Below are 72089 nucleotides of genomic sequence, written 5' to 3' on the forward strand. Positions count from 1 at the left end.
ATAACTTTGGGAGATTAAAAAAAATCAACCTTAAACAGTAGGTAGCTTTTGTGAAAATCGCAGTTTCAGCTCTTTTTGGTGATTATTGTAACAGACAAGTGAATGCACACACCTTTTTTTCGCTTCTATAAAAGCAGCGATGAAAATTTGTAAAAGTTCATTGCTTGATATCAAGTTATCAAAAAACATTAATAATTAAGTGGACAACCGTGAAACAAATGACTCAATATTAAAGTGAATAATTATGAAAAAGAAAAAGACGGGTGGTACTCACGTTCAAAAAGCCGCTCTGCGTTCCTCTCAGACATATATCCTAACTTATAGAACTGCAAGCAACAATGATACCTGTGCTTCATATACCTGAAACTCCAATTGGTTGGCACATTCAGAACGGCCAATCGGAAGCTCAGCAAACTCAGAAGACGGGTTTTCTGTAAAAGGCAAGCACGACAGTCGAAGCATGAAGACATGAAATTCTATATTGTACAAGATACTAATAAAGATAGCTGGTAAATAACTACAAGCGTTTCACCGTTAAAACAAAACGAAACTTGAATTCTTATTCTTGATTAGTTTTACCGGTATATATGTATATAATTACTAACATATGTTGAAGCTAAGACGGCATATGAAAGCATAACGACATTGTTTAAACCTTTAGAGTGCATTTTCGCACCTGAAAATTATCATACACCATTTAAACACTACAACATCGTAAGCCTCTCGTGTTTTATTAGTTATTTATAATACATTACATCATATTTCATTGAGATGTTAATTACCTCTAAATTAAACAATATTTAACCTGTAAATGTCTGAAGAGCTCACTACTTTACAACCAGTAGAGTATTTATGGAGAGGGCTATTGGGTCATGGCCTCCCCTCGGGCCTGTGATAGGAATTTTTAAGTGAAGTAAAGTTTTGCTTCTGGGGGTCTCTGGAAGACCCAAGACTCCGGCTTTGGCCTCTCTCATATGTGCCGCCCCCCTCAGGCTCTTTCTATGCCCATGTTTACAACCTATAGTAGCGTGCATCTTGTGGTTCCATCCATACTATATCATGAAGGATAATATAGCTCTGGAAAATACATTATTCTGATTAGGTGGCAATAGTCGTAAGCAAAATACAGCAATAAAGAAGTATATTATTATCTAGATATTTAATCTAATATTTTGACAGATGCTTCACTTGATTTTATAGATCGATCGAAGCTAGATTGTGAGTAATAAACTGAGATTAGGGTAGGATATTTTGGTTATTGATATGAGCTAAAATGGTTTATCCGATAACCATTCGGATATTTGGTGGATAAAATGTCTTAGGTGTTATACATGTATACATCTTTATATGTTGGTAACGTTGGTACGTTACGTGATAACGTACAAATCATGTGCTATATGTAGCGATCGGACAGGCCACAAGTAATGGAACGTTGTAGTGGTTTAAATTGTCTCCTTCCGTTCCTCGGACGTAATAATACGGATGTGATATCGTCACGGTTAGGGCCAGACTCTAACGATAACACTTTATGGGAATTGCTCCAATCCATTTTTGAATCGCTAGTTGTTGAGAATTTTCACCATGACAAAAACCAAATTTGGCAAAACTGTTGGTATTGATACAAAGCTGAACCATTAATAAGTCCATCAAGACATTGCCGGATATTCTACAATGTCCCTGTACCCCACCCGGTACCACAATAAAGTCGAGGTTTAGGCTTCATTTACCGAGTTGTATGGAGAAGGGAAAATGTAAATAAGCGAACCATCCTACTTCTTCGATTACCGAGAGTCTATATTGATAAGTGCTAAAACATCATAACCTAACGATTATCATTGGTGCTTTATTACATCATTATATCGCCAGTGGTGTCTCCTATTGTGAGAATCTCATAATTACATGTATATTGATAATTAGCATGAATCACTTAGCTGTATATCGTTACGTTCATCACACCTCCTGATTGATATGTTTCGAAGCATGGGGCCCGCTTGATTGGTGAGTTCTGCATGTTTGGGTTTATGGAATCAAAGAACGTTCAATAAGACAAGTTGGAATAGAGTTCAGAACGCACGTGTGTCGAAAATATATATAATATATGGGGACATAATTAAAAAAATAGATGGAAAAATTTTGAATGCGACATGTCCGATTTCAGACATTTCGATTGGCAGCAGAAATGGATCAGACGGAACCTGTTCAGAACTCTTCAATCGAGCGCCACCCATGATTATTCTAACCATGGTGTCGGATTCTCCAATTATTTATAAATGAAATAAAATTACAACTACAAAAATAGTACGAGAGTCTTTAATCGTTCCCACATTTTACATCAAATTAGATTTTGCAGAGGAGTATTTTCAGTCCAATTAATGGGTCGTTTTTACCGTTTTTACCTTCTCTCTGGGAGAATTAAACATGATTTATATGTGAAATCGTCCAATACTATTATATGTCAAAATATACCAAAATACATTCTAAAAAAAATCCTTTTTGTGAAATAAAGAGGAAAAATTCAAATCAGAAATCACTGTGGTCGGAAAAAAGTGCAAAAACTTGCAGTGAAACGGTTGCTTTTAACAGAAAAAAGAGAAACAGGACAATGATTTCTGCAAATCCAAAAAGTTATTTTTTATATGCATTGCAGATCGAATGGATCATTCTTTGATATGCTTTGAGCAAATTGTAATAAAATTAAGATGTGAAACGAACACATAGGATCTTTTCTCGTAATTTTAAATTTATAATATATTTAAGTGGTACTAATCAGAACCTAAGATTTTGTTGACTATTGAGTGTAAAACGAGATAAGTAAAAATATGTATATAACTAACATTCTGGCGTGAATGGCTGTTTTCTTAACTATCAACTAAACTACGGGGCCTTCCATTAATTGAACACACACTGTACCATTAGATCATATACTAATATGGTCAATGCTTTTAATGAAAACAATATGGTTTGCAACGAAGCTTTAAAGTAGGTACATATATATGCTTTCAAACCATTACTCGACACAAATTACGTAATTACGCTCCTTTCGGTAAACGAAAATATTAATTGTTAAATTTTCGTTTTATTTCAGACATAAGTCGAACATGGAGTTGTTTATTTGTGCCTATGGATAGCTCTACTAGTGCCCTTTAGGTAAGTACTATTTACTACGCATTTTTTGCATGAACTTGGCATCATATCCATTGCATACATTATACTATGCTTTTTTGCATACATTCCGCAATTATTGCTTAGCATATTAGTATTGCATCAATAACGTTTTGACAGATTTACGTACATTTATGCATACACTTTGTAAACAACTGTATTTAGCATTTACTTTACTTTAGCTATATTCGCTTCATCTAAAAATCCTTTCTATCTATGGATAGCTTTGTTGTTGACTGTTTCGTCACTCATGTTGTGCATTTATCTGCTTTGATATTCTTAATCTTGCGCATTTTTGTTTGATTAATGATTTCTTGTTCACTATTCGTTCTAGGTTGAAATTTTTTGTTAAAAGTCTTGGTGTCGAATATTGCATTTTGTTTTCTTTTTTAAGTTATCTAAATATGTTCTAGTTTGATTGATTGCTTTGCCAGATTTGTTTTGTTTTGATTGAGTTGCTATGGCGATAAGCATCGTCTCGAGCTGTCTGCATAGCAACATGCTATTTCTATTTGATAACCTGTCATTGTCAATTAATGGCACTAATATCAACATTATTTGACACTTTATATAATAGTTTGGATTGTAGACTTGAATTGTCTGATTATACATTTCTTTAATATGCATTGATATAAACGTGGTAAGATAGTCTTTAGAATAGTGGCATACTGTATATCGACTTTTATTTGCCCAATCAATAAATAAATTATTTAGAAAAATAATGTCACCTTTATATTAGCGCTGCATAATAGCCGGCTGTAAGTAGATTAACTATTGGACTATTGTCTCCCTGATATAGATGGGATGTGATTGGGAAAAGTTTTTTTGTTTTTTTTCTCTTCGTGACAAACTTCCTTGGAACATTACGTACAATTGAGCAAGCAAAATATGAACAAGTTTTAAAATGGACTGTAGTAAACAGTACTGAAATTTAAAGCCATGATATGTTATACATCCAGCCTTCGTGAGCGATATCCCAGCCTTGATGTGCGATATCACTACCCTGGATAGCGATATCCCAGCCTTGGTGTGTGATATCCCAGCCTTGGTGAACGGTATCCCAATCTTAGTGGGCGATATCCTAGTCTTAGTGAGCGATATCCCAACCTTGGTGAGCGATACGATATCCCAGCTTTGGTGAGCGATATCCCAGCTTTGGTGAGCGATATCCTAGTTTTGGTGAGCGATATCCCAGTTTTGGTAAGCGATACGATATCCGAGATTTGGTGTGCGATATACTAGATTTGGTGTGCAATATCCCAGTCTTGCTGAGCGAAATCCCAGCTTGGTGTGTGATATCCAAGTCTTGTTAATAACAATCAGTATAGACAATTAAACTAATATTTTTTATCGCTAATTAATCTTAGGTCCCGAATATGTGCTCAGAAATTCTTGATACTTGTCTATCTCGTTTGGTGTTATTGTATCTAAATGAGTTGATCTTGTCTGTAGTCGTAAATCTGGCCATGCACTCACTACATCACCTGTTGTGGATAATCTGGTTGTAGTATACCGTTCTCATATGGACTCTGTTATTGTTACATTTACTATCGTACTGTCAGTTTAATTAAAGCGTGTAAGAATCGTTTCTGTTTCACAAATTCTAGAATCTGCAATTGAACTACAAAGGGACGTTGAGTTAAGCTCCATGTCTAACCGAGTACCGAGTATATCATTTATATTCATCCATATTGATGATTTCTGCAACCAAAATTAACTTTTACTTCTTAACAGTTAAAGACGACAGAAATGGTTGTTAAAAATAAAATATCAAAGACTTTCGACTTTTGACTTACGTTGACACCTTACAGTGTACCATAAGAATATTATTCAAATTCAAATGTCACGTGATCTTTTTAGCACTTGATAATGTTTTTTGAATATATCCTAGCTAGACCTGTAAGCATTTCGTTGTGTTTACTGTTACCAACTTGGATGAAACTCCAGAGGCTAAATTGATTAAGCTGCAGAAGGCTGACTTTACTTGATTTTAGTTTACTCTGTGACTGCTTAATGCAGTTTTATATTTTAAGGCATAAACTAATGGGATGATATAATGAATGAATAAAGGAAGGCAAACATGGGGATTATTAAGTGTATTCTGAAATAATAGCTGAAATAACATTTCTTTACAAAACAAAAGTGAACAACTTATATTGAAACTAACAGAAAAAGTTGATAGTTATTATGAATAAACGATATGTAATAAAGTTTGTAAGGGGAGAGTGATGTTTCATGCACCAAAATTAATCGTTGAATTTTGTCAAACAGCTGATCTTCCACCTCCATGATTAGCAATCATGACGGCGAATTCAACAGTCAACAGTGACTTAGTGGCGGCGGCTTGAGCCTGTGACTTACAGGTATAACACATTTTTCAATGTCGATCCATACATTACCAGCATCATTTTTGGATCTTTTCTGCCAAAATCCGATCCATAGATTTTCATTTTCTGTGTAAGTGTGTTGGAAAGGTTTTACCACAATATAAACGTCTGACGATATATTTGTTTTTTTTTCTATTATGATGAGCACTTCTTACCAATCTTATCTTCTTCATGTGAGATGTGTGCCAAGTATGATATACGTTATAATTTACGAAATATTTCTTGCTGAAGTGTCTGGAATTTAATCGCACTGCCATGAAGAGTGTTATATATTAAAGAAAATTAAAAGATGTATATCGAATAGATATTTTTTCGCATTTGGCATGAATTTCAGTTTAAAAGCTGTAACATCCGGTTGATTCTTTTTGCTGATGATTGAAAATGTTGCTTAAGAAAATTTTTGAAAAATTTTTGAGTCCAACACCACAAAGACGACTTTTGACAATAATCAATTCAATGATAAATTCTAGATTCAAACAGCATGATTTTCAGTGTTTGTAGTTTTGGTACCAATGCACTCAGCAGTCGGCCGGAAGTAATTAAACAAATTGTGTCGTTTCTATCAAAAATTTGTGTGGGTTGTCATTTTGTTTTGGATGTAAACATGCTATCATGTTTCATGCAAAGAAATGAAGGTTTTAGAACGTGTTGAGACAATCTGTGAAATTATTGCCAAACAGCTATTAACAAAATATTACAAAACAATTCACAAAACAATAAATATCATGTTATAGTAATTATGATAGCATTGTTGTCACCCGTTACTTCATTCGGCTCAATCTTAGCCAGTGATCGTTAGTTTCTTTGAGTTGCACAGAACCAGCAGCATTCTATTCCCGAAGTTGATACGAATGCAATTACTTATACAAATTTATTTATTTCGGTTATTTTCATGTGAAAACTAGCTATCATTCATAATATTAGCAATACCAATTATTAAATTACAGCTGGGCCTGTTGGATGGTGAGATGTTTTATTTTTTAAAATTGACTTAAGTGCAAACTTTTTTGCCTCTTGAAAAATCGAGTTCTATATTTAATATTTTAGCAAATATAACAATTTTGTCAAAATAGCTGTTTACATAAAAGCTTTTTTGACTTGTAACTTATAATGCATAAATTGTATCGTTATCGGAGCAAAGCAAGAGTGTTTGCCGAAAACTAACTTTCGTCACTATATCTGTTACAAAACTCAGTTTTATAAGAGAAATATTCTTGAAAAAACACGGTTTCACTGCATGTTCTAATCAACTGTAAACTCTTTAGATTGTGAAAACAGAAAACGCCTGTAAAATAATCTACTCAAGGCCGTTGTAAGTTTCGCAGATTTTAAAAAATGTATTTTAACTTTTATTTATCAGTTATTTGAATTTGCAAATGACATTTATTCAGATGTTGGTTCTTGTTTTGCTATTGTTATGATTTTAATGCCCAAAGTGAAGGTGAAGGTGAAGCAATTGATTGCAAGTATGCGCTTGTTTTTTAAAAAAAAAAATTAAACTGGACTCTTGTGTCAATTTTTGTCTCGGGTATTGCAAGAAACTTATCTTAAAATACATAATATGTACTATATTGGACTTATATCTGTCACTGTAGAAGTTTGATTAATGTCAATGATGGTTTTACAAAATATTCACCGTTTTTAGCTGAGACGTAAATTAGCTATGGAGGTGGTAGTTATACAGACAGAGGTCTGGAGGACACCAAAGCCTCCCCCGACCTAAAACTGAGAATTACTATTTCACTTTCTATTTCTATATATTATGTCTTTATGGTAGAGTCTCAAGAAAAGAGTCGTCATTTAAATCGCGTTTAGTTCTGGACACACATGGATTTAAAAACTAAAATTTCGACCTTGAGCTGTTAACACTATCACTAATGAACTAAGCTAAAATAAGTACCGTTTCTTAAAATAAGGCATGATTGGTCGAACGAATGGCAACCATGTCAAGTTGGGACAGGCAGCTTCCTCCTCCGCCTCAACGTAATCTAAGACCCCGTTTAGTGCGAAACAATGGAATAAATAGTAGGCCTATGCCTATAAATAATTTCGAGTGGGATGTTATTGACAGGATGTGATAGATGAGCCGGTAATTTGAGGTATAGTACACGCTTAAACCATAAATCTTCTTAATCGCTAAATCAGAAAGTCGGCAAAGCTACATTAGTCAGTTTTTGATGTTCAGTTTTTATGGCAACTATGGCAACGATTTGGCTTCTCATTACTAGACTATCTATCTAGTAAAGTGAATGGTTGTATGATTGTTTTAGCTTACTAAGCTTATATTCATCTTATAATCTGAGAGGAACTGTTTTAATGCCATTTATTCTGCATTTGTAACAGCAGATTTGTAAAGTGATGTATCGTCTGATAAGATTAGGGATAGTCTGAGCTTCACTGGAACTTATCTCTTATGTACTTTATGTTTCTTTACTGGAGATTATTAATTTGCTGCACTTCGAACCCACCGAGGCCGATATTAGGTGCAGTCTGACGTCTATGACCTTGAGTAAGCCATCTTCACTCATAATTCCGGTACGGATAATCCTGAAAAGACCAATGCCAAGAGGTTTGGCCAAGGAAAAGCAAGTAGAAAGGGCGAACCCTTGTATATATATGATCAAAATATAATTATAATCGTAAATAAAATAGTAGTGGGTACATTACTCTTTTATACTCATTTTAAAACTTGTATAGTTATTTTATAATTCATAAATTTATATTTTATAATTTGTACAATGATTTTTGTATTATTGTAAGGTAGAGGTACATAACTCTTGTATGGTTATTTTATAATCTATTTTTTTTATATTTTTACTTATAACCATCTTTTAAACTGTAATTAGAGGGTTTTTGTTTGTTGTGGTGCATAACTGTTGTATAGTTATTTCAGAACATATATCGTTGTTATATGACTTGTATAGTTTTACTACAACCTGTATAGTTATTTTATAGATCGTATAGTTATAACTTATATATAATAATATCTGTTGAAATGCTTTACGTGGAGATCTCATAGATGGGTTTGAGAAAGAGGTGTATAGTTTAAACTTTTCGGGTATTTGTTGGTAGAGGTGTAAAGGTGCATAGTTTTATAGTAATTCCAGAATGTGTATGGTTGTTATATAATTTGTATAGTTTTACTATAACTTGTATAGTTATTGTATAGATCGTACAGTTATAACTTATATTTTTGTCTTAAGATCTTTTATGTGGAAATCTGGTTTTGAGAAAGAGTTACATAATCTTGTATAGATTGATTCGTGTCGGTATATTGACTTCATTCTACTTTCAATAGTTTAGGATTTATTATCATGATTTTAAAACGATTTCCTTCATATCAAAGTGACAACTGTTGATTTTGTTTGCTGTGTCCCAGAGGTTATGCTAATTGTAAAGCTACCTAAAACAACCTAGAAACTTATTTCAAAATGATCATAGAATTGTCTTTTTATACATACTGTGAATTTGATTTCCACCACAGTTCTTCTTATTTGGACAGATGTGAATGGTCGAGTTTGATGACTTAATTGCAGAGGATCAAACGATTGTAATATAGAGATATAGTCATAAATGCATGCTATCTTAAGTGAACCGAAAAGTTCACCTCTAAATATGCTGATTTCATACATTTTATGAGCGTATGTCTAGTACATACCAATGAAGCTTTTCGGTTAATTTCCAATTCAAACTAGATACACTTATTATACAAAACTCAACACGTATTTTCTTATTGTATGTCGCTTCTGCATGTCAACCTATAATTCCATTACTAAACTATTGCATGGATGGCGAATACTGCAAAAGTATATCGACCAGCTGGAAGCTAGAGAATTAAGCACTTTTTGGAGGAATTTAGTGATCTGTCAGTAAAACGTATCTTGGCTTTTGTTTCTTGGAAACATTGGGGTAGGGGCGAGCAAGGACCACAAACTTTTCCAGAAGCCACAGGTTATTATTTCACTATGTAAAATTATTAAAAAATTGAACGTGAGCGGGGGTACTGAAGCCAGGCTAGCCTCTTTTCTGGGGGCCATGCTCACTACAGAATCGCCACTGCATCTTTTCAAATTTATAGAATGGGAGGATGGGAGGTACAGAAATTGATTTATAATCTACACTCCTTTCTTAGTGTAGGACAATAAATCACCCTTTGCTTAATTTCTGGCTCCATCTGGTCTCCAATTGTGTTCAATAGCAATGAGTGGCAGAGAAGGAATCGACCATTTTCAGGATAATGTGGTGCAATAATCTCATGTATTTTCCTGAATAAATGTTTTGAAATTTATCCTCGTGTTGTGTAAATTAATTCACCAAATAACACCCCAACCCCTTTCCCAAAACTTATATCTCCGTCACACCCCTATAACCACGACAGCACATAACTCCCTGTTCCCCACACTCAATGGCAAGCATAATAAACGAAATACACAGGCCTGTATTTCAATTTTACAGTAACATCAATATGAGCCCAATGATGAGTTGAACAGAAGCTGTACAAACCCATACCCAAACTCCTAACCAAACACCCCCCTGTCCCATATATTTTATTAGAGGCATTTTGTTAGTGGTGTTTTTTCTGTCCCCTTTCTCTGTTTATCAGGCGAATAATGGAACACAATGTTCACACTTCTGGGGTTGTTGATGTAACCAATGCACCACTATTTTGTACATAAGAATCATATGGATACACCCATATCTGTATTTCCAATATTTAGAATTTCATTCAAAGTCCGCATAACTAATCAATTTAGTAACATTAGCTAAGCATTTGGCATAAAGTGAAATTCTGAATAGAGACTTGTAGATATGGACGGGCACCCTGTGACGATTCGACGTAGGGTATAGACCTTACACCCCCCTTCCCTTAACGTCCCTGTGGATCTGACTCTGTTCCTTTACCCTTTGCCAGATGTGAGAAGAACTTAGTTAAATTTATATAGTCGTTTAAACCATTACTGATATATACCAATTTTAGCTATCCGCAGTCTAAACTACTGTTTTTCTTGTAAAAGAGATTTAAAAAAAAACTGTATGTGTATCTGGAACACTGATAGCATCAGTTTTCACCATTCCAATTATTACTCAGACGTCTGTGGTACCTGCAATTCCACAAAAACTAAGTGTTTGATAAAACCAATAATCGCATATAAGCTTTATTACAGTTCTATTACCACATAAGACCCTTCGCGATTTATTGAACACTTCGTTTTAGTGAAAATGCTGAAAACAGGACGTCGATATTTAATTTTGAAAAGTGAGAGTTAAAGCTGAAATTGGGCTTTATCGGGAAAGCAAATTTTAAGACGACTTTATCCATTTAAATGAAGTTCAGATTATCATAATGTATCAAGAGCGAACACAGAAGAGGCAATAGGCAAGCGGTTTCAATTTTATCCATCCCCATTGCAATACCAAGAAAAGCAAGAAAAACAACATTACAATTAGGCGTGGAGAGATATTCTTCAATTTTCACATTTTAAAAGTTTACAGAGAAAAAAATCAAAAAAGCACGACAGAAACAAAAAAACAGCAAAATATGTTTTTCTACAAATTGTTTGTGTCCATTAAGCCGTCCAATGAGGAGACAAAAATTTGTCTCTAGAATTACAATAAATAGATATAGATAAATAAATTAATAAATAAATGAATAAGTAAATAAATATTTATTTCTAATGCTGAAAATTTATTTCATAATAAACATTACAAAAAAAAATCTAAGAATATAAAGTGTTTAAGGTACTGAGAAAAACGTTGCATAAACGTCGTAAATTGACTGAAAATTTTCAGAAAATAAAATAAATTAAATCATTATTGCACTTTTAGTTTCAATAAATTGCACTTATTCAACATCATACGGTAAAACCGGCACAGCAAGGATATGAATATGACATAGCAACTACAAAAATATTCTCAAAAGTCCTAAAAATATATTCAAAAGTTCTCTCCCTCATTGGACGGAGAGAGAGTTCTATATGCAGAACTAAAACGACCTGATCTCATGTTTCTTTGTGTGCTGTGACTGTAGTATTCATTAAGCTGAAAGAAAAATAATAATAATGTTATTTACAAATCGAATATCCGATTAATATAATGAAATTGACATTATTCGTTCATATATATCTTTATGGTAACTAGCTTAATGATCAAAGACTAAAATTACAAGAACACATGGAAAGAGATTGCTTTGAGTTGCCTCGATCTCTTTAAATTTTGTTTAAGATGTGACTTGTGTAAGAAAAAATATATATATGCATTTGCCTCGTGTTCAGACAAATCAAGGCAATATTGTTCTGTCTCTTACAAAGGTCAAAGGAACACGGCAAAAATTATAGGATAAGTTAGTTGAATATTTGGGCAGTTATTTTTATGAGATTCAAAAATTGAATATCATTTTACTGAAAATCAACAGAAATGTTTAGATTGTTTAAAAAAGGTATTGGAAATTCCAAGATAGGTATAGGATACCTGAAAAAGAAGTTTAAAAAAATTCAACAACACATTGAAAACAGACTACATGCTCATGCAAAGAATAAGAAATAGTAATGGCTTATATTGCAAAATTACAATTACGAAAAAAGTGTCGTATAGTGACTGACATCCAGATTTAAGATTTAAAATTGTTCGTTTAAAAACATATGAATTTACAATTTGAATATCAAATAATACTATAATCGATTGTAGTAAGTGATATTTCTTTGGAATTGTAGAAATGTTCACTCCACTCGGGTTTTGGTCTGTTATATGATTGTAACACATAGAAATGAAGAAAATTGATTTCGAATTAATTATCAAAAATCAATTATCATGAAAACAGTATTAGAAAGATCGAAACAATGAACAGTTTTTAAGATGACTACGGTTTTGTTAATAGGGCAGCAAGCCCACTTACTATACTATTTTACTAAACCAGATTATCACTCCTTTTTACCGTCCTCTCTCTAATTTCACAAAAAGAAACAACATGATTAATATTAATGTTTCGTTTTTTGTTTGACAATATTCAGTGGCTAGATTAAAATTTCTACGTAGATACCCAAAAAACGAAATAACATGAAAGCTACATTTAAAGCTAACAATACTGTTACTTAATAAAGCTGAAATAAGCAATCAATTATACGATTACGTCATGATGACGTCATAGAGACTTACTAGATTAATAATCGACACCAGACGTCGCTCGTCGAGTAGGCTAAAGATGGAAGAAAGATAAGGGAAAGATAAAGACTATCATAACTACAAATTAAAGCTATATGCATTCAAATCGTGTATTGATAAGACTAATTGCTAAACCTAAAAGCTAAGTACACGAAGAGAGAATATGCTGACAAAATTGTCTCATCCCTTGTGCATTCAAGATGACAAAGTGAAGTTATTTAGACTTTCGCCTAGAATTAGCAAAAGTATGAATAACACCAGAACTTCACTTCTGTGGATTATTACTCTAGGGATATATATATATATATAAGAAGATGGAAAATACTGGCATTCAAGTACTAATTCTACAGATTTCAGAAACACACTGGACCTATCATTTAGTATTTTGAAGGAAACACAAATCATTCCTTCTGGTCCTTCAAAATATGAGGGAAACACGTTTTCTAGGGGATTCTATCTTAATTTTACCTGTATTTAAGACATTGCTGCAGAGCCAGCCCTGGCACCGCGGGCAATAGAACCAGCACGTCCCTAGTTATAAAAATCAAGTGTTAGACTAGACAGAGCTATATATGGTATAAATGATGGCTTTAATTTAATAATATATACATTAAATAGCTAATTATCAGTTTTAGAAATATATGTATTTAAGCTGTAAGAGGTATATCATGAAAGCATGTTAAGAAATACTTACTCCTGGGCTAGCACTTGTTCGGCTCATGGATGCAGAGCTCCTATTTTTAGCACGAAGTTTGTTCACTGTACCCTCAGCTGTGTCGGCTCTCTCCTCGGCATCCTCAAGTTCACTCTGGACCTTTCGGAATTTGGCCAAGTTAACAGCAGCAATTTCTTCCTGTAATGATTAAAGAACATTTTGTCAAAATTTGACAGAAATTTTAATGTAGCCACTGAATATTGTCAATTTGATTTCTAACTCAGTTCGAGTATCGCCATGTCGATTGTAAAGAAAGTCTTATAAAAGTAGCATCATCAGTCCAATTGCAGTTTTGCTTCCTACAGCTGTTACAAACTGTAGAATTGTACCCCATTTTCTGAACATAATTATGTTTACAAAGACAGGGATTATGGAGAACTAAAACGTAAAACTTACGGCTTCTTCAACTTGTCTCTTATATGTCTTAATCTTGCCCTGGAGCTTCTCAATCAATTCTTGGAGACGATCCTGGTTTTTTCTGTCTTCGTCAGCCTGGAAAGCCAATTCCTTGAGTCGTCTGTCAGCCTTACGCATATTTTTCTGGGTTTCGGCATGACGACGTTGTTCACTGTCAAGTTCACCTTCAAGTTCACGGACTCTGGTCTCAAGTTTGGATATGATTTTCTTGCCTCCTTTAAGGGCTTGGGCCTCGGCTTCATCAAGTCTAACTTGGAGCTCTTTGGTGTGGTTTTCGAGTCCCTTTCGGAGTTTCTCGATCTGTAATCCGTGTTCTTGTTCACTTCTGAGTTCTTCAGCCAATCTAGCGGCATCGGACATGGCTTTCTTGGCTCTGTCTTCAGAGCTTCTGAGTTCATTGTTCATCTCATCAAGATCAGATTGCATGGCGTTAATATCTCCTTCCAATTTCCTCTTTTGGCTGTTGACGGAGCTGGCTTGGGCAGACAATTCGTTGACACGATCATTTGCATCGTTGAGTTCATTTTCTGCTCCTTTGCGTGCTCTTTCAGCCTAAAATATAAAGATTGATTTAAAGAGGAATCTGGGCATAGGAGGTAAAATCACGTCCATGGTTACGACTCCTGAAGAAGATCCTTGCTGACCTAATTCTGACGTGCTGACTTATCCAAAGCATCATCCCAGAGCGTTAGCGTTAATTAAAAGACTGTTACCTGTTCAAGAGCAGTTCTGAGTTCCTCAACTTCCCCAGCAATAACAGCACAACGTCTTTCAGCCATGTTGTAGGATTCACGAGCTTCATCTCTCTGGCGTTGTTCATCTTCAACGTGGGCTTGAAGTTCCTAAAGCATACAACATCAAATGTTAAGGGATTAAGAAACAGTTGACTAATGAAGATACGGATTTGCAGAAACCTTTTAATCATCTTATTTCTGGCATATGATATGCAGGCATAGTAAGTTGTCAATTCAAAAACAAATCCCAAAATCCGTGATTATCATGTCATCCCCTGAGGTACAAAAATATCAATTCCTGACGAAATTTTCCAGGATATTGAAGTTTTATAATAATTATAATGGTCTCGACGAATTGATCACTCTGGATACTTACCATTACTTGCTGTTGGTGTCTCTTGACGGTCTTCTCGAGTTCAGCTCGTCCTCTATTAGCACTGTCTAGTGCGATTTCAAGTTCATTAATATCTGATTCAAGTTTCTTCTTGATTCTCATAGCTTCAGCTTTACCCTTGCTTTCAGCTTCAAGGGATGCTTGCATGGATTCCATGGCGCGTTGATGATTTCTCCTGCAATATTGAGATTAAATTAGTTATATGTCAATAAAAAATTGTTAGTGGCTATTGTAAGCGAATGTCTATTCCCAAATCCATTTCATAATATATTTCCATCATGAATATTTTAGTGATCCGTGTAGACTTTACTGCGTAAGTAAATGGGCTTCCAAACAGTAAAATTAAGAAGGGAGCAGTTCGTTACGTACCTTGTGTTCTCGAATTCATCATCCTTTTCGTGAAGGCGTCTGTCGATATCTTGACGAACTTGGGAGATTTCAAGTTGAGCTCTCATCACCTTGGCTTCCTCTTGTTCAAGAGCTGCCTCGGCTTCTTCAAGAGCGGCTTGGAGTTCTTCTTTCTCCAATTCCAATCGTTTGCGAGCTTTCTCAACTTCATGTACACTGCGACCACCTTCACTGAGTTGATCGGTAAGATCGTGGATTTCATCTGAAATCAAATTGTGAATGCTTAAACATATTTGTCATCAGATCATATTTAAAGCGAAGGGTAATTGTGAAAGAAGGTGGGATCTACTTGCACGAGACATATTACATGTATATTCGATGGGTAGAGAAACAAGTTTATTTTCTGCAAATCGATGGATTTCTACAAAATGTCCTGAACTGATGAACATAGAAATATTGCTGATTACAACCCAAGGAATTTACTTACCGGCGAGATTCTTATTTTCTCGTCTGAGTGATTCAATTGTGTCCTGAGCTTCTTCACCCTTGGCCTTAACTCTGAATAATTCAGCAGAGTAACCTCGGGCTTCTTTCTGGGCATTTTCCAATTCAGATTGAAGATCGTTGCATTTAGCTTGCCATTCCTGAATAGTCTTGTCGAAACCTCGTTGTTTCTTTTCTAACATATTGGCGTTGCTGTTTGCCTGAAAACAAAAAAATCAATGATTTTGATTGTTCAGGCGATGTTCTTGATCGAGTGTGTTGGTATTTTGATATTGACCTCTCTTTGTAATTTTCAAACTGGACGCCTGGGCCATTCAGCTGGCGATAGAGTGACCAAAGATGCATTTCCCAAAGAATAGATTTAGCTTATTGCCTTCATTCCATGTAATATACAGACAACTTACCCGTTCGACGTCGATCATAAGATCTTCGAGTTCTCCCTGAAGTCTAGATTTAGTCTTCTCCAAACCATTGACTTTGTTGTTGGCAGCCTCAGCAGCTTGTTCAGCCTCAGCCAATTTAGTCTGGAGTTTACGTCTGAAATATGGAAAATAAGTGTTTTAGCGACTAGATTTAATTCTTTAGAATACTGTGTGAGTTAATTGTTAGCAAATTGTCGTTTTTTGGAAATTTTGGGTTTTGGTTCAACCTAAAGTTCGTTGAAAGTATACTCACTTAGCTTCTTCAAGTTCTTCAGCACGGGCGGTACCTTCACCTTCATATTTAGATCTCCATAATTGCGCTTCTCCATTAGCCTTGGATAATGCTCTCTGTAAGTCGCTTCGACCTTCTTGTTCCTCCTCAAGCTGTTCACGGACGCTATCGAGATCAGAGGTAAGGTTTCTGACTTCACTCTGGAGTTTCTGTCTGAGTCTTGTCTCATCTTCCAGAGATCGCTTAGCTTCTTCAAGGGAAGAAGCAAGACCATTCTTTTCCTTGGTGAGTTGACCAACACGATGCTCAGCCTCTTCGAGTTGACGAGTGAGTTCAGAGCTTTCTTGTTGAAGTCTGTTTTTGTTGGATTGTAAATCGCTGATGGTTCTGTTAGCTTCTTCAACCTTGGCATTGAGTTCAGCCATTTGGGATTCGACTTGTTTGGTCATCTTTTCGGACATACCCTACAAATATCACAAGAGATTATAATCATCTGCTGAAGTTTCCTTTGACTGGAAACACCGCTTTTTACCACTCGCATGCAAAGTAAAGATGTCCACATTTTCGTGAAACATGCATATATTTCGGGAAAAACGTTTTGTATTTAGTTAAAAATTGACTGATTTGTACCTATAAAGAAAGTGAAAATGGATACCATATGACGAGTTTCAAGCAATATTTCTAATTCTTCCAGTTCAATTTGAAGGTTTAATTTTTCTCTGTCTTGTCTGTTTGAAGTTCAATATAAATCATGCAGCATGCGTAAAGAGAAAAAAACAATATGTTCCATGAACTATTTATTTATAACCACAAACCAAAAAGTAAGAAATATCCTCATGGTGTGATGCTAGGTGATAATGTTTTTAACATTGTTAGTGTTTTTGGCCTTGGTCTGTGGTCATGGAACAATATTATAAAATAGCAGATCTGGTTGTTTCGTTTCTATAGTCACTACACTAAATTAATCTCTTGTGTGATCATGGTTTGCAATCAGTTGTGGCAATGAAACAAAACATCTAGGTCTGTATTTAAATCGTATTGTTCAGGAAGGAGCACCATGTATTCATGCAACATCTAGAGACTGTACATGCATGCTCCTCACCTTATTTTTACTACTATGTTGAAGTTGGTGGAGGGCATCCTCAGCTTCAGCCTTAATCTGTTGTTTTTCTTTCTCTAATCTAAAAGTTCAATTGTTAGCATTGGAACTCTGCATTCTTAATGCGTGTTCGGATTCATGGGATGTTGAGGATTAAATTGTATTCTGCGGCCAACGATGATCTGACATTTTTAAGTAGAAGTTCATTTGTCCTAAATCTTTAGCAGTTATAGTATCATATGATTAAAATAAACGGACATTGCGATACTACCGACTTTTTGTCAAAGAGAACTGGTCCCTACAAATGACAAAGGTACAGACCTGCTCTTGATCTTCTGGAGTTGGTCGATCTGGTCGGACAACTCGTTGTTGGCATCTTGTTGTTTCTTCCTAAGGCTGGAAATCTGGGCTTCATGTTGTAAAGTGGATTCTTCAAGATCACGTCTGAGTTTCAATAATTCTTGTTCACGTTTCTTGTTGATTTCGATTTGGGCAGATGTGGCACCACCAGCTTCATCAAGTCGTTCACTAACATCTTCGATTTCACGTGAAAGTTCGTTACGCTGTTTCTCAACCTAAAAGCAGATCATTAAGAAGTTAGGGCACAGAATATTGTGTTTTTGGGGAGCCATGAATATTTTGGTATTTTGTGATATATTCCAGTTATGGTTTTCATGATCCAAAGATAGTCGGTGTCTTTTCAAAACGTTTTATTTATTACATTATTTTGATATCATTATTAAAATCGTTGATATTATTATTTTGTTATCATTATTAAAATCATTGATTGTGATATCATTATTAAAATCATTGATATTATTATTTTGTTATCATTATTGAATCTGATATATTATTTGATATCATTATTAAAATCATTGATATTATTATTTTGATATCATTATTAAAATCATTGATTTTGATATCATTATTGAAATCATTGATATTATTATTTTGATATCATTATTAAAATCATTGATATTATTATTTTCTTATTAAGATATAAAGGATTAATTTTAACAAAATGAAATTTTTATGTAAATGGGAAACTCAAGATTTAACCTAGTAAGTTATTTTGCCATATGAAATCCATTTAATTCCAAAAGATCTAACAGGACTGACGTTGCCGGTATGAAATATGTTTCTTTCGCATCTATCTTTACAAAAGAGTTCAACATTCTAAACAAAATGGCGTTAATAGTTATACAAGAATTCTTTCGAAATAAAATATTTCTCATCTTTTGTAATGGCTATAAAACTTTGTTTGAAAATAATTAATTGTTCATCATTTGGCGAAATTTCAAAAGGTGAAATTTGATTTGGTGAACATGTGAGGTTTTTCTCTTTTTCTTGTTAATCATAGCTTCAAGATAATACTTAAGAGCTATATTTAGACTTTCTTAGATAACAGTATAAACTGATGAGTCGCCTGGCAAAACGTCTGAGTAAGTCAAGGCACTATATTTAGACCGAGAAAGAAAAACCAGTAAAAAACAATGCTATCTGATGCAAGATGTTTGTACATGAAGTACATTTTGGCAGGTATTGTATATCTTGGCACAGTTTTCAAATAGCGAAGAAAAACGACTAGATTATAATGCCTTTCACACCAGGGCTTATATTATTGCAGAAATGACAGCATAATACGGAATTGGGAATTTTGCATTCAGAATTTTTGTACTTTAAAGATCATTTCTTTTGTCTATGCATCATATTCATTTGCATATTTATATTAGTATATATAGTAATATTAAACAGCAGGGTCTCTTCTCTTATTTGCTTCAGAAACGTTCTGTCATGGAAAATCATATAAAATCATATTACTTAGCTTTATTCGCAGTTTGACACAATTTTTAATGCAATGAGTTCGATTGATTTGTCTTTCTGAATTTCAAAAGTATATTAAGACTGTAAAGGCTGCATTCGATTCGTGGATTATACATAGAACGGAAACTGTAGGAGGTATTAGATAGCTTTTGAACATCAATTAGAAATAGGTCAGTATAGACCTGGAATATAATATGTACAAGAAAAACAAGAAATAGGTTTAATCAGAAGAAATATAGGTTACTTACCTTTGCTCTAGCTTGTCTCTCAGCTTCCAATTCTTCTTCGAGCTCTTCAATTCGAGCCTGCAAAAGATGGTGGGTCATTTTAAAATTTCACTTCGAAAATAAATCCAAGTTTTAAACAAATAAATCCACGATATAAATGCAGAGAAGAATAGCTTTATCCAAGAAAAATATTATCCATAGTTTGGAACTTCATAAACTTAATAATCCATTCATGCGAAATCCCCGAAATTCTTCGTAAATCCAGTTTTAATTGAAGAAACTTATTAAATTAATTCCAATGGCAAGCCTCCCTTCATTTTAAAACTTGAACCACGTCATTGATGCCGATATCTAAATACTTCCCAAATGAGTCAGCAAGAAATAAAAATTTATCTACATTTTGGCAGTGATAACAGAAATTTGAGAAATTTGGCGATATTTTTAACCGAGATATTTTTATTCTTTTGAAAGATGCATGTTTAACGCAAATGTAATAAAAACATTAAAAAACAATGCCTTTTTCGTTAAATAAGCATACTGTAACGTGGTCGAATTTGACCAATGGTTCAAGCTTTAGGAACAGAAATACCTGAAATTCCAAATCATGGATAAAAAGCAGTGAAAAGAAAAAGAAAGAAAAGCATAATTACAATTATTTCACATTCATGGCAAATAACGATATCATGCATTAGAGCAACATGATAATATACTATACTTCAAGAAGAGCCTTTAATCCTGGACATGATGTTGCCAACTCGGCTGTGTCCCGTATCACTTTTTTACTTCGAGCACTTAATTTCGATCCATATGTTGGCTCGTAGGCTTTAGAGTACAAAAGTGGATGTGTGGCGATGTTTTCAAGAACTGCTGGGCTGGTGCCCCGAAACTCTCTGGATAATGCTCCGAGATAATCTCCATATTGATAATCCGAACTCGTTCTTGCACGTGATGAAGATGAACTTGAAACTACTCTGGAAGCTGAAGACGATGTGGTGGATGATGGTTTCTTTGTCCGTGGTCTTGTCTCTGGCTCTGGTTCCTCAGGTCTTTTTATCGCTGGAGTAACTTTCGGTGGTACCGATACAGGGGCCGCAGGGGGCTGCGACTCCACTGATCGTTTAATAACGATCTGATCTTTGGTCGTATCCGCTTCCGACGACTCCATGGGTGCGGGTGTGGCTTGAACGGGAGGGGGTATATCACGTATTTCTTCCTGAGGCTGAACAGACTCCACAGCAGACTTAACAACTTGAGGTGAACTGGTATTATCGTTTGACTCCTCCTTTACATCACTGGAATCTGGCGCAGTTGTTTCCCCGTTCGTTGCCATGACATCGAAAAGTTAACTTCCTCTAAAAAAACGTTTTGTGTTATCTAATTAAACTATCTAAACTATTTGGTGAGGTGATAACTTAACTACTCCTACCTATTCCTCCAATAGAGATAAGGAAGACGATGACTGAAATAATCCAAGGCCGCAACGAATCAAAGTTTGATTAACATCAACACCCACAAAAGCCGAAAACATAAAGAGTAAAATTTATAATCCGGAGAAGTTAAAACGTAATAATGTCGTGTCTATAAGAACGAAACCATTGTGATTCACCCCCTGTTTACGTTTTGTGTGTGTCGATCATCATCATTTAGTAACGAGTGTCGAATAATAGCACATACACAACATACACGCCTCCTCCTTTAATGGCTGTTCGTTTCGGAATATGCTAATGAGCAAGAGTCACCCCCTCCCTTTGGTATTCTTCAACCTTGAGTATGATCTAGAAGGTGAATCTTTCCGGATAGGTTATTTTAAAAATAAATTTTCGAAATTGTGCCAAGAAATGTGTAGTTTTCACTATTTTAAGTCCGAGTCAGTTTGATTCCAGTGGAGAGCAGATAGTCGGCACGAAAGGAGGATGGTCTAATATATTGCTATGAGTAACATAATTTCGACAACCCCAGGTTTATCAGTAAGACTTATTGCGAAGATTCTATTTCAAGTAAACTATTTTCACGTGAAAGTTATTGTAATTAGAAACGCGTGTGAGTAAAGGTATATAGCATACATTCCTGTATTCGCTTAATATCATTAGGTCGAGATGGTTTGGGTATCTTGTTTCAGTAGCTACCGTCTAGAGTACGGTGCAAGCCACGTGTGTATGGCGCACGCTGTACCGGCGTTTTCCTTATTTAGCCGAGGCACGGCAGATCGTGTTTCACAACAGTAACCAACAGACCAGAAAGTTCAAATGCTTACATTTTCTTGTATGAGATTTTGAGAAGATTAAGAAATGACTGACAGCTGCCTTCTGCCTAATAATCTATCATAGTTTATCAAATTATTTAGAACTTCTGAAATGGGTTAGAGATTGTGACATGCGGATTTAATGATAACTTGCAGAGATAAGATATTTAATAGGCACCGTATGAGGTCCCTAAATCTTGTCTTGTTAATACAGCGTAATTAGATTATACAGCATAGGTTTGAACTCGTTAAATACGGAGAGGCTTGGTCGGGATAGGAGCTAAGAGTGCAATACGGTAATTTATGCAAGAATATTTTAACATAATAACACGGGGGCCACATGGCAATGCGGGAACTAAATATGAACATGCAATTAAAAGGTAATTATAACACTATAAATAATATATGTTTCTCATTTGACCAATACGTGGATAATAATAGCTTCCGATTTATCTAAATTTGGTAGCTGCTATTTGGGCCCTCAAGCGACCCCGGGCTAGTTACGGATCTGCTTATGTCACAGGACATTTGCTCGATTTTCTCCTTGAATTTATAAGTGTCTTCTGTGCAAAAGCGGACTGCTTTGGAGAATTGTGTCGAAGAACGGCTCCTGGGCAAATGAAACTTAACAGTTTTAATCCCAGCACCAAGCCCCCACACAAAAGAAATATCCAAAATAAGTGAAACTGTTACATTAATAAGTCAAGATAAACTTTAAATTTACTCATCACTTAGAAATGTTTTTCTTGGAAACGTTTCAATTCTTCGTCATAATAACATAGATATAAAGTTAGCCCGATCTTCTGGCCCGTTTCCAATATGCCAATGTGTAAGTACTGAAAGTTGGTCAAATTATTGTATATATTGTAGCAATATATTACATAATGTCAAACTGTGTCATCCAAATGTATTTCGTTAAGAAACCATTCGAATGAATTAAAAAAAAACGGGTTTACACGAGATTTGATCCGATTGCGTTGTAATATTTCACGATTTGTGTTGTGCATCACAACCTCTCTCGTGGTAATGTGCGGTAGAGAAAGACATGGCATATGTATGGTTGTATATTTTAGGAACACAACAATCGTTTGGCAAGTGTTGCTGAGAATTATATTGCATCGAAACAAATAAAAGGACATTTTAACGGACTAAGGGTAACAGATTTGATGCTTATTTTTATAATGATAGAATACACAGATCTATGTTTGATTCGTATAACAGGCTTGTCCTTTATGGCACGTTCTTCGGTATAATATTTGTTTTTGCACTCAAATATCACGGCATGTTAGTGAAACGATTTTTCTACCACATTTCGTTTATTTTTCGACTTTACGATTGCTTTAGATTTTTAAAAGCGTTTTCCCTATTGTCATTAAACTGACAAGTTTCTTTCTTTCACTGATGAGCTGTAACCAGTGTACGCTTACAGAACATTGCTAGTTGGGAAAGCAACTTAGAAGTGTCGAAATAAAAAAAAATGGCGGCGAAAAGTAATTGATTGGTTTTGGAAGTTAGACGGCGGTGTCTTCCCTTTAAAGAACCTGCATCATTATGGGATGCCCTATAATTTGGTTCACGGGAATCGACCCAAGAATCTGTCTTTGTGGGTCCAAGTTCTATTGTAATTTTTCAGAATTTTTACCACAATGACGAATATAATGCATTTAATGCACTCTTTATTTCGCGAAGATATTTTAAAATATCCATTACTAAAATATCACTACTTTAACAGTGAGAGGTTTTTGTTATTGTTTGTTATTAATTGAAATAGCATATAGAAACGGAAGCTTTCAGGCATACGCGTGTAGCTAAATGACTCCCAGAGTTAATATATAAGGTTGGGAAGACTACAGTGTAAATAAGTGGAAGCAAGTGGAAACATACTAGGGTGGGCGAACTGATCAATATAAGGGAAGTTACTGAGATTGAGATAGTAAGGTTTGGAGGTGGACAGGGGTTAGAGAAAACAACAAATTCTTTCACAGCAATCTTTATTTTTACAGCAGAAAAGTTCCACTTACCTCTGTACTCCTCTTCAGCTGACCAGTCCAATAGTGGTGATGACGTGAATTAGAATTTGGTTATAGCATATAATAATACAATGATATCGAAATTTGCCATGAATGTGAAAATAAGAATTCGAATGTACCCAAATACCTGAAGTTCTTTGATTTTTCTTTGAAGCTGTGCAACAAGATTTTGTTCGTCTTCCAATTTGGAGTGAAGACCACTGATCTCGACATCCTTTCGTCTGACGTTTTCTTCCAGGTCACGTTTAGCTCTTTCCAAATCTTCAACTGTTTCTTGAGTCATTTTCAAATCTTGTTCTAACTTCCTCTTTGCCTTCTCAACGTCACCCCGAACTTTCTTTTCTCGTTCAAGATTATCTTCAAGCTGAAAGCAAATGAAACAGCAATGAAAAATGTCCAATTTGAAATACCTGATGGAATATTGCTTGTCGACCCAGTGTTTCTCTCAAAGTTAATATTAATATCTGATTCGTAAACGTTTTAAGTAACATAATATATATCATCCAAAATATAAACTTTACATGAAAAAACAAACCTCGTCAAGAGTTTGTTCCAATTTGGTTTTGAGTTTGCTAAGATGATTGACTTTGTCTTCTTCAGCTTGGAGATCGGCAAGAGTTTTCTTGTGGGCTTCATCCATGTTCTTTTTATCTTTGTTAAGTTTAGCAATCTGTTCATCTTGTTGGGACATCTCATCTTGGAGTGTTTTGATTTGGTTGTCTTTGGTTTGTTTCTCTTGTTCAGCTTTAGCAAGATTTGTTTCGAGATCTTCGACGTCTTTTTTGAGGTCGTTGTTCTCTTTGTCTAATTTCTTTTTCTTTTCTTCGAGTTCAGCGGCGGCATCTTCTTCGTCGAGCAGTCTCTCTTCCATTTCCTTGATCTGGGATTCGAAATCAACCTTCTGTTTGATCAATTTCTCGATCTTCTCTTCACAGTCGGCAACGTTGTCTTGTTCAGCCTGTAGTTGGATATACATGTCATTCTTCTGTTGTAGAAGAGTGACGTTCTGTTCCTCAAGCTCTTTCTTGACCTTTTCAGTTTTCTCGAGTTCGGATTTGGTCTTTTCAAGTAATTCCTCTTTCACTTTCATCTCATCCTCGGCACGGGCAACGTTCAAAAGAGGCTTTACTTTGGTGTAAAGTTTCCACCAGAGCCAGTTTCTCATCAAAAGCCATTTTCTGATGTTTCTCTGGATAACAGACAGCCCAACTCTGAAAGGATACACAGAATTGTTAATAATACGTATTTTTGATAATGTTCAAGCGCCATATGCAGAGCACCATGTACTAGCTGTAGCTGCCGCATGAAAATGAGTTTTAGAAGAAAATTCAACCAGTCATTGGTAAATGTCCTAAGGACATTAATTATTTGGTCTACAGTTACTCAAATCATCCTTTTAATATTCTTACCTCTGATCACAGAGTTTCTTGTAGGCTTTTCTCATCAAGTAACCTCTGATATGGGCTTGGAACATAGAGATGATAGAAGTCAAACGTTCATCACGAAGATCTTCAAGATAACCAACCACACCAGCTTTAAAGAAGACTTTAGTGAGACCAAGACGATATTCGGCAGTGTCCATCTGAAGAGCTTGGAGAATGTTGGTGGCAACAACTTTACCATCAACGAATCCATCAGGAATAGCATTTGGAGCCAATATAGAGTATCTGAAATGGGAAATGATTAGTATTTAGGAACATTTCTTGAATTCCTCAAAAGAACCCCTGAATTGTAGCGATCTCTGCATCATCATTTCATTATATAGTGTATAGATATGGCAATATTTACCTCTGTTTGAATTCAGAGTAGATGATTCTGTTGGGGAATCCTTTTCGGCAAATACGGATACCTTCCAATACACCATTACATTGAAGCTGGTGAAGAACCAAATGGGCGTCAATAAGTCCTAAAAGCAAACAGTTTGAAAGTTTTAACACATAGGAATAACCACTAGTATTCAATCGTAAAAGAATCCCGGTTGCAACGAATCGTAACCAATGAAAAAAAGGGGATTGACGGAAAGAACGTGCTAAAGCACAGACTTTTCAAGGAACTTATTCAAAAAGATGTCATCAAAGAATGCGTTTGTGATTTAAAGATGCACCACCCACATTAATTGTTCTAACCTTTGATGTCCATATATTACGCACTACTTACCAGGTTGTTTCAACTCGTTGGGAATAATACAACGTACAAAATGAGGATGAGTACTGTACAAGTTCTTCATCAATTTGTTCAAAGATTCCTACAAATTGGAAACAAGAGAGGATCAGTAAATATGTTTGTTTGTTGAGGTGTTCGTTGGTGCATTGACTTTTTACTGATCATGCAAGTGCAAGATATGAAAAAGGCGGATTGATATAAGCTACGAAGTTTTCTCAATTATTATATAAGCAGAAATAAATATATTCAGATAAGCGCAAACAAGCCAAGAAAGAATGGATAAATTGAATGGCATTCGTATATTTTGTTATTCATATTCAGAAGTTATTGTCGTGTTCATGAAATGTCACAAAATCTTGTGACTGAAAACGGGAAAGAAGGAATTTACACATAAAGGGGTATTGGAAGGCACACGTTGGGTATAAAACTCTCGCAATGGAAAGGTCTAGAATGGTTTCTAAAGGATAAGGATTGATTCAACATTGAAAGGAATAATAGGTTGATTGAATTGTAGACAAATTGTAGGATGGAAGGTGGGGGATTGTCTTAAACTGAAATTATGGTGAAAATTTAATGGTTGGATAACATGTGTAAAAGATCAACAAATAGGTGAGGTGTGTTAAAACTTCAAAATCTCAGATCTTACGCTGGAAAAAGTTACGTAAAAGAATATAGGATAAGAAACTGATAGGATTAGACAAACTAGCATGCAAGGTTAAATTCATATGGGAACACGTGGAAAATTGTTGTGCTTGTTTCCACACAGGATATGGTTTGTGGTTTGTGTCAAAGACAGGGTGGTTTTCTCATGCTAAATATACCCTGTGAGTAGCTGAAATGGTCTGGAAAGCAGAACTCTTCTTCTTCTTGGCAGGTCCACCAGATGCGTCGGCCTCTTTATTAATAATAGCATAAATATAGAGTAAGCATTGCATGATATAAAGAGAATAAGCTGACCTTTACAGGTCTAACATGTTAATTAATTCTAATCAAAATCTGCCTTATACAAAAGCGTCTTCAGGCAGACTTTGATAGGAATAAATGCTCAACGACGAACACGCAAAATTAAACTTTTAAAATTCACCATCCAGATTTCACTATTGCCCGAATTATGTGAAATTGGCATTTCTAAAACTGTTAGATTCAAATTTTAGAGATAAAGTTTTGTGTTTTCGTCGCTCTTATGCAGATAATATGGAGGTTGTTCGTACCCTGTGACGATAAGATACAGTCATAAAACTGGATCCCTTTTTACGTTTTGGCGCTACAGTGCCGTCGTCTGTTGATGAAAGAAATGAATTTATTACAGCGTGCAAGTAACAATGATTCACAAAATAGTTGATCATTTTGATCGGTAAAAATCTAATTTGAACAACGTTTACTATAATATTACTGATTGTATTATGCCTTATGACATAAACGATACAAGTTAATACTTTCTGCTTCCGTGCTATCTTTTAAGGTTACCTAATTCAATTTGAATATGATTTCAAAGATTGCAAAAAACTCCAGCGGACACAGAAAGAAAAAAATATGAAAAAATATTTTACAGTAAAAATGTTTACCTGCTGGTGCGAAGAGGGTAGCTACAAGATTTTCCTTAGAGTGGATCAAAATTTCGACAACAGTTTCGTTCAAGGGATCCTTGTTCTTCTCGAGCCAACCACTAATACTGTATGGTACAGTACCAGCATAATGATGAAGTTCAAAATGAGCTTCACCCTTGACCTTCTTGCCGACTGGTTTACCAAAGTTGGGTGATTTACCCAAATGATTGGAGTACAATTTATCCATGAATGTTTTATCACTAGCTTTAGGAAACATACATTCTTCTTCTAAGATGGACAAGATACCCATAGGCTGAAATATGAGAAAGCAATAAAGTTTTCCAATGGCTGCTCTATAAGTGACAAATCATACAATCTAAAAGAGAAAACCCAAATCAAGTATTGAAATCACAATTCGATAGCTCTTTAGTTCAATTCTAAAATGCTAGGTGCTGGTGATTTTAGCGAGAACGGAAGTCAAATCAAAATTGTTAACCATTATTCTCTTATATTTTGGAAAATATTTAATCAAGTCCTTGTAGATTTCAGTATAAGTTAGACATCTGACGATAATATTCTAGACCAAATAGTTGCTTTACCTTTTCAATCAGATCGATACAGGCCTGTAAATCCATACCAAAATCAATAAATTCCCATTCAATATTTTCCCGCTTATATTCTTCTTGTTCCAGAATGAACATGTGATGGTTGAAGAATTGTTGAAGACGTTCGTTGGTGTAGTTGATACAAATCTGTTCAAAACTGTTGAACTGCAAAATTGATTTTTTTTATTAACGATGCTGCCTTACCGAATAATTTTAAAGCTTGCTCAGTGGTGTAACTAAATGAGTGGGGGCCCATGGACTTCATAAGTGACTTTGGGCCCCTCACCAGGAAATTTTTTCTAGCATGTGCTCTTCTGCATTCTGATTCTATAAGTCAATTTACTGCCTGGAAGATTTACAGATTTTCAGTCTGTAGTTAGTGGTTGGGGTCCGTGGATTTGGTTGAACCAATCCTAATGGCAGTGAACTTGCTTGACAACATATAAACTTAGTCTGATCATGGTTCGAAAGTGTACTTAGATGTAACAGTGTCAGCATTTCATATCCCATTGAGTCGTACACTACTGGGAAAAACTTTGAGGGTTTATGATGTTCTGAGGCAAAGAATACTTACATCAAAGATTTCAAAACCAGCAATATCCAGTACACCAATGAAGAATTGTCTCTTGGCCTTGGTATCTAAAGTTTTGTTGACACGAACGACAAGCCACTTGAACATACGATCGTAGAGAGATTTGGACAAAGCTTGTACGGAATACAAAACCTACTGATATAATGAAAATTTGTTTCTGGGTCCGGAAGTCGTCTGGCCTTCATATGAGCAAGCTCAAGTGTTTAAGTGTTGGAATTCATATTAACCTACCAGCATTTCCGTCAGTTTCAGCCTGTTCACCTCTCTGTTTAAATTTCATTTCACCAAAATGGACGACAGCACCAGTACATTTGAACATACTCATCTTTTCTTCTTGAGTGAAACCCAATACATCAAAGGCGACCTATAAGAAGAATGTTAGAAGATTCTGATTGGGTTTTAACTTCTGGAATTAACCTGTTTCATCTTAATCTCAATTGTAGCTCATTGCATCCAAACTGGGTGAAGTCTCCAACAGCATTAGAAAAATTAACGAAATAGGAAATCTTTATTTTTTATTCAAATTGAAGAAGACCCAGATTAATGCCGTATTCGTTACCTCTGGGAAATATGGAAAATACGACCTTGAAAGAGGTAATTAGCATTGGTACTTCAAAAGTATGCCCGGAATTTTTGTTTAACAATCAATCGAGTTTTCGGCATATGACGAAACTTCCCAATTCCAAGCGGTAACAAATATAGCATTATAATCAATCTCTCCTCTCCTTTCTCTTGTTTTCATTTTCGCATTGCAATTTGTCCGGTTTTGTCACATGTACTCCATGCTCTTGCGTTTTGCGTGCTCGAAGGCGGTGTCTTTTTTTCTAGATCACTTCTATGGCTAGTTAATAGCATATGCATAATTTTGATAAACTGCGTAGATTATAAAGTGCTGAATCTAACGTTCGCTGCTGCTTTTGCTTTCATTGTTCACCTTCTGTACTCTACAAAGCGTTTATAGCTGTTACAGTAAGTTGCTGCACGCTAATATTTGTTCCTTTTCGTTTAAATAGCTTTAGAATTAGCGAGCGACCAAAATTGGCGCCTCGGTTAAACATTGCGTAGTAACTTACGAAGGTATCTTTCATTTCCTGTGTATCATCAATACCATCAACAGTGATACAGCCTTGGTTGATGAAGTGGTAAAGGGCAGGATCCGCACTTACAAGCAACTTTTCTGAGGAATGAATAATTAGCTTTATGAATACAAATGAAAAAAGGCTAAAGGTGATCAACTTACGTCGGTATCCTTCATTTCTTGATTATCATCAATGCCATCAACAGTGATGCATCCTTGATTCACAAAGTGATACAGGGCAGGATCGGGCTTGGCCAACAACTTCTCTATCAAAGTAATCTGAGTATTTAACTTTTAAGAGATCCAAGATTATGCTTGCTCACTTACAGACACCACTCATGCTTGCTCTATATGCTAATAATCTAACATGAATCACTGATTGCATGAAAGAATTACTCCACACATTCCATGAGATTTTAAGAAAGAGATATTACCACATCACTGTTTAACAAAGCACTGCATACTGTACACAAGCATGACTTACAATACTTGTAATCACACAGTTCATGACACCAATTAAAAGAGATATCATCAAGGACACAATTAATCAAAGCAGTAAGCTTCAACCCAACATTATCTTAAAAGGAAACCACCTCTTAGAATGGACAGAAAATTTTAAGTCTCAAACTTGGTCAACAAGTGTATATATTCATCAGTTGGACTTACCAGATGCCATGACTAAAGAATAGAATCTATATAAGATAATATATCCATTAAACTAAATAACTACTACTCTTCTAAGCATGCTTCAATAGTACTTAGTTAAATGAATTATTACTTATGTTTATTGGATTAAGAGGGATTCTGTTGTATATTTACATCACCAGGTAAGTCCACTGATGAACAATGACACATTTTAACCAAGTTTTTGGTCATCCTAAGAGACAGTATACCTTTAAAACATGCATAAACACACAGTTTAGTCAATTAGTAAATTGAACAATAATTGACAAGTAGGAATAAAGTGGCTGTGTTGACAGACTGATATATTTATGATGTTTATATCATTGTCTTAAAAAGGATTTTCACATGACGCTATTGGTAAACATCACAAAAACCCCGGCCCGTAGGGACGGGGTTAGGTGGAGGTGGAAGAGGGGATAAGGAAAATGCCTCCCGAAAAAAATATTGACATCCGACCAATTCCATTACTGCAACTAAACACCATACACCAAGTCTGGCTTTGGGCTTGTAAAAACCGGATTTCTTTTGACAAAAGCTCTACGCAGTGTAACGCTATTGACTTTAAGAAAAATCCAAAGAGGTGAAAGACCATCTCGCAGTTCTTTTTTGTATTATCCAACACAGCCATTTTTAAGAAAGCTTAAATAGCTTTTAGAAATAGGCATACAATATGCTTCCAACAGTTAAGATAAGACATTAGAATCAAAATGAGGCATGCAATTTCAGTCTACTAGCAATCAATAATAAATTGATTGTTTGTTTAAATGAAATTGTGCTCCATTCTAAATCAGAATTAGTTCAAATTGAAACAAACATGCATTAAGTTAAGATTGAAACAAACATGCATTTAGTGACAGTGGCGTTTTTATGTTTCTCAGAAAAAGAGGCTTGTCCGGCTTGTCCCCCGCCACTTTCATTTAACATAGGTAAAGAATTGCCCGGAAGTCCCCGTGACTATTATGTGGCCAATTCTTGACTCCCTCTCTCAGTGGTTCATAGAAACGCCACTATTTAGTAATAAATTTAACTTGAACATAACTATGAAAAATTAAAATAATTAAAAGAATTATTAAAAAGGGAATACCCGGCTTAAAATAGGATTATTGGTTTTAGGTTACCAATATCATAATGTGCGAATCACAAATACTTTAAGTTGTAAAGCTGTCAGAAATATGCAATTTGGCTGGAATTGTTTTGGATTTGGTTGTGATATTGGCATCACACGTCTGGTCATGTTTGATGGAAAACTGGAATTGTGTACGTAAATGCTACTACTGCTGCGAATAATCATACAAAGGCTTAGAATTCTCTTTGGAATCCTTTTAAAGAGGACCTTTGGTCATCCTTTGGTCAGACTTATACCAGTCATGCGTTCAGTTGGCAAACCTTAACGGATAACTGAGCGCAGAACTACTTTAAGTCAGCTGGTCTGTTTTAAGCCGGATGTTCCCCCTTCAAGGAAAAATTGTGGTAAAATAATTATTTTTAAAATTAATAATTATTATTTAAAAAATTATTTTTTGTCATGCTAAACTTGTATTAAGGTTAGAATAAGGCGTGAACTGATGCAAAAAGGGGGCTGTCTCTAGTGTCATAAATTGTTCGTTCTCCTTCCTTATTATTTTCTGAGGCGTTTCATTGTACGTACCCACGATTTCGGGGATGGCGTTCGACAACAACTGGTAGAAAATGTGGTAGTTTCTCTCAGCTGGCTGTTGGAAGGTTACTCGAGATTTCTCCAACAAATCTGGAATATTATAAAAAAAAATCAAAAATTATACACAACAACCAAACATGGCTTTTTTTTTGTTATTCTCAGGTGGAAAGTCGACATTAGTGACAAGGGGAACAACTCTGTTATGATTTTGTATTGATTTTGATTGTGATTCTTTACAATTTGCCTTTGACTTACAAGTTGATTGCAACAACGGACCTGGCAAAATAATGCTCCAATCGAATCAAACATGCATTGTTGGGAACAACCACCGTTATTTATTTTTTGGGTTAATATCAAGCTTCTCAGATGAAAAGTCGGCTATAGTGACAAGGGGAACAACTCTGATATGATTTTGTATTCGTACTCCAGGGTATTAAAAGAATACAACGATATTGTTTAAAGAAGTTCGAAAGAGCAAATTGTAGAAAAGGTTACTTACATTGTTCAATATCAGCTCCAGAGATTTTACCTTGGGTACCAAAATGGATACGGATAAATTTACCCTAAAGAAGAAGTAATTATAATGTTTTATAAAATGCCACCTAGAGAGTTAACATAGAATTACTAACCTTAAATTTTGAACAGACTGCGAAACATTGCTCAAAGACACATTCTTTTGCGATTATATGAAAATTCTATTGCAGTTAAAACCATTTATATTCTGGCAGATTATGTTACTTTCATGTTTGCAATGGATTGTTATGCTTTTTATACTTTCACAAGTGTAGCCTGACGAAAATTTATGTCACAGAAAATAATTGGAAAACACTGTGCTGAAGGGACAGTATCACAATGCAACACATATTGAATTTCTTAAGATCCACTGAAATGTGGTTTTTCTCTGAAAACAACCAGCCATAAGCATTAGCCACTATTGCTTGCAGTGCTAATTGTCTTTGAGGAACAGTAGCTTTATAATATAAAAATAACTTTTTCTGGATTGATTAAAGCGAGATTCGCTACAGCAATTTTAATTTCAAAATCTCTACCAGGAAAATATGATCTTTTTAAATAGTTTTCAAGATGTTTCTTTGATAATTCCTTTTGAAACATGGCTATGGCGTACTATCTGTCTAAATGACCGCCTTGGCGATTAATGGGATTTGAATTGAGTAAAGACTCTGGTGACGAATCTCGCTTTAATCACATGCATATACTAGAACTACTAGATAAGATAGGTAAGGGTGTTATGTAGATTGTAGAGACGCACGCGTACACGAAAGCGCACTTTTAAGCAGTAGGCTGAGCGTAGATATCCAGATCGTTCATACCAGCGGTTTCTATACGCCCATATCCTCCCCATTTACGCCCTATAACATACGCCCTAAGCCAGTCTATATTGCTATATATATCAGTCATTTTCCTGCTGTTCTGTCAGGGTAGCGGTACACCGTCCACAAAATCAAAGATGTTCAGCCGTTTTTGGTCAGTGGCAAACCTCACAAGAGTGGTCAGTTTCTGAATCGTCTGCATGCAGTTGTTTACAATATCACATTTCAAAACATTTATCAAAACAAATAGATATATATATAATATATATTCACAGTTCAGAATGGTATGCATTCAACATAAGCGAAAACGGATTATATTTGCATTCCATGAATACAGTTGTTATATAGATTCTTCGGTTATGACATTCTGTCATCGACTCCAATTTTATAGAGAGTTATACTTATTGCACCAGTTTCGTATATTGCATTCCATACTTACGAATCTTGAAGAGTTGTTATTACGGATTGTCTTGGCGTTACCGTAAGCTTCCATGACCGGATTACACTGAATAATTTGATCTTCCAATGTTCCCTGGATTTTCGGGTTGCATTCAAAGGAAATGGGGGAAAAGGAAAGAAACAAAAATGATTAAGGCGTGGCAAAAAACAAACATGATCTGGGGGTAAGGTACGACACACTGGGTTTTATCTTAAGGAAACTGGTGGATTGACATGGTCACTCTTGGATAGATTTTAGGATAAGGAGACTGGAAATGGTTGGATAGGTAATGGGGTGAATTCTGTGTGGTAAGGTGAAGGGGTTGAGAGTTTGCATCTCGATGTGAAATAGATGGTATTTGTTACACATAATGTATGTGATGTTTTGGAATTCTCTACTTCCAATTAAGGGTCATTAGATGTACATGTAACTTTTGATCCCGATGCACCCGTAGACTTCCAAGGAGAGCGATCAGGATTGGGTAGATGTATTTGTATCTGATGGTTAGGTTGAGGGTCTGACAGTGATATTAGATAGCCGAAAAGTAGGTGTTTGATGTTCTTAACAGGGTGATTGGGGCAGAGGTGGGGTTGTGACGGTGAGGTCTTGCGGTTTGACTAAGGTGTTGGTGTAAGGGAATAACAATAAAATTGTCCTATCTATAAATTAAGGTCTGGAGGCGATACAGATAGGAGAGGAGGTTATCATTCAGAAACATTGGCAGCCGTATATATAATCTAGTAGTTGTTTCACAACAATTTTAGTCTTCACATTTCATACGATCACGCAACGCCATGTCCCACATCGATGTATTACTTACAAATCTAGAAGAGTTGTTATTACGGATAGTCTTAGCGTTACCGTACGCTTCCATGACAGGGTTACACTGGACGATTTGATCTTCAAGAGAACCCTTTAAGAGTTGATGGTCGCGTTGTATAAAAGGGAGGGAAGAAGAAATAAAGAAGGTTAATAAGGTAAAGTTCCGAGATGGGAGTCTTTGGGGTTCGGAGTATACTGGGTGAAAGAAGAGGGGTTGGCTGAAAGAAAAGAGTTAAAATAGTGGTGCCTGAAGAGGGTTTCTGAAAAAAAAGGGTGTTCGGGGAATGTTGAACTCGTGCACGTTTGGGGGTTCCATTACTTACGAATCTGGAAGAGTTGTTGTTACGGGTTGTCTTGGCGTTACCGTAGGCTTCCATGACGGGGTTGGCTTGTACAATTTGATCTTCTAAGGATCCCTGTATGAGGTTAAGTTGTGGTAGGGTGTTTGGGTGGAGGGTGCGGGGTACGACAATTGTTTGCGAACCGGGGTTTTCAGTATAAGGAATTTCCATATGGAAAGGTTTGGAAAGGGGGGAAAAGAATAAAGAATGTGACCATATTAGCATAGTTCTTAAAACGAAACATTTGAAAAACCCAATTGTCTTTAAATATATAAGTATAAGTATACAAGTTCATGCCACAAATAGCATCAGATGAAAACAGCGCGAGTATAAAAGCATTTAGTTACAAATTATTTTATTTTTGTGCCGAAGTATCATGATGTTTGTAACGAAGTACACTGATGAAGTAAAATGATGTATGTAACGAAGCAAAATGATGTATTATCGGTCCAGAGTCAGAGTGTCTAGTCCTGTATCACCTGATATCACTACCCCATCACCTCCTGATGATGAAGCTACGGTATTCGGTCTGATGATCATTTTGTGGCATAAACCAGTATATCATAAAGCAATAAAATATTTCAATTTAGATAAAATGAATTAATATAATAAAAATTATATTTGATAAAATATCTGAAAAAGAAAGTAATTAAACGGAAACTCGGGAAATCTATCTAATAGGGAATCTGGATAGGGAACTACATGCAGTGGACAGTGGACCTAAATATCACTCTTGATCTAGATGGGTGAAATATAGAATTGAAAATGAAACTAAAATGGTGTAAAAATTAGGATAATGCAGAAGATAAAAAAAAAATATTTTAATAATAGGAAAGAAGAATAACAAAAAAGGAAAGATAAATAATAATAATAATAATAATAATAATTATAAACAAAAAAAGATGAAAAAATTATATAATAAATAATTGGAAAAAAATGAATATGCTAATTGAAGAAAAATATTTGAAAGTTAAAAGAAGAATAATAGAATGGGCAAAGTGAAATATAAACACGGGAAACTGGGATATTGTTGAATTCTAAACATATTAAAGGTACAGATGCGCCATTCTTTTTGACCAATCATACTTTAGTTTCAGAAACGGGAATTTTTTAGCTAAGCCAATCAGTAATAGTCTCCACAGCTCACCGTCGAAATTTGAGCCTTTGAATCCATGTGTGTCCAGAATTATCCGCGATTGAATGTTACAATGACGACTCGTCAATTTAAGATACTCTGTGATACATAGAAAAGACATATACAGAAATATTGAGTAAAATTCCTTGTTTGGAGTATTTTTAAAGGAATTATGCGTTTTGCGTACATTTCTAGTACTTCTGAAGACTATTTATATATATTCAAGACTAAAATCAACTCCCAAAAATGCAGCATCTGTTCCTTTAACTAATAGTGTATGAAAACTCTAGATCTTGATGGTTAGATATGTATTATTTTGTCTATAGATTAAAATATATTTGAGGAAAATCGTACCAAATTTTATACGGTAACATTTTAATTTATTGCCACTCAAAGGATCCAATTTGTAATGTGTACAAAGTAACCATGAAGATCTAGTATAAGTCGTTTTTATCAACCATCAACTGGTGCATCACCTTTGATGGAGATGACATACGAAATACCAGTTGGTGAAAGATAAAAACGCTGTGAATGAGGTGATATGTGAACAAGGTGGAGATTCTAATTTAAGGTAAGGGGAAGTAACACACCGTGCCGTCACATTAAGGGGACACTCAGGGTAGGTGCGTATCTCTACCTTTTTCTCCTTCTTCTTCTCTTCTTCTTCCTCGGCCTTATCTTTATGTGCACTAGCGGCGACATGGGCAAAGTATTGGATTACCTTTTTGGTGTTTTCAGTCTTTCCGGCTCCAGATTCACCACTGTTTATAGAAATGTGCAATTACAGAATGGGGCACGGATGTGACTTTTCAATTGCCTTGGACATATAACATTTGTAAGCATATTCAAGAAACGTCATCATTACATTTTAGGAGCTTGGTTGTATGAAGCGGACAGTTTAAAACGATTGCTGTCATGTATTTTTGAATAGCAAGTTCAGACAAAATTTCGCAACTTTACTGAAGATGTCCGTTTCAGCAAAGTTTCCAATCCCCATACAATGCCAAAATGACGAATGTTGAAAATGCCTATATAAAAGCCTTAAAGTAGAATTGCTGGTTGACACTTACAGCCACAGATTTCTTTCGGTCTTTTTCCTTTAGTAGAGCAGTATTCGCTGCTACATTAGCGAAATACATGATAACTTTCTTGGTGTTTTCAGTTTTACCGGCACCACTTTCGCCTCTGTTTTATTCGTTTTAAAATTTAAAAATATAGGTTTAGAAATTCAAAGATTTCGTTCATGCATTAAGCAAAAGAAGCGTTATCAAATCATGCTTGATTTGCTGCTATGTTTATATTCAGACAATCTCATACGAATACCCCAGATCCGAGTCGTGCACGTATACATGTGTGCTCATATGACATCCTTATGGACACAAAGATCCAAAATCTGATGAACGTGTTGATAAACAATTTGAAAAATCGTCAACCCTATATGCATTATCGGACGAAAGGCAGTACGGGTTTTAGATTTTATGGAATCGGTAATTGAGGGGAAATAACTCCTTTCAAGATGTGGGAATCCCATTCAAGCTCCCAGAACTTTCACTCTTGCTCTTGGTAGTAGCCGTCAGTTTCTCTATTAGTTTGAGTTTGCCTATAGTTTTCATGATGTGTTTCTTGGTGATGATGATATGGCAATCCGGTATAGTCCAGACTACCAGTCAGTGGCGGCGCAGATAGGGGTTCAGGTAGGCACCACCAATTGTACCCTGACTTTATTTTTAACATATGTTTTTACATTTTTGTCCCAAAATATGTGTCAGAAAGCACCAAATCAATTCAATCTTTCAAATTGTCTTTGGAGAACCATCTGAGGCGCTCCTTTAGTAGAGGCCTGCAACAAGACGCCTCCACATAGTTATCGCATTCTAAAATCAGCCTAGATATTTGTCCCCATTGAGTAAGCCTGTCCCCTATTTGTACCACCCCCCCCCCCCTCCCCTCCACCATAGGGATACTGGCACCGCCACTGCTACCAGTATGAGGCTATCAAGATTTTTCTTCTTTTTTTCAATTGTTCAATAAAAAGAAAACAGACACTTACGTAATCAACATAGATTGGTTCTCACGATCTGAAATTATACAAAGAAAATAAATGTTTATTCTTAGACACAAGATTCCTTGGCGTAAACATTTAAGCTATTTGAAATAGAATAGATGAATGTGTAACATTTATTATTATCATCGTCTATGTCAACAACGTCAATACCATCATCAACATCATCATCATCATTACCCTAATAATCCTCGTCATCATTAGAAAAAAGTATGATGACATTTTATCGTGTTCGCTTAGTTTTAGTCATGAGTATTTTGGCCCTACCATTATTATTATGAATCGTTCTGTAAAACTACTTTTAACACCTAGTTTTATCGTCCGTTTTAAGACAACGTTAAAACCTAGAATGACACGTTAATAGACAACGCTCAAAATAATGGACAACGCTGAAAACCTAGAATGACTCGTTACAGGACGACGCTAAAACCTAGAATATAGCGTTTGTTAAAAATATATATATTTCAGTCTCGTGAGACTTTTCGAGACTTAACAACATGACGTCATCATTAAACCGATTCTGTGTTGTAGGTCTAATGTAAAGATACAAATGTATTAATTAAAGTGACAAAAAAATAGTCACGCATGAGAAGTTCAAAAGGTGAAATGTTTTATTGACTGCGATTGCAGACAAAATAATTATGTAAGAGGTTTGGCGTGAAAATTTGACTGTGACTTTTGTTACAAGTGTTATATCATGAAACATATGAATTTTTACGTATATCTTATGCATTACTGGTATTTTTACGGGCAACTTTTAAGTTATAACCCAAAATATCTGTATCATCTACATAACATTAGTAAAGTAAACATTTCTACTTAGCATCGACTTTTGGCACTGATGCCCTTCCATAATATAACACTTCCAAACGCCATCTTCTTTTTGAATATCAATATATCAAATTTTAACATTCTTTTTCCCTTCATAAACCTCGCCAGGAGGCCAGTTTATTTATTTAATCCTTGCCTGCATGTGAAATGGAATTTGGCTTGGTGCCAAAGTATGTTACAGAAAATAATTGATTTTAAGTTTTTGAAATAGTACAGAGAATGAGTTTTCAATTCTTTAAATTGTATTTTAAAAATGGGTATCATTTGTATAATTAGTTGCTTAATCTGTCTTGCAGTTGCAGCTAATTCTGTACCGTTATTTCGTTTTACATTTTTCTGTTATGACTCAATCATCATGCGTTTATTTTTAAAATTATTGTCTGTCTCTAAAATAGCATTCCAAAAATATCAGTGTTATTTTTTAATTTTACTAGTGCATAATGACATTCGGAGTACTTAAAGTAGCAAAAGATTTAAAAAGTAGGTTATAAAATGTTTTCTTGTTTTGTACGAGGTTAATAGATTGATTCCACTGAAATTAATCATTTTAGACGTCACTGTCACAAATGCTTTTAATAATATCGAAGAGTCTTTGCGATGGTGACGTCATAAAAGGCTAAGTTTTGCTGGAGATGCAAGTACTAAAGACATCTGTCGGACTCAGATTGGAATGATGCTAATCGATGCTAAAACATTGTTCCTAATACAATGTACACATTAAAAGTTTAGAAAATATCCACGATCGCTTAAACCGTATTCTTATTTTTTTTACTTGCAGGAATTCAGAATGAAACTATAAGAAAAGAAAAGAAATTGGTATCTATTGGAAATGATTTACCATCAAACGCCAACATCAAGGTGTTCAAGATAAAAAATTGCCGACTAAAGTTTATGATAATACCAAACGTTTATCAGATGAGTCAAATAACCTTTGACATTTGTAGTTAAAGAAGTTTGAAACGAATGGTACTCTTCATTTTACAGTTTATATTATAAAAAGGTAGGTATGTTATGTACCAGAAGTGGTCGACATTTTCTTTATTCTTCCCTCCTTGGCAGCCATATTTGGCAGACATACACGAGACGCCTGCTAGGCAATCTGACATACGAGCCTTATCGGCACGTGGTTAAAGTACACGTGAAAATAAAATTGTAAACACTCGTAAACTTCCAGACCATTTGGCGATATCAAATTAATCTTCAATTGATAAGGGTTTCTCGTATCAGAGGCCAATCGGTTCATCTGTCACAATGTCTCAAATCTGATTTAGAATATATAACTAGCAAGGTCACCTATTGCATTCCATTTGCTAAAAGTTCGCTTCAGAGGCGTATCTAAACCAGAAGCCAGAAGTCAACGGATTTCAAAGAATTTTGATTCTTTAGAGGACTTAATGGCCCACCCACTAAATACGCTACTGGTTCGCTTACATAATGGACCTTTGTTCAGAAGTCTGCGCTTGCAAGATATAATTTCGATAAGAACAATGGAACGTTTATGCGTGTATAACAACTGCAATAAAAGTGGTGAGACCAGATCCCCATTTCTCGAAAATTCTTACGAATATTCTTTGTTGTAAGTGTGGAATTTTGCATCGACAATTGTTGTAATTTATTTTACGGTGTTCAGCACTTAACTTAAAATAGCTTCCTGTGAAGAGCTTTACTCTTTCCCTCCAACTGCTGTGCTTGTGCTACAGAGCTATTTAAAACGGTCTACCGTGAAAGTTACGCTAGCGCTCAGCAACGAAAAGTTTTACGAAAATTGCCCAGGATTGCCGAATGAGCTAATTATACACTCTCAAGCAGATTGTTTAGAATCTAAAGAGTGTCTATGATGTTGGCTGTATGTGGTCTGATTGGATTAAACAGGTATGATCTATTAGTTTATCAGTGGTCAGTTGATATTACTAACAAGGTGGAGTATTTAATTAGTACACCTGTTTTAATGATGATAATTCGAGTCGAAAGGCAACTGGTACTCGAGGGAACATTAAGAGGCAGATAAGGGTGTCTTTTGGAGCATTATAATCACAGAAGCGTGGATTGTTTTATTCAGCTAAAACTTTACCTTAGTCTAGATTATCTTTTCCATAATAAAGAAGCAAATCTTGGCTAATGGTCATTAAGGTTTATAACCGAATCATAAACTTTTGTCCAGTTGAAATTTAAAAAGCCCTCTCACCTTGCAACATGTATTGGTAGGCGTTGTCAGCGATGGAGAACAAATGGGGAGGCATTTCAATTCGTCGTTTACCTCGGTACTTCATGATAAGACTCATCGTGTAAATTGGAAGACGTCGGTAAGGATTGATGGCCACACAGAAAAGACCGGAATAGGTCTGAAAATAAAAAAAAATAGACATGATTATCCATGCCCTGTCCTTGTGCAATCTATACACAATTGGACATGTGTATATAGAATAGAAGTGTTCTAGGAAACGTGCTCCGAAACTTCATTTAAAATCGTATGAATAGTGCGGGCACTGCCATAGATCTAATGCTTAAAAGGTCTTACATGTCTTACATTATAGACACAATCATGTATAGTCAGTCTAGAATTGCATTTTTGCTGAAAACTCCTATCTTCTGCTACGTGTCAGCCTCTTATTTTTTTCAATATAATAATACATATCTCTCCTAGGTGCATGTTTGAAAATATCCTTTCATGATGGACTATCTTTTACAAAACGGAAGCTTAGTGCGCAACACACATAAACAGGTGAATCTCTTTTCGAAACGCCAATTAATTGATAAAAATCAAAATGAACAATTTCGTGAAATTTCAAAATTGGATTATAAGAGGAGATTATGGGACAGAATACAGCCACACAAACCGAAAGTAGTCATTTGCTCTAAAATATTTTTTGCCTATATCGAGATTGGTAATAAATTCCAATTGCACTATCTTAAAAGTTAACTGTTGCTCCGACATTAGATTTTGGACCGTTGCCGAACCGTGGCATGGCAATTTTTATTCCTCTTATACATTACTTGGCAATGATATTGGTTTCCCGAAATATCAAAATGTTATATTTATAAATAGTAATGGAAACCAGGTCTTGGAATGGAGATTAGACCTATCTTTTTTCCTCGCTATTAAGGACGAATGAAGGTTATATGCCCTAGCTGTCTAAATTCTATTTGTTCTAAATATAGAAGATCTCATGTCGAGAGCAACAGGTGTACATAGAAACCGGATGAAAATGGTGTACATTCTGCTATCATTTTGGTATTTAAAGAGATAGACCTAATGCTCTTTCTTTCAAGTTCAGAAGGCCAGATGTGTGTTTAGAAACACGCAATTGTGCCACTGTTGTTGGTATGAAATCTTTGTGACACTAATATGTATTTCCTTTGAGACCGAAAATCATTTTCCAGAGTCTTGTTCAATTGTTAAGAACTCGTCCAATGCTTTATGCTTTTATGTGAGATTTCTGACACCATGAGCGGTGCTTTTCGAGAGTATGCTCGTTGTTTCATATATTCCTCGTTCACACACAAAAATTGATGCATGACATGTGGTGATTTAAATATTGCTTTTCCCCCAAAAGCATCATCTTGTATTGTTATCCAACTTGATAAACATCATTGGAGATGGATCTCTTTAATTGATTTTTGGACTGAGATTGGGATCTGGACAGAGATGATGGCTCTTTTAATTGATTTTCGGACAGACATGACGACCTTTTTAAATGTATTTTCGGACAGACATGGCGACTTTTTTAAATGTATTTTCGGATAGAGATGATGTGTTAATTGGTGTTCCGGAAGGAGATAGCTGTTTAAAGAAAAGTGAAACTTACATAAATAAGACCGGCGACGTAACGATTCTTCAAGTTGGACAATACAGAGGCTTCATTTAAATAGGTCAAGTTAGCCATATCCTCAATCTTCTCGAACTTGGGAGGATTCATCTGCTGAATATCATCCTTCTTGAAGGTCTTGGTCTGAAATAACAAATGCAGTGAATTGGGTCTTGAGGTTGCAATTGCACAATTTGCTTATCAATATGCATGTGGATGTTTATTGTGGTCTTGTGGGGACGTGTGGTTTCATCATATTGTTCTGTACCATACTGAGTAAAACATACTGTGTAAATCATTCATCATAATTTGTTTTTGTGGCTTCCAAACTTTCAATAGGTTACCACCCTCTACATGCACACGGAACCACAATTTATCCAATCTTGATCGTAATGAATTGGCTTTTCAACAAGGGTGAGGTGATTGACAAATGAACAAATAAAATGATTTTCTTACTTCATTGGTGTCGTTGAGTTTAACAGTAATTTCCTCGCCTTTAGTACTTTGGATTTCAGCAGCAGCGAATCTGTTTTTTGGATCAGGTACCCAGCATGCCTTTTTACCGTCAAAGGTTTGTGTCTGCTCCCGCATTAACTTCTTGCGGTCGACAGCCAAGTATTCAAATTCGGGATCCTGTGGATCGAATGACATTTTGGCAGCTTTAAGTGTAAGACAATCCTGAGAAAACGAAACTTATAAAGCTGACTTCTCTAACTGGTTCCTGTCGATGCTGTCTCCACGTCAGATTGGTATGTAAAAAGTGAGCAGAACAGCCCACACCCTGAAAAATACAACATAATCAAAATTACTTATTGAGGTACAGATAATAGGGTCCCGACGCAGTGGCTCAATTACCGTACGGACTGGTTTAACCAAGTCCAGGGCCCCCCGCTGTAGGTCATGACGCAAATTGCATTTTGAAATCGCTTGGCACAGCCACAATGGCTTTTCTAGGAAACAGCAGACGAAGGAGCCGAGCATGGACAGCGAAATTTTCCATGTGGCTATTCTTTCACTATGTAAAATGATAACAAAATTTGAGAGTGGATGGCGGGGGGAGGATGCCAAGCCGGGTACGCCTTTTTTTCTTCCCTTAGTAACGCCATTGCATAGTCATAGGAAACCTTTGTACACTACGTTCCACATTAACAGAGTTATGTGTTAACCGTAAAGGAAATACAATCGCCTAGTACAGCCTAGAAGTCTGAATCTTTCATTAAATTTTAAAATGAATCATAGTCTGAAGAAAGTAAACCGGTAATATGTAGCTTAAAACAATTTCGTTCTCAAACAGCTGATGAAAATAAAATCTTCTTTATATTCCTTTATTTGACCTACCATAAAAATGATGTGAGTCAGACCACACCAGGCAAGGTCATATATGATAATATTGCTTTGGAATTTATCTGGAAAAGTTCAGACGCCAAAGTTGTGGTCTATGAAATGATAATCCTGTACGCATTCGCTTAAAACAGCTCTATACATGCTTGAAAACTTATGATAATTGCTGTTAGCAAAAAAAAAACAGATATTAAACACTAAGACCAAAGATGTTCACATAAAAGACTTTTTTCGGAAGTATTTTAAGTGAATTTCCTTATGCTTGATAATTGTAGAATCGACGTCTACATGAATCTAAAATAAAGCCCATGATATATTACACTTTAATGAATTTAGATACGATGCCTATTTTAATAATAATAAACTCTTTATTTTATCTCAGAATAAGGTCCAATCCACCAAGGTCTTCTGCCCTTATGGCGTGGACCCTTAAGTGTTTTATATAGCCCTGCCTTTGAGATTAAAGTGGTATATATCTGGCTAGAAAATGGTACTAATATAGTTCAGGATACTTTAAAGTATCGTGTCGATAAAAATTTGGTCTGCTCTAAATGGGAAATTTACTGTTTTAAAGTCTTAAACTTTATCATCACTTGATAAGATCTGGCATTTTCACGATAAAACACGTTGAAAATAAAATCACCTCTCGTGTATTACACGTCTATATGAGTCATGAAATATTTTATTTTAGTTGAACTTCATTAAAGTTTAAAATCTTTTCTGAAAAACCTGTGTACGTGACCAAAAGTATTATCTATACGACTGTCTGACCAAATCATGAAGAAATGCAAGTTAAGTTCCAAAATGCTTTGTGTTCTAAAATATCTATGGACGTGACATAGACGTCAATGTCTGACCAAAGCAGGACCTAAATGTTTTTTGCTTAAACCTTAGTAGAAATGCAAGCTATTTGTATTCAATTCAGATGATGGTTGATATAAAATTCTAAGGACTTTGGTTGCTTGATGCCAATGTAGTAAAAAAGAACTCTTTGCTAATTTTAAAGTGAGCTAGGAATTTATGAACTTCCTTACCAGCTTCGGGCTCATTGCTGATCTGGTTTTGTTTCAAAAGGTTTTATATCTAAACGTAGTTTAACAGCGGATGTTGTCATATATCTTTTCAGATCATATTGTTTTATACTAATATTCCTATGAAGGTCACCTTAAAAGACACCTGCCATTATTAAGTCAAAAGAAATAGAGTCCTTGATAGAAATGGTTAATTGACATTGATCGGTATCAAATCAAAATCTAACATTCATTACCATACACTGATAAAAAGATATGGTCTAAGGAGTCACCTTGAAACATACCTATCCAAACTATTTTGTGAAGTTACTGTAATCCTACTAAATATTTTGACGAAAATCGAAGACTACATAAAAATCTTGGTTGCATCTTATATTGTTAATACCTAAACGGATTGAACTCAATTTTCAAAACAAGAAAAAGTCTTACCTGTAACCTTCAGAAAACCCAAATGTTCATAGAATTTTAGCATGCAATGTGATCACCCCACCCACCTGAATGTTTCAACCAACCAGGAGCAAGCTAGGATCGACGATATCCAATGGAATATGACGAGATAAAATGATTTATATCTGATATCAAATAATTCTACCGGTATCCAATTTCTAAACAGGGGTGAAATCTGACAGCTTCAGAAAATTATAAAATAATTTTATTTTACACTTGTAATATTGCAAAGAAAACTCTTCAAATGCGTGTAGTGTGAAGCTTTTCCGGAAGATCTCTCGATTGTGCAATAATCCAATATTAAAGCTCATATATGTAGATAATCCATATATCCAATGATTCACTAGCGATAATCCTTTAATCTGTGGATGATCGGGGCTGAAAATTGAATTTAAATCAACGAACACGGATTAACAAAATACACTTGCGTAATTCAAATTGACCAAACTAAAAAAGGGAGTGGGTTCTAAACTGATGGACATAAAAACGTACATCAAATTAAAAGTAAACTGTAGGTTGAAAAATCGCCTGATGTATGTTTAACATCAGATTTCAAACTACAAGAAAAGGGATAGCTAGCTACTATATTTCTAGTTTTTCTAAATCTAAATCACACTCAGTGTACTTACGTTGAAAAAAAGCCGTTCTGTGCAGATAGAGAATCACCTTCCAATTTATATACCGGTAAACGTCATCAGATTTTTTCCCCAAGTTATATAACGCAAATTCTAACTGGTCAACAGATAAAGTCCAACCAATGGGAAGAAGTGTTACATATTGAATTGATAGTCGTCTGTAAATGGTATGCTACAATGGTGTATGAGACAACCTGTCGATATCTAGATAGCAGTAAAAAGTCAAACGGGTCTGGCCATTGAACAGTATCGGTTTGGTTGATTTATCGTAGTCGCTTATTTATTTTATCACTTAATACAGCAAACAATAACAGAGATTTCAACTCGACTGTTACTAATAAACAAACAAGCATCATTACTTGTTAATCAACCGTGGTAGATCGCACTTGATTATCATAACAGATAATTATAACTGTCAATTGTACATATCTTAATTATGATTACTTACAGGGGGATGGATTGACACCTGATCATCGAAACGCGCAATGCCGGTGTGTGTGTGTGTGTGCTTTTAGGAAATTTTCCAGATTGCTGACGAGCAGCTCACAGACTATAAGGTTTTCCAAAAGACGAAAAACATTACACAACACGGCCTATCAAATACAGTACTAATTGTGTATGACCTAACGCTTTTTCTAGTGCACTGATAGGTTGCTATCTCTAAACTTGGTCGCAATTTAATTGAAGCAGGGCCATATTTTCCTATTAAAAGCCCCTTGAAGCATTGCAGATTCTCGGTGGACTATCAGAAGATAGTCCTAGTTCTTTGAATCAGGAGCGTATCTAGAAAATGTCTAAGACATGTCTCTCCTAGGAGAGCCACAATTTCAGTTATTTTAACATGACTTCACTGACTTGTGTTCGAGGAGATCACTTTGCCCAACTGCCAATCCCCTAAATACGCCATTGGGTCCAGTTATTTCAGTTATTTCAACATGACTTCACTGACTTGTGTTATACCATTTATATCTGTTATTCCACTTACTTATTTTACTTATGTTATCCCACTTGCTGTTATCATTCTATTTACTTCATGTTGTTTCTAACTTTGATAAGTAATGGTACTTAAGTAAGCTTCATTGCATAATAAAACACATTTCTGTTAGTTGTTCTCTTTACTTCCAGGTTTTATTGACATCAACAATTAACCTTTGAATGATGATTTATTAGATACCTGATAATTATCTATAATCAGGAACTGAAAGACTTTCATGATTTATTGGCACCGACAAGAAGATTGTGCGAAATGCTATTATATCCCTATTTGACAAGTGAAATGGTAATTAATAAAGTTTTCGCTTTAATGAAAAGTGAGCTAATTGGTTTGTGAAAGGGTTATGGGTACCTTCAGGATTTATTGGCACCGTAGATTGATTGTGGTACAAATAATGCAATCATGGTGCCTAGTAATAAGTGATATATGAACAACATAGTGCATAATAGTTCTAAAGTGAGCTAATTAATCTGTGATATATATAAGGCAATATTGGAACTTTCAGGATTAATTGGCACCATAATTGATTGTGATGCAAATAATGCAATCATTATTTCTAAGAGTAAGGGGTATGTGAACGAGGTGAGCTAATTGAGTTGTGAAATATGTAAGGTGATATAGGAACTTTCAGGATGAATTGGTACCGTAAATTGGTTGTGAGCAACTGGGTGCATGATAATTTTGAAGTGAGTTAAATGGATCAGTGAATTATTTAGGGCGATATAAGAACTTTCGGGATTAATTGGCACCGTATTAGTGGTGAAAAACATGGTGCATATTGATTCTATAGTGAGCTAAATGATCTGTGAAATATATAGAGGATATTGGAACTTTCAGGATTAATTGGCATCGTAAAGTGTTATGTGCATATTGATTCTATAGTGAGCTAATTGATCTGTGAAATATATAGAGGATATTGGAACTTTCGGGGTTAATTGACACTGTAAATAGATTATGATGCAAGTAATGCAATCATAATATCTTTCAATTACTGGTATGTGAATAAAATAATGTTTAATTGAGCTAATTAATCTTTTTAGAGCCTAATATTGAGGATTAATTGGCACCACAGAAAGATGTGAAGAATATTATTTTGTATCTTTGTGAACATTATGATGTACAATAATTCTTATCAAAGTGAGCTAATTAGTTTGTGAAGCCAAAAGTTTTGTTCATAATAGAGAGGTGAACATCATGAAGGAAAATATTTATAATTAAGGAGAGCTAATTGATTATTGGAACTTTCAGGATTATTTGACATTATCATAGTAGTTGGAGTAGTTAATATCATCCTAATTATAATTAAATAAAGCTAATTAGTTTTAGTGGAACAATTAACCATTAATTGGTATCATCATAGAGGCTAAATATTTTGTTCCTACTGGAATAGCTAACAGCATCCTAAGTATAATTACACAGAGCTAATTGGTTTTAATGGAACAATTAACCATTAATCGGCACTATCATAGAGGCTATAAATGTTTTGTTCCTACTGGAGTAGTTAACATCATCCTAATTCTAATTAAAGAGAGCTAATTGGTTTTTCAGGAATAATTATCCTATTTTTTCCTATTTCAGGATTAATTAGCATCATCAGAGAAGTTAAAGGTTATAATAAACATCATAAAAGCAAAATTATTCCAATTAAAGCGAGGTAATTGGTTTAGTGGAATAATTATCTCATTATATGATCTTTCATGATTTCTGTGAATGCGATTCTACAGATCTTAACACTTACTTCAAGAACTCCAGCATGAAGAAAACCATTTGACAGATCACCTGATGTCGCTCTGTGACTGGGTTTGTCACCTTCGCACAGATTTTGAATAATGACAGAAAATATTTGCTTGATCTATTAATGCTACGAAAGTTCCGAACAACTGATATCATTTCAAGTTAGAAATAAACCAGGGCGAATACATGTGACCTTACTTTTTATATATTTCTAATAAAAATCGAGTTTATTTTCGAAAATTTCAAAATAACTCTCAATGTACGATTTCTTTTTATTTAAGAGAGAGAAGAGTTCGGTCAGATTATCCGTTTCCATAGTAACCAGCCAAATTTCAAAGGTTGAAACTTATACAAATTCTTCTCAGATGGAAGAGATCGCGTGTCCGATATATATTGCTAAGTATATTATGCCTGATATATACGACTGTTGTTCGACCGGTAGTTAGAAGCTACATGCACACGGAATCACGGCTGTTATCTTGATCATCCCATATTAGGCAAGGCCGAAGAGGCTTTATCACCTTTAGGTTGAATATATAGAATTGTATATAATATCAACGTAATATAAATGAATACAACGATATGAATATAAACCAGCTGCGCTAGACTGTATACTCCGGAGGCGTCTTTCCACGAAATCGTTGTGCTTACGTTGGCACTTGATAGAATGAGATTGATTTCTTCCTACACACCAGATTGGGGAAGAATGCTGGTAATATTGGTAAAATACATTACTACCAGGTTATAGTCACCTGGTTATATACTAGTCTATTTTGTCTAAAGGGCGATGTTATGTCCATGTTTTGGTATAATCGGACAAAATCTGCCTGATTCCTGGTCTGAAGCTTCTTGTGTTCATACCCGAATGAACTAAGATTATACTATAATGCACCTTTTCTGTTATAAAGACCATGATTTGTGTAGGGACGTTTACCTATATATTTACGTGCACAACCTGTGAAGATTTGATAACATTTCTGAAACTTCAGTCGCTTTTCTTATTCAGTTTCGTGTCGATATTTTGGCTAACGAACAAGTAGCAAAACCCAAGTGATTATAATATGGTCCACTATTCGTATTGCACAATACGGGGCGTTGTTCAGCTTTATCAGTTAAGAAGGCCCTGTTTAGCGCAGAACCACATCCGACTAAAATTGAACCGACCCCATAACAAGAGAATTTGCGGTATGTGTACAACTTGGTGCAAATGACGAATTGTGGTATAACGGGCTTTCATTATGCTCTACTTTGGGTTTCACATTCCCGTGATTTGTCACTGTTATCAAGATACGGGCCCAACATGACACTTTTTGATTGGTTATAAGTAACGTTATTAGAACGGGATTGTGGTAGAAAACCGTTAAGATTACAATATTACAATGGAGACGACAAATATCAGAAAAGAGACAATACTTATAATCATAATTTTTTTTTAATAAGATCAGGTGCTACTACGGGAATTGAGGAAATCAGAAATCTTGGGTATTCAGGATATAGCATAGATATGCAAACATATCGCTTCTACTTAAAGGTACAACTATTCACCAAAGTGATGACTTTATTACTTTTACTAATGTATGTCAGGTATGCGCCCAAATTCCACTTTTTACTTTAATTACCATATTGTGATGAGGTCTTGAAGCGATATGAATGCTGTTAAATCACCTAGTTAATTTCAAGAATGTATTTTTTATGAATAACAAGCATATTTCTTTTCGCGCCATTGACTAACATAGACCTCCTAATAGTAATCATAGTAAACATACCACGACAGCTCTTAATGAGTTTACCATTATGCCGTAAAACCAGAGTTATTACAAACATAAGAAAGAACATCTGTCTAAGGCATATAATATATTTTTTGACAGACGTGATGCCTGCCGTCGAGTACAAATCGTCGTGACTCGGTCATTCTGACTTAAATTGTTCGACATTTTGAAATTTGTTCGACCCGCTCATGTCACTTAGACTTGGATGCATTGGACACATTATTATGGTTAGGTCATGTTTTAAGCAAGAGCCCCGTTCAGAAAAGACCCCTCTTCTTCTTCTTGAAGGTTAAAATTGATAGCATAAACTTTTCCCTATGCCTGCTTTGATCGATAAAAATATGCCTTGTGTTAACAGTTTACAGTTGCCATTAGTTGTGTCACGCGTCATAACTTGCTGCTTCTGAGACGACACCTTTCATTGGTCAAAATATCTTCACAATTTCGTGAAATAGCCTTTCAAATTCGATGTCCTTATCAATAATCATTTATCCATGTTTGGAGATGGCTGTGAGCGTTGTTAAAAACATTTGAATGTGCTGATGACATGTCCGTGTCCTGTTTGGTCTCGTAGCTTTGGTAATCATATAACGTGGTGGGGACCAACCATATTGTTGAAAAATGGCTATGTGTCCCCACAGAGATCTGCGCCCATGGTCGTTGACTTACCCAAATGATCTGAACGGGTCACTCGGATCAAGATTGGCTGCACAGTCTTTTGTCAGCACACAGTAACGGTAAATGATCTGAACGGATCAATGATCTCTTGTCTCTTGATACCATAGCTAGAGAATCACCTTTTAAAAAAAACCATTTAAACCATCAGAAATAAAAGTTAGATTTGCAAATCTGACCACCTCGAATTCTTTAATTAAGTACCTGGGTGTAGATGTAACATTATAAAGATAGGAAGCTGACCGAATGACCTATACCTATACAATTTATTACTGAAATCTGATATCTCTCTTATAAAACACTATACGGAATTGTGTCAGGTACCATCTGAGATTTAGTACTGGGTTCGTGGTTCTTAGATAATGATATCACACCATAAGCTGAACAGATAGATGTTGTATCAATTCTAGTATAGATTTTGAAATACCCTACAATGTATATTGAAAACTTGAATCTTCCTACAAGGAAGTGGCTATACTTAAAATAAAAACTAATAAACAAAAACGAAACGAAAGTTGGGTCTAATTTTAATTAGACTGCTATCACAATGACTGTTAATAATGTCAAAGAACCAAAGATTCCTTTAAGAGACAAGCAGATACAACTAACTTTTGAGTGATATATATTTTCAAATGCCTTTCGCATGACGCAATGGATATTGAAATTGTATTTCTTAAGAGGGCAATATTATGGACCAAAATTCTCTGGCATTAATAATAAATTAAGAATATCATATCATGTGTAAAATGATGCATGAAATATTTGTTATATAGCACCATCATCGCTAAGTTGAATAAGACCCCATCACGTACCTGAGATAGAGAAAACATCAGGTTATTTGATGATATGTGTACTTTTGTTTATTGAAAGAGTAACAAGATCTATCATCTTTTCTCGATCTTTCAACATCTGTTCATTATTCTATCTTATGTATGAAATAGGTCAATTCGGTTTTATAGAAAACAACTCGACACAGTAGACGATGAAAGTCATTTGCTTGCATACAAGTCTTCTCTGTTTAGTTTTGATGGTAATTTCCTGATAAACTTTGTGTGAATTTGAAAATTAAAGTTGAAATAAAATGTAAAGATGATGTTGCTATTTGAACTTGTTTTTGTTTCTAACCTTTTCCTGATATCCTTCGGTCCCAAACCATCCCTGTCGTTATTGTTCCTAAAAAATTATCCTAGTTGTTGTTCTTAAACCACTTCAGATGTTCCTAAGCCCCCTTACTTATTAATGGTCCTAAACCATCCTCGTTTTCGTTGTTGTTTCTAATGAACCATATTAGCCGTTGTTTCTAAACCATTTCCGATATCCCTGAACTCCCTCAGTTGTTGTTTCTCATAAACTATCTTAGTTGTTGTTCTTAAACTATTTCAGATGTTCCTGAACCCCCTCACTTGTTAATGTACCCAAACCAACCCTGATGTTGTTGTTGTTCTTTCTCCTCAACCACCTGAAACACTTTAGTTGTTCTTGGTACTCAACCACCCCGGCATTTTTGCTTTCATAAACCATCCAGTTGTTGTTGAAAATACCAGATGATTTGGCTTTTGTTTCAAAGCTGATCACAGACCATTTCAGTTGTTGTTGTAGTTGTAAAACCACCCCAGTTGTTGTTTTTCCAAAGCCATTACAGCTACAGTCTAGATGTTGGTGCTGTTGATACCAATGCACAGGGGCGGATTTTGGCCGTAGGAAAACGAACGGTTGAAGGCCTAATTTCTCATTTTAAGGAGGGGGCATTGTGCGATTACAATTTTATGGCAGGAAGTTTGCGATCTGGTTTTTTTCAGGAACAGATCAATCAGCTCATCAGCATTAATCGTATGCACGATATCGGCATTCATCACCATTAGGCTCAAACAATTTAGTTGATTCTCACACATCACGCTCCTAGTAGGACAATTTTCAATGGGCCTGCGGAAATTTATTAACTGTTTGATAATTGTTACTGTTACAAAATTTGTCATTGCGAATTTTCCATGGGCCGAAAGGCAGCTACCTAGTTTGCCTATAGGTTAATCTGCCTCTTCCAATTCACCCAAATTGTTGATGTTTTTGTTGTTGTTGCTCGTTATAAATCAAATTGTTTTTCTTCTGTTGCTATTCTTGAATGTTCCAAAACCATCCAAGTTGTTTGTGTTGTTCCTAAATAGTTAAGCAATTTTATCTGACATTTGGCAGTTCCAGTAGGTTAAATATTTCTGCTTTAGATAATATATTATCTAGTAATTACCAACATATATTTCAAACTGTTACTTAATTTAAACTTTCGCAACTGAATTTCAAGGTAAACCACGGTTTACTTCATTAGAGGTTACGTGCTGATATGATTACATTAACATAATACACTCATTACATGTAAGCTTTATTACTTATGTTTTTCTAATTTCACATTAATGTTTTCTAAATTTTTTCATCCCTTGGGGTATTTTCAGCCTTCATTACTTGATTTATTGCTAATTTGATAATAATATTTTGCAACTGAACGCTTGCTTGCCAACCTAAACGTCTAGGGTTCATTCCCGACATAGGTCGAGATGTACCATTGGCTTGTTTTTGTTTTTTGGGAGATTTTACATAAATATTTTCTAAAACAACTTTATTTTTTTAATTGAAATAACTTATTTCATCTCTAGAGATATTGTAATTACCTTTACATCCTTAATTACATTTTAGAGGCTGTTCATAGCTTTGGTGTAGAGCACGATTCATCTTTTGATTTGCTCTTTCATGAGTAATTTTTATCAGATCAATGCAATTATCAAATTGTTTAACCTTTTGTGGGACACCACTAACGACCTTATCATTAATGTTGCGTTATGGTGCGAGTGTCAGTAACAATACAGATCATCAGCGTTGCGTATATCTGATGCCACACAGCAACTTCAAATCAGTGGTAGCGCCAGTTGAGGTACAGAGGGGTCCTTCCGTGAAAAATAGTTTGTATCCCCAATTGTACCTCCACTTCATTTTTAACAAATTTAAAAATATGATTTGTATACGATTTTGCAGCGAAATATGCTTCAGAATGCTCCAAATTGGCTTTTGGCTATTGGAAACTCAACCACGACAGTTTTCCCCTATTAAGTCAGCATGTCCTTTTTTGTACCCTCAGGTCCAGCCTTAAATTCTCAAATCTACACCTCTTTCTGGCGGTTATTTTATTCCATAACATATCTGCAGGTTGCACTAAACTAGGTTTGCTAAAGAGTATACCAACTCGACTTTTCAGAAAGCCGCAAGAAATCAATGTGGTGCCGGTTTATCATTAAGGTGACCTTTCTTATAGAATTTCTCCTCTATTCCGAGGTACCTGTATAATTTCATAAAATACTAGTTATTCTCTCTAACATTCCTGATACTAGAGGTCTGTTATTACCATGACAACCAGAAACATCTGTTCTATACGCTATCAGGGTATTTTATTGAAGGTGATGGCTAAACTTATAAATTCTATCTCTTAAAGGTACAATATCAGGTAAATAATTTCAGTGGAAACAGTTACTCGTTCTTCAAGGTTTAAGATCTTCGTTTCGCTAGAAATCAGATGTGCGGTTTGTATCACTATTTCGACGATAGTATCCCCGTTTGATAAGGACTACAGGTAACAACTATAGGTTAGGTCTATTTCACATATTATGTGATCTTTTCTACCAGCTAGACATTGACCAAACCTGCGGGCATCGATCATTCCCGGATTATCCGCATACCCGTTTACGGCTGGGTCTGGGTGAATTATGGGTGAAGATGAGTTATTCAAGGTCACAGGACTTTCACACGTCGATCGAGATGGGAAACCACAGACCCCATTTTGTTCGACGTAAGCAAGCAATGACGTCATGTTAAAACCAGCGCTCTAACCGATTGTGCTTTATGGGAGTGAATATTACTTCAGCTGATATTGTTAAAGTTACTAATAATAATCAACTTTATCCCTTTAAAAAATGAAATGTGCCGATTGATATCGTCCGGGGTATAAAAGTTTATTGGGTAACATATAAGTAAACCAGTAGAATAAACTGGGAATATACCAATTTATAAGGTAAACATGTAAGTTAAAATATTGTTACAATTGCTGTAATGAACAGTTGTAAATAAAGTTGATGTTGATGAAAAAAATTAAATTCGGACATCGAAAAATTGGTAACCGAATAAAATTCACGAAACAATGAATACACATACTACCAACTTGCATGGAAAACCAAAAGATATACTTATCTAAACACTAATACATCTATTAACAGAAACAGATATATTTCTGAACACAGGAAAATGTATGTTTATGTTAAGCACACTCTCTTTAAGCTCAAGGATAATTACATATCTAGAAACCATCTCAACACAGTTCGTGATTATAGTGGCATTTCGTTTTTAACACCATGCCCAGAGCGCGCTCTCTTTATAGCCACAATATGTAAAGCATTGCTTACTTATCTGGTCGAACTTGAAATAAACAATGATAAAATACTTCAAAGAACTGTGTGATACGTTATCGTTTTAAGTTGCCATTTTCGAGATTTAGTGTTGCAGACTGATAGTCAATTCAATCAACAAATCCAGTATGTACAAAGCAGCGACGGAAGATTGTCTGGAAAAGTTGCTTAAAATTTTTATAATTGATCGAGCGGCTATTGAATCAGTTTTGGTGCTTGACAACATTAATTAAAAAAATATAAAAACTTATGGGGGTTGTCGCTTTTTTTTTGTTTTAAACGAGTTGTTTGAGAGCGTAGACTGAATATGCCAAATTCTAGTCTCTCTTGACGGAGCTTGAAGCGTTTTTACACAAAATTCATCGGTAAGTCCTAGGTTATATCTTCTTCAGAGATAAAATAAGTCTGGACGTAAGTCTAAATTGTAAGTGTTGATATTTTGATCAACATGTACAGACTTTTATACTTTGTTTTGATCGGAACCAGATAAGCAGAAATACATTTGATCGACTCTAAGGAAGTTGTGGTATTCGATCAAAATATAAAGCTTTAAGATTAAGATTAAGATTATTGACTTCATTACTGCTCTAATGCGAGTATTCAATGGCGCCTTACAAACACAACTATTTCTATATTATAGTCAATGTCTATACAGACAGCTGTAAATGAAATATAAAATTGTATCGTTATATTATCAAACTCCATATCTCGTTAAGTTATATGGTGTTGAGACGCTCTGAATGTAGTATAAGGGAGGTAATTTTTATATTAATGTTGTCTGTAGCTTAGTAAGTACTGTATTTTGTCTATTTAGTGCACATGATAAAACTGTTCTGACATTGAAATAACATATTGGTAGTTTGAATTTTGAGGCTTTTGTTACATTATCCTAAACTCAGTGCAACGACCAACTTGCTGAAATGATACTGTGAACTCAAGTTGTTATCCTTGTAAAATATAGATTTTTTCGGGCTTCTTTTCTTTCTTTTTCCACGATCTGGGATCTTTATCAAATCCGCTATTATCGACTTTCTGTACAGAGCAAAGTTCCAAATAGACCGAAACATCTGTCTCTATTCCAGCATCTGATAGCTATTTGGACAGATGTCGGCTGGTGTAGAGACAGAAAAATAGCCCTGTTAAATTGAGAAACACCATATCTCCGCAGGTGTGGGGGTTTTAAACCTATTTAGATACCTCGGATCTGCAAAACCCAGATAATTATGTTTGGAAAGATATGAATAATTTTGTAGTTTTGTCATATCACCAGTTTCTCCCTTCACCATTTATGTCACGTCTCCGGTTCCATCAATTTATTCTTAACGAAACTGATCTCGCTTCGGCCATTTAAACCTGCGTGTGAGTGCGAATCAAACCCTCTTTTCCCCGGAAGCTAATTTACAGTCTTCGTAAAGGTAATTTGATATTATGTTAGAAAAAACGCATCTTCGAAGGTGTGACAATTCTCCATTTAACAGGGCCTATTTTTTCTGGCTCTACTTTAGCTGACAACTGTCAAAATATTCATTAGAGACAAATGTTTCGGACTAAGCTCCATAGTGAATAAAAATATAACATTTCCAAACGAACTTCAGGAAATGTCAATATATAGGTAGAACAATGTCAGATTTCCATTGATCTTTTATATTTTTATTTAAAAGATGCATAAATTACAATACAAAAATGCTAATTTGTTTTCCATTTACAAAAATACCTGACAGAAGCAAACATTATGGAACCCCGCCTCCTGATACATGAAGTCTCACTCAGTTAGTTTAAAGTGATGTCAGTATACGCTGATGCATAAACACCCAGTCAGTTTAACGTGATGTCAGTATACCATGATGCATAAACACTCAGTCATTTTATAGTGATGTCAGTATACCATGATACATAAACATTCATTCATATAGTGACGACAATGCACAGTGAAACATAAACACTCAGTCAGTTTAACATGATGTCAGTATACTCTGATACATAAACACTCAGTCAATTTATAGTGATGTCAATATACCATGATGCATAAACACTCAGTCATTTTATAGTGATGTCAGTATACCATGATACATAAACATTCATTCATATAGTGACGACAATGCACAGTGAAACATAAACACTCAGTCAGTTTAACATGATGTCAGTATACTCTGATACATAAACACTCAGTCAATTTATAGTGATGTCAGTATACTCTGATACATAAACACACATTCAATTTATAGTGGAGTCTGTATACTCTGATACATAAACACTCAGTCAATTTATAGTGAGGTCAGTATACTCTGATACATAAACTCTTATTCAATTTATATGATACATCAATAGAAGACAATTTCAGTACACCACCCTACATAACACTCAGTCAATATATTGCGATGTCATTATACACGATCATAACGCTTAGTCAATTTATAATGATAACTAAGTCATTATATAGTGATATCAGTATTATGCTTATTTATACATAAACACTCGAACCTTTTTAATGATGTCGGTATACCCTGATACATAATCACTCAGTCAAGCTATAGTCGTGTCATTATACCATAAAGATTCGATCAATTAATAGTGATGTCGGTATACGCTGATACATAAACACTTCAAATCAATTTTATAGTGATGTCATTATACCCTAGTAAACATTCAGTCAATTTACATATTAAACACTCAGTCATTTTATAGTGTTGTCAGTATACCCTGATACATAAATACTCAGGTTATAATGATGTCAGTTAATGCTGGCATGATATTTCGGTGAATCGATGTAACGCGATACGACATGCCACGATACGGGAGTCGGAGGTCAGAATGTCAGAAAGTTAGAATTTCGAAGTTGTCACCAAAACCACAAACAGTGACATAACGGACGAAAATAGTTAGAACTTACACAACGTCCATCAGTTCCGTATTTATTTAGTCGTGTTATACTTTCCACTGTTGCATAATACTCTCCTTGACTATATTTCACTGTAGCTTCAAACACACCACCTCCAGGGGTCGTTGCAAACACTATGTTTATGAAATAAATGTCATCACTTCGTTTATTAGATCTCAGCATAGCTTGGAAGTGATCTTTTGTGATGCCCACCTTTGTGGTATACACGTAAGCGCTTTGAATGGAAGAAAGATGTAACTTTGAGCATTGTGGAAAATCTTTAAGTATGACTTCACTAATCTGCTGTACCACATATTCTCCTGCATTTTGTATAAAGGGACCTTTTATACCAGAAGTCAAAACACTTTTCTTGCAAACACACCAATGAGGAATAATGCCAGCTTCATCACATATTCGAGTTACTGGAATTTCATCAAATAGACTCAGTCCACGTTTTTTCGAATTCGAATCGCTTCTAGAAATGCCTTTAATATTGTCTCGGATTTCCATAATAGTCGCGTGAACATCGAACGGAGCCGTTAATCGCTTTCTATTCGTTAATAGATTTATGTACTTATTCGGATATTTCGAAGGAAACCATTTAGGAAACACAAAGTACATCATCGGCATACGAGTCTGAATTTGGCCGTAATCCGTGTCCAAAACCGAACCACCACGAAAACCATGATCTGCAAAGAAAACCAAAACCGTGTTGTTTAAAAATCCATTGCGATGGACACGTACTAAATTGTTATAGTGATATTCATCAGCTGTAGAAAGTGACAATAAACCATCATGAGTTAGTCTCGAATTAAAAGTATATGAAAATTTAGGTACGTCTGGATATTTTTTCCAAAATTCGAATGTATAGTCTAATATAATGTTTGTTTCTGGTCGGTTCACAACGCAATAATAGTTGTTCCAGACAGACCAATCTTGGTTCATTGCTAATGTAAACGGACGGAGATAAAAATCGGTTGGTTTTTCGACAAATCCAGTGCCTTCAGGGTTAAAAGTACCAAATTCTGGTTGATCCTCTCCATATAAGGTGATGTAATCTTTCTGGGAAAAACTCTTAAACAGCGTGTTAAACCCATCATAATAATCCTTATACGTTATATTTAATCGGTCGTATTCTTCGGCAAAAAAATTCCCGGTAAGTAATGCAACAGCGTTTGGAAAAGAATTATCTGCAATTTTCGTATATCCTTCTAATTCTACCGCTTTTAGTGTATTTAACAGAAACGATCGCGTTTTAGGCATTTTTGCTATAAGATTCAGTCTGGCCACAGAGTCAACGCCGATCATCATAACGTTTAAATGATCCGGTTTAGATTTTTTCCCAGCTCTGTTATTAGTATCTCTATAACGTTGTATTTTATCTGATGTAGTTCTATTCGGAATGATAAAGGCATGGTAATTTCTAAATATAGTCACATGTTGAGTATCATAACATACGACACGTACAAATTCATCAGTCATGTCTACATCTCGTTGAAAAATAACAGGTTCTAAAAAGATAACATTGTGGTCGTCTGCTAAACGTTTGATTGGTTCGTACGTACAGTGGGAAAAATTTGGTATATCGATCAACACGCTTCGGTTTATCTTTAATATTTGATTGTCTTGATAGGTTATAGGAATGGTATCTCTGCACTGTACAATATTGTGGCTCGTGTCAAAAAATTCGGATAAGTCAGGATGAAAAGGGTTAAAATAAGGTATCTGACACCCAATAGTATCTATTAATAATTCGGATGTCTCCATTTTCTTGTGTATTTGCATGAGGTTTGTAGGTAACACAAGCATGATCACGATAACAAAGCCACACAAGCAAAATAGCAAACACAGTTTTAGATTTAAAAAAAATAATATAACACTCTTCCATATAAGTAATGCACACTTTTTGAATATCTTTACTAGGTTAGACATGATGAAACGATCCAAAACTAAAACCGGTTTAATTACAACAAATACAACACGCTTAATCGTATTTAATAGGATAGGCCTATATATCTGAAAGGAGTATTGTCAGCATAACGTAATGCTAGGATAGTATAGGTATATGTTAAAACGTACCCAATACACCAATCACCATCTGATATATGGCTCCAGAACGTAAATGAAATTGTAATCCTTCTGACAAACATTCAACATGACCATGTTCTCAGTGGTATGCTGCATCGGATGAGAATAACTGAAAGCAAACAAAATAAAATACCGAATTAAAAATGGATGTTACTAGGTTATCAGGTCAGTCAACACCGCAAGATATCATATACAGTAATGTTATAGCTTTCATGATACCGAAAGTGGTGTTTCGCCTCCCTCAGAAGTTTGAGTGGCTCGGCGTTTGCTCCCCCCTCCCTCCATCCCTATTGGCCCCTTCGACAATCCCCCACTCGCTCCTTCAATTTATGCTGTATAGAAACTCACTGAGACATGTACCTCATAGCTGACTTGACCCCAACAAATATATTGAGTCAATATATAAAAATAAGAAGATCAAATGATATAAAAATTGTGATATGATGTTTTTGGAAAAAGGCGGATACATTACTTTACTTACTTTATTATCCAATATTCCTGGCCAAATATTCAAACTCTTGCTGTAGTTCAGATGTATACACATTTTATTTAACTTATTTCCTTACTCTTTCATATTGTCAATACATGATCCATGAACGTATAAATTTTCCATATTTTGTCGTGATGACATTATCTCAGTGCAAATATTTGAGCTGCGTTTACATCTGAAGCGTTTTCAAATCGTTCCCGGGAAACGCCCCCTCTCCCAACGTAAAAAGCATGTATTCACACGTCTTATAACGATAGTCCAAAATATATAACCATCACCATCACATGTATAACGTTATATCCCTATACAATATCAGACCTAGGCCTATCAATCTCTGCATCCTCAATGATGTCCATCGCATTATCTTCTTGCCCTTCGTCCTCATTTGGTTGGCTACATCTAAATTTGGCGATCTACCCGAACGTTGGGAAATCGTAATAAAAAGCGCTGTGTGTGAATAGTCATATTGTTATAATTTTGAAAACTGTAACCCCAGCGTTATTAGACTTGTGTGTGATATTATGATACGATGTTTATCTTTGCCTCGTTGTAAGCTACGACCATGTGAATAAGTAAAATCGAGTTGACATCCTAGTAAAGAAGACTACAACAGTTAGATCTGACGTGAACTTCCCTTCAAAGTCAGTGACATCTAAAAGCCTCACCTGTAGTTTATGGCTCCACGATGATCTTTATTATCTAGTATTCCTGACCAAATATTCAAATTCCTACTGTAGTTTAGTTGTACGCTTGATTAAACTTATTTCCTTACTCTTTTATATTATCAATGATCTTAAAATGAATTTTTCGTGTTGTTATTCAGATACAGCTTTTTATTCATTGCCACAATAGAAAAGTGGGTCAAATTGCAATGGTTATACTTATATAATGTTATAAATGATAGCAGTGGTTAAAATTGGCGTTTGGGGCCCAAGAGTTGTGAAAATGTAATAGATTTGATCTGCCAGTATTCTTGCATGGACTTGAGAGAATGAAAAACAGCAATCAAGTTTGATATATTCATATCATTGAAGCACAAAAACAAAATAAATGGATAAATACGATAGCATACGATATCATCTGTACGGAAGCGTATTAGGGCCATTCATTTTTTTTTTGTCTTTTGAATTTTCAAGTTAGTAACTTGAATTTTCAAGCTAGTATGTTGAATTTTCAATCTAACGTTTGTTTGACAAATATTTGGGGTTGTGGATATCATTGACGCTAAACAAAGTTTCAAGCTTCATTCTTAGCTAAAGACTTAGATTAAGATCCGTTAAAAAGAAAACTCCATAAATATTCGGTCAATTTTTAGTGATATCAGTAAACTCATAAACAATCAGACATTTTATAGTGATGATGCCAGTATACCCTGATACATAAATAGTTAGACATAACCATTCCTCGACACTTGAAAAAGGATAATATTTCGAAAACCGGTTCGTGTCAATTGCCATATACAGTTTCCTCCTGTTACATCCGCTGTACATTCCCTTCTAACCCCAAGTTATTTTCATTATGCTCCCCAACTACAACAACCACTGGCAAGAAGCCAGAAATAGAAACACTAATCGTCAACCAAACCAATATCACGTACCCTACAACGGCCCTGTCTTCCATCGACCTCTACCACCTACCAATCGCCGACCACCAACCAACCCATCCAGCTATATCCCACCCCATCGCCGACCTACCTACAACACAGCCTACCAATCAAGAGGTAACCATCGACCTGACCAACAACAGAAACGACTACCAGCCCACCGACGCCAACCAGTCCCCACTCATAAGGAGGAAGAACCCTTTGTGAAGGTGTTCTTCCAAGTTTTGCAGTGCCTCCATCATTTGGCAATCCTTACCCTTCAACAGCAAGACCAACCAGCGTTTACCTTCAAACGCAAAGTCTCTGAGTTGGACAGTTTTATCCGTCCAGCAATGAAAACATCAGCTGTCGACGCGAATATTAGATCCCTCAATCGGACATGGCTCTGTAAGGTTACGCAGGTCCTGATCGACCATTACCAAACCACACTTCAAGAGAAGCTGACCACCATTCGTACCAAGTCTTTATCATCACCTGCCGTCGACCGCATCGTTTCTCATGCCCTGTCCTGGGCCCGTCGCTCCTATGGGAAATGTCTCACTCAAGCTGTAATTTCCAAATTCTACCAAACAATCAACGAAACAAAAACCAGAGTAACCATATCTCTACCAACTGAAATGGACACTACACCTGCACCATCTAGAGCTACCACGCTGCCGAACCAAACCCCTAAACGAGCCCGAAGTTCACCTACCCCTAGTCCAGCAGACATAGGTAAACGCTCTCGTAGAGAGGGCACACCCCCTTCTCTTTTCACTTTCAGACTCGTCTTCCCCTTCCACACCATCTGAATCTTCACCACGTGATCCAGAATCCGCCAACCTTTCTTCCTTCTGTGCGTTTTTGGACCAGCAAACCACCCCTCAGTCTCCATCCAAGTCGAGACATGTATCCAGACCTCCCCCTCCTCGAACCAGATCCCAGTCCGTTCCCAATGCTACAATTCTAACAACTACCAAACCAGTACCAATCACACCGTCGACGACCATTATATCCGCTACCAAACCGTATTATCACCAAACCAAGGACAAATCATTATGGAAACTACCTGCTCTAAAGAAATCAACCTTAATAATTGGATCATCTAACCTGAATCGAATTACCAAAACCAGTTCAGACACCGAAATACATTCTTACCCCGGTGCCCAAATCCATCACATACAGTCAATCCTGGAATCATACGACCATGATCCCAAACCTACTACCATTATTCTTCATGTAGGCCTCAACAACCGTGATCAGATACCAAAGACCTCCTTTAACCAAGCCCAGAAATTAATCGCCACAGCCAACAAAACCTTCCCAAACTCCAAGATCCTCTTCACATGTATACCCATTTCAAATAAAATCTCGAAGAAAGCACAACAGAACCTCAGCATCCTCAACAACATGATGATGGAGTCCAGTATCAACAGCGCAACAATCTTGCCACCCTACGAAGAAGAATTCGAAACAGTTGATAATCTTCATTGGTCTCCAGAAACAGCAAACAGCATTTATTTGTTTTGGATACACCAGCTTCAAGCATCGAGTAAGTCTTTAAACTAATTACTGGGGATAAAAATACTGAGAGGCCACCGCTAGGCCAAACTGTAGTTAACTTGAGCCGCAAAATTCTCACACCCCTTCAGCATTCAATCTTAGACCGTGGACTTAAGTTTATTCCCACACCAAAGATAGCTAACTTGAATTATCTCCGACCATCCATTGAACGATTTCAACGAAATCTTAGCTGCACATATTTTTTTCGAAACCACCCCCCACGTGATGCTAGAACAATGTTTATTCCCAAATCCACGTGGACACCCCCTCAGGCCGCCATCCATCCTGAAATATTGAAAGCATTTGCTAGTATGAATAGCCAAACAGTGAACCTTTCCATAACACACGAAAAGCCTAATCTCACACGAGTGGAACGTGAAGCGTTAAACTTACTTAAGAAAGACGATAGCATTGTTATTAAAAAGAGTGACAAAGGTTCATGTTGTGTCATTCTGAATAGGGAGGATTACGTTTCAGAAGCAGAGAATCAACTGAATAATCCTAAACATTATGCCATTTTACCGAAACCAATTTTCAAAGAAACTGCTAACATGATTAATAATATTCTTGCCGATTTAGTCAAAACTAGTTATCTCAAACAGAAACAATATGACTATCTGTCTGCCAAACCTGATTGTCGCGAGAGACATTTGTACACTTTGCCTAAAATCCATAAGAATCCAACCAAGGAGTGGTTTATCTCGAATAAAATCCCTAATGGCCGCCCGATTATATCTGACTGTGGTAGTGAGTCATATGCAGTGTCAGAATACATTGATCATTTCTTACTACCTCTAGCATGCCAACATCGCGCCTACCTTAAAGACACAACCGATTTTGTCAATAAAATAAAAAATCTTCGAGTTCCCTCTAATGCTATTTTAATTTCTATCGACGTTTCTTCTATGTATACCAATATCGATAACACTACTGGTTTAACGGCAGTTCGTAAAGCTTTTAATAGAAACCCAGATCCAAACAGACCCGACGATGCAATTCTACAGCTTTTAGAGATTTGTCTTAGTCGAAACGATTTCACATTTAATGGTAAAACATATTTACAAACTTCAGGGACAGCAATGGGCAAACGATTCGCCCCTTCGTACGCAAACCTTTTCATGGCAGAGTGGGAACGTGAGGTGTTGCCCCTCTGTCCATTTGACCCACTTTTTTACGGACGCTTTTTGGATGACATTTTTATGGTTTGGACTTATTCTATCGAACAGTTTTGGGAATTCTTTGAAATTCTCAACAACCACCATCCTTCTATCAAACTAACCGCAAACGTGAGTGACAAAAGCATAGACTTTCTCGATACCACAGTCTTTAAGGGAGATTCCATAGCAGAAACAAATAAACTGGATATTAAAGTGTATTTCAAAGAAACTGATACTCATCAACTCTTGCACAAGAGCTCCTCAAAACATACCTTTTCTGGTATAATTAAGTCACAAGTTTTACGATTTCATCGAATTTGTACATGATCTTCTGATTTCAACCAAGCCTGTACGATTGTTTTCTCAAAACTGAAAGAGCGTGGGTACTCTAAACGATTTTTACGAAACATAAAAAATTCCACCTTAGCACAGATAGCAGCTAAAAACAGACTTTATGCCGAAGTACCTCCAGGTTTAAGAAGTGCTCCATGTTTGTCCAGTAGATGCAAAACATGTCCCTTTATATCAGAAACTCATTATTTTGTAAGCAACTCTACGAATAAAAGGTACCCGATCCAGGAACATCTAACATGTGAACATTCGAATGTAATATATTTAATTTCATGCAAGAAATGCCCCAAACAATATGTAGGAGAAACTAAGAATAATTTACGAACTCGCTTTAATGCTCATAGGTCAGACATCAAATTAAAGAAAGACAAGCCTGTTTCTAATCATTTCAACCTCGACGACCATTCAATAGACGATCTCACCCTAATCCCAATTGAGCGTATAGAAATTGACTTGCCCGAAGATGAAACTACCAAATTCCGTCAATCTAGGGAGGCCCATTGGATTGAGACATTGAATACAGCAAGACCTATAGGACTAAATATTCATCATAATGTAGGCATAGCACCCTTTGTTGTCCCGTTTAATACAACCAGCAATCGAGCAAGCAAGATAGTTCATGCCCACTATAAGAGCCTTCAAGAGAAATTCCCCCATGTCTATAAGCAGAAAATGATAGTTGCATATTCAAAAAATAAGAACTTAAATGATAATATTGTTCATAGTAAACTAAAAACAATCAGTACATAACAGATACTATACTTCTCGCCCATTGGGCGAGTTATTTTTTCTAATTTCAGATCAGAATAAGAACAGAAGAAAACCCAATATCAAGACCCTTAATCCTAATTTCTAAATAAAGTGTCTGCTCCACCCTAGGCCTGTACATTTGGGAGAATCAAACCCTCCCTTCCCCGAAATATAATGATGTTAGTATACCACAATACATAAACACTCGGTCATTTTATAGTGATATCAGTATACCCTGATATGTAAACACTCAATTTATTGTGATGTCAGTTAATAAACACTGATGTATGGACACTCAGAAAATTTAAAGTGATATCAGTATACCCTAAAACATAACACTCAGTCACTTTATATCAGAATACCCTGATACATAAACAATCAGACAATCTATTGTGATGCCCGGATAGTACAATCGTCATTATACGCTGATACATAAACACTCAGTCCATTTATACTGACTTCCATATACACAGATACATAAACTCTCGGTCATTTTATAGTGATATCAGTATCCCCTAATATGTAAACACTCAATCTATCGTGATGTCAGTTAATAAACACTGATGTATGGACACTCAGAAAATCTATAGTGATATCAGTATACCCTAAAACATAACACTCAGTCACTTTATATCAGAATACCCTGATACATAAACAATCAGACAATCTATTGTGATGCCCTGATAGTACAATCGTCATTATACGCTGATACATAAACACTCAGTCCATTTATACTGACTTCCATATACACAGATACATAAACTCTCGGTCATTTTATAGTGATATCAGTATTCCCTAATATGTAAACACTCAATCTATCGTGATGTCAGTTAATAAACACTGATGTATGGACACTCAGAAAATCTATAGTGATATCAGTATACCCTAAAACATAACACACAGTCACTTTATATCAGAATACCCTGATACATAAACAATCAGACAATCTATTGTGATGTCCTGATAGTACAATCAGTCAGTATACGCTGATACATAAACACTCAGTCCATTTATACTTCCATATACACAGATACATGAACTCTCGGTCATTTTATTAGTGATGTCTGTATACCCTGTCAGTGCACGTTAAATTTGAAATTCCGATTTTTGTCACCAAAACCACGAACAATGACATAATGGACGAATGTAGTTATAATCTATACAACGTCCATCAGTTCCGTATCTATTTTGTCGTGATATACTGTCCACTGTCGTATAATACTCCCCCTGAATATACTTTACTGTGGCTTCAAACTCACCACCACCAGGTGTCGTTGCAAACACTATTTTTATGAAAAAAAGTTCATCACTATGTTTATTAGATCTCAGCACAGCTTGAAACTGATCTTTTGTGATGCCCACCTTTGTGGTATACACGTAAGCGCTATGAATAGAAGAAAGATGTAACTTTGAACATTTTGGAAAGTCTTTAAGTATGACTTCTCTAATATGCTGTACCACATATTCTCCTGCATTTTGTATAAAGGGATCTTTTATATCAGAAGTCAAAACACGTTTCTTGCAAACACACCAATGAGGAATAATGCCAGCTTCATCACATATTCGAGTTGCTGGAATTTCATCAAAGAGACTTATGCCACGTTTTTTCGAATTCGAATTTCTTCCTTTAAAATTGTTTCGAATATCCATAATAGTGGCATGAACATCGAACGGAGCCGTTAATCGCTTTCTATTCTTTAACAGATTTGAGTACTTATTCGAATATTTCGAAGGAAACCATTTAGGAAACACAAAGTACATCATCGGCATACGAGTCTGAATTTGGCCGTAATCCGTGTCCAAAACCGGACCTCCGCGAAAACCATGATCTGCAAATAAAACCAAAACAGTGTTGTTTAAAAATCCATTGCGATGGACACGTACTAAATTGTTATAGTGATATTCATCAGCTGTGGAAAGTGACGATAAACCATCATGAGTTAGTCTCGAATTAAAAGTATATGAAAATTTAGGTACGTCTGGATATTTTTTCCAAAATTCGAATGTATAGTCTAATATAATGTTTGTTTCTGGTCGGTTCACAACGCAATAATAGTTGTTCCAGACAGACAAATCTTGGTTCATTGCTAATGTAAACGGACGGAGATAGAAATCGGTTGGTTTTTCGACAAATCCAGTGCCTTCAGGGTTAAAAGTACCAAATTCTGCTTGATCCTCTCCATATAAGGTGATGTAATCTTTCTGGTTAAAACTCTTAAACAGCGTGTTAAACCCATCATAATAATCCTTATACGTTATATTTAATCGGTCGTATTCCTCGGCAGAAAATTTTCCGGTAAGTAATGCAACAGCGTTTGGAAATGAATTATCTGCAATTTTCGTATATCCTTCTAATTCTACCGCTTTTAGCGTATTTAACAGAAACGATCGCGTTTTAGGCATTTTTGCTATAAGATTCAGTCTGGCCACAGAGTCAACGCCGATCATCATAACGTTTAAATGATCCGGTTTAGATTTTTTCCCGGCTCTGTTATTAGTATCTCTATAACGTTGTATTTTATCTGATGTAGTTCTATTCGGAATGATAAAGGCATGGTAATTTCTAAATATAGTCACATGTTGAGTATCATAACATACGACACGTACAAATTCATCAGTCATGTCTACATCACGTTGAAAAATAACAGGTTCTAAAAAGATAACATTGTGGTCGTCTGCTAAACGTTTGATTGGTTCGTACGTACAGTGGGAAAAATTTGGTATATCGATCAACACGCTTCGGTTTATCTTTAATATTTGATTGTCTTGATAGGTTATAGGAATGGTATCTCTGCACTGTACAATATTGTGGCTCGTGTCAAAAAATTCGGATAAGTCAGGATGAAAAGGGTTAAAATAAGGTATCTGACACCCAATAGTATCTATTACTAATTCCGATGTCTCCATTTTCTTGTGTATTTTCTTGCGATTTAATTGATTTGCAGATAACACAAGCATGGTTACGATAACAAAGCCACACAAGCCAAATAGAAACCTCAGTTTTAAATTTAAAGACAAAAATATAACACTCTTCCATATAAGTAATACACAGTTTTTGAATATCCTTAGTGGGTTAGTCATGATGAAACGATTCAAATCTTAAACCGGTTTAAATGCTACAAAAAAACGAGTATCGACGTCCTAGAATGATGATAACAAGTAAAGAAATGTAGGCCATGTTAAATTTTGTTGAAGGTCACTGAACACACTTTCGTAGCTTGACATGACGTAAAAAAAATGGCGATATATCAGGTCGTGTAATGTATTATTCAATATTATATTGTGTAGTTTTTAAGTAGACATCGGTTAACACGAGTGTTCAACATATTGTATACAGTAATATGGTAAAACGTTGATACGTCAATCACAATCTCATATATGACTGCAAGGCGTAAATGAAAATGCAATTCTTATGACACAATAATAAAAGTATAGTACAGTTATAATAAAACGTTCCAAATACGCCAATCTTTATCTGATATAATGACTGCAGGGCATAAATGAAACTGTGATCCTTCTGACACTGTAATAATAGCATATAGTTATAGTTATAGTAAATACACCAATCACCATCTGATATATGACTCCAGAACTTAATTGAAATCCTTCTGACACAGTAGTAATAGTGTAGTACAGTTATAGTAAAACGTTTCCAATACACCAATCACCATCTGACATATGGCTCCAGAACTTAGTTGAAATCCTTCTGACACAGTAGTTAAATGTAGTACAGTTATAGTAAAACGTTTCCAATACACCAATCACCATCTGATATATGGCTCCAGAACGTAAATGAAATTGTGATCCTTCTGACAGACATTCAACATGACCATGTTCTCAGTGGTATGCTGCATCGGATGAGAATAACTGAAAGCACACAAAATAAAATACCGAATTCAAAATGAATGTTACTAGGTTATCAGGTCAAGATATAATATACAGTAATGTTATAGCATTTAGGATGCCGTATCCACACTCTAAATACTCTTGAAAAATTAATGAAAATCTAGTCTTGGTCTTACTGCGTATAGGCAAATGAGACACGTACCCAGAAAAGAGGCTGGGCTGGATTCCCCTTCAAAGTCAAGGATATCTACAAGCCTCGCTAACGGTTCCATAATGACCATTATTATCCAATATCTCTGACTAAATATTCAAAATCATGCTGTAGTACAGATGTATAATTTTACACGTTTGACTTATTTCCTTACTCTTTTACATTATCAATGACCTTAAAATGAATTTTCCATATTTGTCGTGTCGACGTTATCGCAGTATAATATTTAGATAAAGTTTATTATTTATCATCCGAATAGACACGTGGGTCAAATTTCACTAGACGTTGACTTTGGAAAACGCGTCAAAATTTGTTTGTGAACACGATAGAGACTACAGTTTTCATCTGATTTTAATGAAATTTGATGTGATCATCTATTACAATGAGATTTTGGTCAAGTTTGACTTTGAAGATTTTGCGATGAACGGATTTTGAATTATTGCCCTTGACTTAGGAAAAACGAGTCACAATATGTTTATGAACACAAAAGCGACTACAGTTTTCATTCAATTTAAATTAGATTTGGTTTGATCATTTATAATGAAAAAAACTTGGTCGAGTTCGAAATTGACTATTTTTCGATAAACATTTTTTGAATTATCGCCCTTCACTTAGGGAAAAAGGAGTCACAATTTGTTTGTAAACACTGTAGAGATTACAGTTTTCATCCGATTAAATGAAATTTGGTTCAATCATTTATAATGATGACATCTTGGTCAAGTTCAAAATTGACGATTTTTCGCAGTTTTTGAGTTATTTCCCCTGACTTAGTAAATTTTATGTGTTTGGTTACATCTTGGACAAGTTAGATTTTTGGTACGATTTGACACAGATTGGCGACCGTCCTTCATATACTGATCAAGAGTGGCTCCAGACTATCTAGTTAGGATTGTACCTTCAATAATTTTAGGAGAGGGTGAGAATTATAGCGAATTGAAAACATTTCAAAAAGAGCATCGATTCAGTGTATGCCAACGCATGTTAGGGCCAAAAAGTACAAACATCATGTTTTGAAATTTTTTAGAAATAAAGCGGGGTACAATTATTGGGGGTACAAAATTTTGTCATTAGAATTGGAATCCCAGGCTTAAGTTTAGAAACATTTTAACAATTGCTT

At 35.4% G+C, this 72089-nt stretch overlaps 9 protein-coding genes across 9 annotated transcripts in view; 2 read left to right on the plus strand and 7 right to left on the minus strand.

The window, feature by feature from the left end:
* LOTGIDRAFT_223645 (hypothetical protein) overlaps positions 1–322 on the minus strand; it is a gene marked incomplete at its 3' end in the record, with an annotated part of 8991 nt that extends 8669 nt beyond the window's left edge. The window contains exon 1 of the mRNA XM_009069068.1: positions 275–322. The remainder of the gene's footprint in view (positions 1–274) is intronic.
* Positions 323–4129: 3807 nt separating this feature from the next.
* Positions 4130–4303, plus strand: LOTGIDRAFT_135447 (hypothetical protein; the record flags this gene model as incomplete). The annotated part of the gene is made up of 1 exon (XM_009069069.1): positions 4130–4303. A coding segment is annotated over one exon (174 nt), but the record flags the coding sequence as incomplete, so codon positions are not given.
* Positions 4304–24022: 19719 nt separating this feature from the next.
* Positions 24023–24598, minus strand: LOTGIDRAFT_59092 (hypothetical protein; the record flags this gene model as incomplete). Its single annotated transcript, XM_009069029.1, has 2 exons — positions 24023–24259; positions 24431–24598. Coding segments are annotated over 2 exons (405 nt in total), but the record flags the coding sequence as incomplete, so codon positions are not given.
* Positions 24599–24697: 99 nt separating this feature from the next.
* On the minus strand, positions 24698–27308 carry LOTGIDRAFT_65952 (hypothetical protein; the record flags this gene model as incomplete). The annotated part of the gene is made up of 5 exons (XM_009069032.1): positions 24698–25106; positions 25305–25562; positions 25684–25801; positions 26053–26140; positions 27270–27308. Coding segments are annotated over 5 exons (912 nt in total), but the record flags the coding sequence as incomplete, so codon positions are not given.
* Positions 27309–29019: 1711 nt separating this feature from the next.
* LOTGIDRAFT_135434 (hypothetical protein) lies at positions 29020–37025 on the minus strand (the record flags this gene model as incomplete). Its single annotated transcript, XM_009069070.1, has 6 exons — positions 29020–29166; positions 30043–30146; positions 32213–32311; positions 32721–32784; positions 35137–35229; positions 36927–37025. Coding segments are annotated over 6 exons (606 nt in total), but the record flags the coding sequence as incomplete, so codon positions are not given.
* LOTGIDRAFT_198383 (hypothetical protein) lies at positions 36672–45801 on the minus strand. The gene is made up of 6 exons (XM_009069071.1): positions 45790–45801; positions 43445–43769; positions 42989–43132; positions 41368–41524; positions 38340–38367; positions 36672–37050 (listed from the first exon to the last, which is right to left on the minus strand). The coding sequence occupies exons 2-6, from the start codon at positions 43637–43639 to the stop codon at positions 36762–36764; spliced, it is 813 nt and encodes a 270-aa protein (XP_009067319.1). The 5' UTR covers positions 43640–43769; positions 45790–45801; the 3' UTR covers positions 36672–36761.
* A 13094-nt stretch (positions 45802–58895) lies between these two features.
* LOTGIDRAFT_135531 (hypothetical protein) lies at positions 58896–60416 on the minus strand (the record flags this gene model as incomplete). Its single annotated transcript, XM_009069072.1, has 1 exon — positions 58896–60416. The coding sequence occupies one exon, from the start codon at positions 60414–60416 to the stop codon at positions 58896–58898; it is 1521 nt and encodes a 506-aa protein (XP_009067320.1).
* Positions 60417–63030: 2614 nt separating this feature from the next.
* On the plus strand, positions 63031–67025 carry LOTGIDRAFT_170431 (hypothetical protein; the record flags this gene model as incomplete). Its single annotated transcript, XM_009069073.1, has 3 exons — positions 63031–63829; positions 63879–64333; positions 66966–67025. The coding sequence occupies 3 exons, from the start codon at positions 63031–63033 to the stop codon at positions 67023–67025; spliced, it is 1314 nt and encodes a 437-aa protein (XP_009067321.1).
* A 1000-nt stretch (positions 67026–68025) lies between these two features.
* Positions 68026–69537, minus strand: LOTGIDRAFT_135503 (hypothetical protein; the record flags this gene model as incomplete). Its single annotated transcript, XM_009069074.1, has 1 exon — positions 68026–69537. The coding sequence occupies one exon, from the start codon at positions 69535–69537 to the stop codon at positions 68026–68028; it is 1512 nt and encodes a 503-aa protein (XP_009067322.1).
* Positions 69538–72089: the final 2552 nt, after the last annotated feature.

The sequence above is a fragment of the Lottia gigantea genome, assembly GCF_000327385.1.
Source record: "Lottia gigantea unplaced genomic scaffold LOTGIsca_98, whole genome shotgun sequence".
NCBI lineage: Eukaryota > Metazoa > Mollusca > Gastropoda > Lottiidae > Lottia > Lottia gigantea.

Excerpts from the sequence above, each read along its gene's own strand:
- LOTGIDRAFT_198383 (XM_009069071.1), bottom strand. The coding sequence starts at position 43,639 with ATGTCATTCGATCCACAGGATCCCGAATTTGAATACTTGGCTGTCGAC. Across the intron at positions 38,368-41,367 it reads CTACCAATACATGTTGCAAG|ATCGTGAGAACCAATCTATG; the intron begins GTGAGAGGGCTT and ends GTATAATTTCAG. Across the intron at positions 37,051-38,339 it reads AACCAATCTATGTTGATTAC|TGGTGAATCTGGAGCCGGAA; the intron begins GTAAGTGTCTGT and ends TTCTATAAACAG.